General features: G+C 34.5%; 7 protein-coding genes and 3 pseudogenes across 9 annotated transcripts; 2 read left to right on the forward strand and 8 right to left on the reverse strand.

The window, feature by feature from the left end:
* Positions 1 to 8,813: 8,813 nt before the first annotated feature.
* LOC120153369 lies at positions 8,814 to 17,551 on the reverse strand (annotated as a pseudogene).
* A 5,053-nt stretch (positions 17,552 to 22,604) lies between these two features.
* On the reverse strand, positions 22,605 to 24,461 carry LOC120153344. The gene is made up of 4 exons (XM_039165319.1): positions 24,177 to 24,461; positions 23,877 to 24,119; positions 22,982 to 23,129; positions 22,605 to 22,879 (listed from the first exon to the last, which is right to left on the reverse strand). Exons 1-4 carry the CDS (start codon positions 24,459 to 24,461, stop codon positions 22,605 to 22,607), a joined length of 951 nt encoding a protein of 316 aa, XP_039021250.1.
* A 2,170-nt stretch (positions 24,462 to 26,631) lies between these two features.
* LOC120153373 lies at positions 26,632 to 32,516 on the reverse strand. Its single transcript, XM_039165336.1, has 7 exons — positions 32,131 to 32,516; positions 31,127 to 31,159; positions 30,822 to 30,965; positions 30,218 to 30,297; positions 28,160 to 30,037; positions 27,644 to 27,794; positions 26,632 to 27,546 (listed from the first exon to the last, which is right to left on the reverse strand). Exons 2-7 carry the CDS (start codon positions 31,149 to 31,151, stop codon positions 26,819 to 26,821), a joined length of 3,006 nt encoding a protein of 1,001 aa, XP_039021267.1. The 5' UTR covers positions 31,152 to 31,159; positions 32,131 to 32,516; the 3' UTR covers positions 26,632 to 26,818.
* Positions 32,517 to 34,292: 1,776 nt separating this feature from the next.
* Positions 34,293 to 38,918, reverse strand: LOC120153286. 3 transcript variants are annotated; one of them, XM_039165273.1, is made up of 9 exons: positions 38,631 to 38,918; positions 38,180 to 38,335; positions 37,847 to 38,068; positions 37,412 to 37,504; positions 37,077 to 37,179; positions 35,313 to 36,858; positions 35,034 to 35,209; positions 34,729 to 34,957; positions 34,293 to 34,493 (listed from the first exon to the last, which is right to left on the reverse strand). In XM_039165273.1, exons 1-6 carry the CDS (start codon positions 38,749 to 38,751, stop codon positions 36,738 to 36,740), a joined length of 816 nt encoding a protein of 271 aa, XP_039021204.1. In that variant the 5' UTR covers positions 38,752 to 38,918; the 3' UTR covers positions 34,293 to 34,493; positions 34,729 to 34,957; positions 35,034 to 35,209; positions 35,313 to 36,737. The 3 variants fall into 3 exon arrangements, with proteins under 3 accessions (XP_039021204.1, XP_039021203.1, XP_039021202.1); XM_039165272.1 differs by having other exon boundaries at positions 35,034 to 35,199; positions 36,945 to 37,179; XM_039165271.1 differs by having other exon boundaries at positions 36,945 to 37,179.
* A 1,531-nt stretch (positions 38,919 to 40,449) lies between these two features.
* LOC120153223 (photosystem I reaction center subunit IV, chloroplastic-like) lies at positions 40,450 to 41,213 on the forward strand. Its single transcript, XM_039165219.1, has 2 exons — positions 40,450 to 40,845; positions 41,019 to 41,213. The coding sequence occupies exons 1-2, from the start codon at positions 40,519 to 40,521 to the stop codon at positions 41,121 to 41,123; spliced, it is 432 nt and encodes a 143-aa protein (XP_039021150.1). The 5' UTR covers positions 40,450 to 40,518; the 3' UTR covers positions 41,124 to 41,213.
* Positions 41,214 to 41,754: 541 nt separating this feature from the next.
* LOC120153345 lies at positions 41,755 to 43,078 on the reverse strand (annotated as a pseudogene).
* An 807-nt stretch (positions 43,079 to 43,885) lies between these two features.
* LOC120153198 lies at positions 43,886 to 47,804 on the reverse strand (annotated as a pseudogene).
* Positions 47,805 to 49,795: 1,991 nt separating this feature from the next.
* LOC120153276 lies at positions 49,796 to 50,250 on the reverse strand. The gene is made up of 2 exons (XM_039165262.1): positions 50,131 to 50,250; positions 49,796 to 50,054 (listed from the first exon to the last, which is right to left on the reverse strand). Exons 1-2 carry the CDS (start codon positions 50,214 to 50,216, stop codon positions 49,811 to 49,813), a joined length of 330 nt encoding a protein of 109 aa, XP_039021193.1. The 5' UTR covers positions 50,217 to 50,250; the 3' UTR covers positions 49,796 to 49,810.
* A 4,339-nt stretch (positions 50,251 to 54,589) lies between these two features.
* Positions 54,590 to 57,597, forward strand: LOC120153274 (alcohol dehydrogenase class-3-like). Its single transcript, XM_039165260.1, has 9 exons — positions 54,590 to 54,761; positions 54,845 to 54,981; positions 55,560 to 55,606; positions 55,692 to 56,017; positions 56,162 to 56,244; positions 56,396 to 56,471; positions 56,700 to 56,857; positions 56,938 to 57,099; positions 57,182 to 57,597. The coding sequence occupies exons 1-9, from the start codon at positions 54,728 to 54,730 to the stop codon at positions 57,296 to 57,298; spliced, it is 1,140 nt and encodes a 379-aa protein (XP_039021191.1). The 5' UTR covers positions 54,590 to 54,727; the 3' UTR covers positions 57,299 to 57,597.
* A 1,780-nt stretch (positions 57,598 to 59,377) lies between these two features.
* LOC120153275 lies at positions 59,378 to 60,373 on the reverse strand. The gene is made up of 2 exons (XM_039165261.1): positions 59,967 to 60,373; positions 59,378 to 59,508 (listed from the first exon to the last, which is right to left on the reverse strand). Exons 1-2 carry the CDS (start codon positions 60,284 to 60,286, stop codon positions 59,442 to 59,444), a joined length of 387 nt encoding a protein of 128 aa, XP_039021192.1. The 5' UTR covers positions 60,287 to 60,373; the 3' UTR covers positions 59,378 to 59,441.
* Positions 60,374 to 63,912: the final 3,539 nt, after the last annotated feature.

Consider the following 63,912-nt stretch of genomic DNA (forward strand, 5'->3'; position numbering starts at 1 on the left):
ATCCAGATAAAGTAAAAGCAATTCAAGATCTTCCACCACCCAATACAAAAAAAGAAGTTCGAGGCTTTTTGGGAAGATTAAATTATATATCTCGGTTCATTTCTCAATTAACTGACAAATGTGATCCAGTGTTCAAATTACTTCGAAAGAACAATCCTGAAGTCTGGAATGAAGAATGTCAAGAAACTTTGGATATTATTAAGAAATATTTATCCAATGCCCCAATTTTAGTATCACCAATGCCTGATAGACCATTAATTCTCTACTTGACGGTCTTCGAAAATTCGATGGAATGTGTACTAGGACAGCATGATGAATCTGGAAGAAAAGAAAAAGCTATTTATTATCTGAGCAAGAAATTTACTGATGGTGAAATTCGATATCCACCAATACAAAAATTATGTTGTGCTTTGGTGTGGACTACTCGAAGACTCAGACAATATATGTTATACCATACTACTTGGTTGATATCAAAACTTGATCCTTTGAAATTCTTAATGGAATCACCAGCTTTGACAGGCAGAATGGCTAGATGGCAGATGTTATTATCTGAGTTTGATATTGTATATGTCAACCAAAAAGCAATAAAAGGAAGTGTAATAGCTGATTTTCTGGCCAGTCGTGTATCAAATGATTATCAGCCTTTGAACTTCAATTTTCCTGATGAAGATCTGTTGTGCATATCCATGAATGAAGAAGTCAAAACAAATGATGCATTTGCAACTTGGAAGCTTTACTTTGACGGAGCATCCAATGCTTTGGGACGAGGAATCGGGGCAGTGTTAATTTCTCCCGAAAATGTTTATTATCCCTTTACAAGTAGACTGGAGTTCTTTTGCACCAATAACATGGCGGAATATGAAGCTTGTGTCATGGGATTGAAAGCAGCTATAGAAAGAAAAATCAAATTTCTCAAGATATATGGAGATTCATCGTTAGTGGTGTATCAATTGCGAGGAGAATGGGAAACAAAAGATCCCAAATTGTTGGAATACCGAAATTTTACCCTCGAATTAGTGAAAGAATTTGAGAGAGTTACCTTCAATTATCTCCCTCGAGAAGAAAATCAAATGGCAGATGCTTTGGCTACATTAGCTGCTATGTTTCAGGCAACTAAGAAAGTTGATATGATGCCAATCAAAATGCAAGTATATGAAATTCCTGCACATTGTTATAGTGTGGAAGAAGAGGTAGATGGTAAACCATGGTATCATGATATCTTGCAATATATCAAAAATCAAAGTTATCCACCAAATGCATCGGAAATTGATAAAAGAACCTTGAGAAGAATGGCTGCTGGATATTTTCTTGATGGAGAGATTATATATAGAAGAAGCAGTGATCAAATGCTATTGAGATGTTTAAATACCAGCGAAGCTCGAAATGTCATTGAAGAAGTACACAGTGGAATATGTGGAACACATGCAAATGGTCTTTCCATGGCCAGAAAAATAATGAGATATGGATACTATTGGGCTACTATGTACACAGATTGCATTGATTATGCAAGGAAATGTCATAAATGCCAGATATATGCAGACAAAATTCATGTACCTCCATCTCCTTTACATGTAATGACAGCACCCTGACCATTTTCTATGTGGGGAATAGATGTCATTGGTGCAATCACACCAAAAGCATCGAATGGACATTGTTTCATCCTTGTGGCAATTGATTATTTTACCAAATGGGTTGAAGCTGCTTCATATACCAATATTAAAAGATCCACAGTCTGCAAATTCATAAAGAAAGAGATAGTTTGCCGGTATGGTCTACCAGAAAGGATTATTACATATAATGCTCTGAACCTGAACAACAAAATGATGACCAAACTTTGTGCACAGTTTAAGATCAAACATGCAAACTCAGTGGCATATCGTCCAAAGATGAATGGGGCAGTTGAAGCAGCAAATAAGAACATCAAGAGAATCATTACAAAGACTACTGAAACTTACAAAGATTGGCACGAGAAGTTACCTTTTGCTCTATATGCATACCGAACTACTGTTCGAACATCTACTGGGGCAACGCCTTTTTCTTTAGTCTACGGGATGGAAGCAGTCTTACCAATTGAAGTTGAGATTCCATCGTTTCGAATATTGAGAGAAATAAAATTAGATGAATTTGAATGGATCCAAGCTAGATTTGATCAATTGAACCTTATTGAGGAAAAAAGATTGAAAGCTATTTGCCATGGACAGATGTATCAAAAACGGATGATGAAGTCTCATGACAAAAAAGTACATCCAAGAGAATTCCAAGAGGGTGATCTAGTACTAAAAAAGATCTTGCCTATACATAAATATTTCCGTGGAAAATGGATGCCTAATTGGGAAGGGTCATACGTTGTAAAAAAGGCCTTTTCCGGAGGAGCATTGATCTTAACAGAAATGGATGGAAAAATTCTGAAAAATCCAATAAATTCGGATTCTGTCAAGAAATATTATGCTTGATGAAAAAAAAGAAAAAAAGAAAAAAAAAAGAAAAAAAAAAGAAAAAAAAAAAGAAAAAAAAAGAAAAAAGAAAAAGGGGGGTCAAGGTGAAAACCCGCAAAGGGCATCTTGTAACCAAAGGGAATATTTGAGTTGAAAACCGGAAAAGGTGGCTCAAATGCAGGTTGATATTAGGCATCCGGCAATTGAACTCTCTTAAGATTTTGACAGTTTGGGAGAAACTTCACATCTACAAGCATTTCAACAACGTTTGAGATCTTCCAGACAAAAGCTTACATCATTTCTCTAAATTGTGTCAACTTAATTAATTTCGAAATACTTATGCTTATAATTTGTTGAGACATTTGAATTTTTATCATTCTTATGCTTGCCATAACTTTGAATACAATTCTATCTATTTCAAGTTCAATTTATTTGAGATTCAATTTATTTTTAAATTCAATTTATTCTTTTCTATTGAATTAACATAATTTTGAAATAATTTAAAGATTTCTGAATATCACTTTATGATAATACTTTTAAATACATGGAATACAAAGTAAGCAAATCATCACCATCTTAAAGCCATGAATATCAAGATTGTTACACGGGATGTTACTGACAACAAGGTCGAATTCGACAAATCTACTCATCAATTGCTCCAACTAATCACCATTCAGTTCTTGCACATCTGTTTTTAAAGATATACTAAGACAGTAGAAGGCAACCTTTGTAGCATTGATTCCAGCAAAAAAGAAACAAGACATTGATATCACTGGGAAACATGTCTCTATACAGATCCTTGTGTATGGTTTTTAAGGAAACTTAGAAGCATTTCCACCTCATCAGGTTCAAGTGAAGCAACTTTATTCCTTCCAACCCATACTAGATTCCATTTTCAGCACTCATCAAGAACACACTTCTGGACACTCGAAGGTGGCTCATTGTCATAAGCTTCAAGAACCTTACAGATCCTTTCTGTCAATTTGGCACTTCCTGTACATGTTTATAAACAATTCAACTTTGTTCTTGGATTCCAAGAAGGCCATCATTTCTTTGTCAATGGAAAAGCATCAGCACATGGAGGAAGCAGAATAAGAGAAACTCTGTTCTTAATTGGCAGAATTATGAATATAGCCCTTTTCAGTGTAGTAGCATGGAAATGCTTCGAATCTACAAATTCTGGCTCTACATCAAATAAGCATTATGATATCCTAGTCCAAACATTAACTAGAAGATGAATGTGCTCATAGCATCTTATGGAAGTGTTCTTTGAGTTATCTGATCTGGTTAGACAGAACCAATCATTGAATTTAGAAGATGAATTTGCCCATAACATCTTCTGGAAGTGTTCTTTGAGTTATCTGATCTGGTTAGACAGAACCAATCATTGAATTTAGAAGATGAATTTGCCAATAGCATCTTCTGGAAGTGTTCTTTGAGTTATCTGATCTGGTTGGACAGAACCAATCATTGAATTTAGAAGATGAATTTGCCAATAGCATCTTCTGGAAGTGTTCTTTGAGTTATCTGATCTGGTTTGGCAGAACCAATCATTGAATTTAGAAGATGAATTTGCCAATAGCATCTTCTGGAAGTGTTCTTTGAGTTATCTGATCTGGTTGGACAGAACCAATCATTGAATTTAGAGGATGAATGAGACTTAATAGCATCTTCTGGAAGTGTTCTTTGAGTTATCTGATCTGGTTGGACAGAACCAATCATTGAATTTATAGGATGAAGAAGACTTAATAGCATCTTCTGGAAGTGTTCTTTGAGTTATCTGATCTGGTTTGGTATGAACTACAGAACCAATCATTGGAATTAAAAGATGAGCTGCATGATCGTCTTCATTAAGAAGTTTCTTTCAAGCTTCTTTTGCTTATTCCTTTCCCGAAAATCATAGCCCAAGTTTCTTCTTTTCTTGTAATTGGGATCATTGCATAATGATTTCCTATCTTGTACCGGAAGAAATGTGTCAGTAACATTAGTCATGTGAGCAGCACATATAAAATTTGCCAATTCTGCAATTGATGAATTTGGACCACACATTTCTACATGGCTATTGAAGCTTCAGCCTTTGAGAATCCCATTTTGTCAAGTATAACAGTTTATTCTCCTCATCAGAATCAGAATTCAAGATTTTTCGGTATTAGAAGAACTATCGATATCTGTGAAATCATCTTGAAAGGTCACTTCATAATCAGATGAGTTGTTATCAGAATCAACATGTTGCCTGAATGCAAGCTTTTCAAGAGCCTATACTATTGAGTTTTATTCTCAAGAGATTTTATGACATTATATCTACATTTGTCAAAGATGATAGATTCTCTCATTTGAAGGAGAAAAATCTATTGGGTTTTTACAATTGAAGAAATACTCAATTTACCAATCTGAAATCAAATAAATCAACATTCATGCATCATATTTTAGGTGTTTACAAAAATAGGTGCATTTTCATTCATTTTCATCTATGTTGAGTTTTTAACAGGAATTTCAAAGACTTTAGCAAAGATTCAAATCTATTATTTGATGGATTGACATTTCCAGAGAAAGTTCATAATGAGAAAAACTCATCTGAAGAAGGAAGAAGAAGTTCATAATGAGAAGAATTTGTTCAACCTTTTACTTGAATCCATCATTTGATGGATCATCATTTCCAGAGAAAGTTCATAATGAGAAGAACTCATCTGAAGAAGGAAGAAGAAATTCATAATGAGAAGAATTTGTTCAACCTTTTACTTGAATCCATCATTTAATGGATCATCATTTCCAGAGAAAGTTCATAATGAGAAGAACTCATCTGAAGAAGGAAGAAGAAATTCATAATGAGAAGAATTTGTTCAACCTTTTGCCTGAATTCATCAAATTGATGGATTATCTTTTCCAGAGAAAGTTCATAATGAGAAGAACTCATCTGAAGAAGGAAGAAGAAGTTCATAATAAGAAGAACTTGTTCAATAATTCTATCACAGAAGGAGATAGATTAGCATCAGCATTTCTAGAGAAAGTTCATAATGAGAAGAACTCATCAAAAGCTTATTCAACCTTTTGAATGACTCTATCACAGAAAGAAAGAGGTCAGCATTATCCCCAGCAGAAAGTTCATAATGAGAAGAACTCATCTGGAGAGAGAGAAGAATTTATTCAATATCTCCATTATGATCAAGTGAAGCCAAATGGATAAAAAAATTTATTATCTTTTCATCTTTGCCCTATTCTTGTTAACACAAGAATGAGCAAAGAGGGGCAGCTGAAGATACTAATTTTTTACCCATATTATTATTATTATTATTATTATTATTATTATTATTATTATTATTATTATTATTATCATTATTATTATTATTAAATATATATTAAATACATATATAAATAATTAATTACAGGCCCAATTACAACTGGACCGGCCCAGTTACAAACAAACCAGAACCGGTCCAGACCAACCAGAAACCCTAAATATTTGGGGGTTTCAGTTAGGGTTTCATAACCCTAATCCCAGCCGCCTCAGCTTGCTGCCGTTGGATCTGGCAAGATCCAACGGTCCAGATGGCTCCAGATGGAAACCCTAGGGTATGATACCCTAGGGACACGCGGCCGCCGTTGATGTTCTCGCCGCCTCCGCCGCTGCCACGTCCCAACCGAAGGCTCCAGAAGCTCCAACGCCAGCCGTCCACGCCATGGCTACGGGGTGAGTCACCACTGGTAGTCCGGTGACTCACCGAGACCCCCTCTTCGGACCGGTCCGATGGCCACAACCCGAACCTGAAAAAAAGAAGAAGGAGGAAGGAGACAGAAAACAGATCCCAGAGAGACAAAACCGAGAAAAAAAAATATATATATACAAAATACTACCAACGATCTCAGCAGCAAAGAAACAAAAAAGAAGGAAAAAGGAAGAAGAGAAACTTACCGAGGAAGCCCCGACCACCGGATCTCACCGGAACCTTCGAAACACCGAAGGTACTTTTGTAGATTCGCTCCGATTGGGAGCTTTTTAGGAGAAATCGATTTTATAATACTTTTAATTCAGATCTTTAATTTTAATTTCTTTTATTTTAGTCCTTTATATTAAAATAATATATTTAGGATAAATAATAGATTTAATCCTTTATTTTTAATAAATAATATTTTAATCCTTAGTTTATATTTTTAATTTATTTTATTCTAATATCCGAATTTTAGATTATTTTATTTTAGTCACTAAATTATTAAATAAGAAAATAGCATGTTTAATCCCTATAATTCTGATTAATTATGAATTAGGTTTTTTCAATTTTAATTTTACTATATTTTAGTTATTTATTTTAAGTATTTTTATTGCTTTTAAATATATAGTTAGAATTGTATTTTTTAATTTTTATTTGTTTATATATTTAAATATTGTTAAAAATATATAATAAATAAATATTTATTTTAAATAAAAATTATTTTAATATTTAGTTTTCAATATCAAAGAAAAGGACAGTCTTAAAACAACTGGATGTCCTATTCTGATATTTTAAAATTAAAAATTAAACAATATTATTTAAATTAATATTTATCAATATCAAAGAAAAGAGCTGTCTTAAGGCACCTAGAAGTTCTTTTCTGATATTTTTAAAATAAATAAATATTTTTTATATAATTTTGAAATAATAGGATTATAAATTAAATATATTTTTGAATTTTTAAATTTTAATAATAAGAGACAATTTATAATTAAAAAGTACCAATTTTGGGCGTTGTAGGGGTGCTAATCCTTCCCTAAACGTAACCGACCACGAATCCCTTTTTATTATTAAAAAGAATGAATTTTTGGTTATAAACGCAGATCAGTTCAATTTTTTAATTGATGTTTTCTTAAAACTCTTTTAAAAAATAATTTTTAGGTATTCGACCTACCTGACCCAAAAGGCCGATGGCGACTCCCCAAATCATTTTCAAAACCATTTATTCATATCAATTTTCCCGCCAAAATAAATATTTCGTGCCCGGACAAAAACGGGTTACAACAAGAGTAATAAAAGAGAGTAATCTTATTCATATATTATCGATGGTACAGTACTGCTCAAGAAAGTGGTAACACAATTATTTTTAAAAGGACAACATAGATATAACCCTTTCCTCCATTAATGGATAGATCAAGGAAGAACGGTTTTAAATTTCTTGTACTTTAAGTAATCAAGATCGATTACTAGATTACTACTGCTACAAGTTCAGGAATAGATCAAGAAAAATTAACGAGAACAATTATTTTTCTAAAAATTTTAAATTCTCCTATAATTAAAATTTTTGTTGATAATATATTTCTCACTCTATTAAATTTTATAAATCCGCTCTTAACATAAAATTTGCGTTGGTCCATGATTGTAACATGTGAACTTGCCACAGGTTTGATGTTCAACACACTATGCGTTTTGATCTGATAGCTGACGTTTTATATTATAAATTTAAAACTAAGAAAAAGAGAACAATACAACAATAACATCAGAGCTGGGAACATAATTTTTTAAGGTAGCCAACAGCTACATGAAAGTGTCTTGTGTTTTGTCATTGACACACCAAGTTTTTTGATCAGTTGACTAACGTTTTATGTTATAAATTTGATTTTTCTGATGTTCATTCTTATTTTGACATGATAAAGTAAATTTATAATTATAAAAATTGTTTAAATCAACGTTCTATATATCACACATAAAGTTTTTCAATTTGGGGCCATTATTTATGGTTACGGGTTTGATTTTTCTAGTGTTTTTATTTGTTATTGGAGAATTTTAACAACATTACCTATGTGAATTCAAAACAAATGTTCCAATTGCATAGTTTTCATGGGGCAATATTCATCTAATTTGATCTTGTAATGCATCTTTATAAAAGAGTGGAACGCTTCAAAAACAAATGCAAGGCAACGGCTTAATAAAAGAAAACAATCTTATCTATATCATTACTCGACGACCACTACAATAACCTATTAATAACGCTAAAATTTTGTTGTTCAAAGTTAAGAAGAAAGAACAACACAACTGCAACATCAAAGCTGGCAACAGAACTTTCGAAGGCGACCAACAACCACCTCGTGAAAGTACTCTGTTTTAATATTTTTAGGCGTTTACCTTTAAAAAAAATTAAATGATACGTATCATATTTATATTTCTTTTATTTTTTAAAATAAAATATTATTTTTAAAATTTTTAAACATGACACAAATCATTAACGCTTTTTTTTTACTGGTAGTCATCTAAAAATGTAACGGGAAAAACAATAAACATCTATTTTTAACAAAAATAAATAAATCTTTAGACATTAAAAGTCGATTTTGAGTATAGTTTAGGCTGTGTTTAGGAGAGAATCGAACCAATTTCACTGAACTTGCATGATAAAGAATATAAGTTGCTCCAAAAACCAAATTAATTTATCAATATAAGAACAATGTTGAGAAAAATGGTGCTCACAAGTTACAACATGGGCATAATATTGGTGCAATTCCCTATTTGATTCCCCAACAAAAAAACTCATTCTCCAAAAACCCAGCAAAGTAAATAAGAAATACTTGGAAAAAAAACTCTTTCAAATGCATTCACACGATATACAAAATGCACAACAATGAATAAGTAAACATTTCCGGAACCCGACCTCACTCGCTTTCGGCTAATCATGGCTGGCATCTATAGGGGTGCCGGTCCTGGCCTGTGAGATCCTATTGGCATAACTTGTAACCAGCCTCAGCTGTGTGCTGTTAAGCCCCTCCAAGTGTGGCAAAAACGTTTCCCCAGCATTATGTAGATATCCACCAAACAGAAAGCCACAGTCTGCAGCATTGATAATAACACGGAATCGACAAAAATACAGTAAGAAGAATTTAAATGGATCAGTACTTCCGAATGCAGCTTACAAGTGCCCTAAGAATTCACAAATATCAACATATAAAAGATCCCAAGTTTCAGACATTATTGCATAATGACAAATTTAAAAGGCGCGAGTATTACCTTACGGACATCAGCACTCTGGTTTCCAAAAGCTTCGAAAAGAGCGGGCAAAAACGAGGGCAACTGAGCAGTTAGTTCCTCCTGTGATAGCCTGCCCACAAGCTGGACGGAAAAGGCAGAAAGCTTAAAACGCTTAACATCAACAGAAAGGAAAGTAACGACAATTCACATGAATGGGATTAACTTTAAAAAAGCATGCAACATATCTGAACAAATGCTGGATGTTTATCCTAAGTCAGGTTCGGTATACATTAATTTTAACGATTTTAGGTCCAATCAAGACTCGGAATAAATACCTTTGTTAAACAGTTGATGCAAATAACTAGAGTCTTCTCGTCTTCAGTAACTAATAAAGGTACAATAACCTGCAATCCAAGTCATTACACAACATCAGTACTTGAAATAACCTAAACCAAGAGAAGAAAAAGTGCCGAAAGACTCTCTTTATTTGCTGTACAGAAAAACAAATCAGACATTCGAGAGAGAACCACATACGCTTAAACATCTGAATGGATCATACTGGGACAACACAATGTTCAAGCAGTGCTCAGCTTCGTTTGACACCTAAAGATGGAGCAGACAAATTAGATGTGAAATGGGAGCAAGAATATACTCAAAGGACAAGCTCGTGGAAAGTAAATATAAATTACTTTAGGAACAGTATCCTTCATCACATGAAGCAGCTTCTCAATTACTATTTCAACAGAATCTTCCATAACACCTTTCTGAAAGCATTACAAAGCCAACAAAAAAGGGAGGAAACAAGAACTTACACGTTAGACAAAAGGAAAATCCAGACAAGGCCTCAAAACAATAGTATACTGAAAATATGAGCAAACCTGGTTTTTAAGCATTTCAATTATCAATGACAGGACAAGTTCTCGGATTGAGGAATCAGAATCATCTAAAACTTCAAGTACAGCTGTCAAAATCTGATTGGCATACTACATAAAGACAACTAAATGTTACAAGTTGGTATGCACAAAATATAGCAGAGCATATTTGACATCGCGGTCAGAGGACAATATTCTTTTGTGCAAGTGTTGCGGGGATAGAAAAACCTTCAAGAGAAGGAAATCAAATTTACACAAAAAGGTATAAGGAAAGAAATACACCTTGGACCAAACAGAGAGATCATTAGCCACAGAAATTTCATTTATTTGATGAAGTGCATCGTGCTTGTTAACAGTAGAACTCTCATCATTCCCATTGCAGATCTAAAATACATTAGAAAGCATTTAAAAAGTGTCAAGTTCGTGTAGCACAATAACTATGAGAAGCCAAAATCCATTTTCTTCAAGCAAACTCGATAAAACAACAATCAATTCCAGAAGAAAAAAAACCAGGATAAACAAAACTCACCAGGTGAAGAAGTTGAGGAATGCTAGGCCCCGTGTCTGGCATAGAGCTGATCTTTATACCTGCAGGTTTAAGATGATTAAGATCCAACTCTGATGGAGTCTCATTATGAGCAACTCCTTCAGTTGTCTCAATATAAGACCAGTCTTTGATTTTGGAAGGAAAAACATTGGTGTTTGAACTAGTCTCCAAGTTCTGATATGAGTTTTCCTGAGTTTCATCAGATGTTGCCAGGTCAATATTGCTAGTGGTCCGGGTTGATTCCAGGGTGGAACCCCACTTCCTACCACCTTCACTATCAGCGGAACCAGCAGAATATCTTCCAAGTGAAAAACTCTTCTTGGAAACTCCAATGTATCCTTCTTCAGATGATGTTCCAACAACATCAGATGGATCATAGGATGATTTAGAACGCTGTCTCTCTTTCCTGTTTTGCAAATAGTTAATTAGATCCACCTCAATGCGAGGAGTGTACTGTTTGAGTGCCCGTCTCAAGAAATTTTGTTCTTCAACTGATAAACTAAGAATAAAATTCAGAACAGCAGTCGGATCAAACTTCGAGTATACGGATATAATGCAAGTAATAGCTACATACTTAAGCTTTGTTTTTTTATCATGGGCTAATGGTGTCAGTTTAGCAAGCCATAACTTCAGGATGCCAATATTACCAGAACCTTCAGAATTCATAGCATGCTTGTTGAAGGAACTAATAGCGAACTCAATAACAGCCAGTTTTGCCTTTGGTGAACGCTGTTCATCAAGGGAACGCAGCAAAGCAGGTAAGAGAGAATCTATGCTATAAGTTTTGCCTACAATTTCCAGTGTCATAGAGCAAGGCTGCCTGACCAACTCCTTTGGATCAATTAACCGCGAGAAAACATGGGGTAAGATCCTTTCCATGCAACTCTCAAAGGGCTTTCGGCATGATGGAATGATATCAGCAAGTGTTGAAAGGGCAGCCTGCGCAACTTTATGGTGGGGATCATCCAAGTGATGGAGAAACAGTTTCATTACCTTCTCAAAGTTTTGATCCACTTCCTGAATACCTTTTGGGCCCTGCTGCAACAATGACCAGAGATAAGTAAAAGCAGCAACCCTTGCAGACCAATCAGAACTAGGAGTAAGCCCCTCGCTTAGGGCTTCACCGAGAGAAGCTGGACCTTCAACATAGCTGGACATCTCTCCAAGTGACAGCTGACTATCATCAAAACTCTTAATCCTTCCAGCAGACACACGCCCATCTACATGCTTTCTCGATAGTGGCCTCTGGAAGTTAGGAATACAATTGTTCTGTAAATCCCGAGAGTTTACATCTCTATAAGGTGTATTCAAATATTGCCTGTCAATATGTGGATTTATAAAGCGCCTGGCCTCCCTAATGTCACTGCTATCTTCAAAAGAACCTAGTTCTTGTCTTCCGGATGCCCTCTTGGCAGAGTGTGATGTGAAAGGTGGCAAAGACTCAGTTGTCACATTAGTCCTATAGGATAACTTGCCTGAATCTTTGGAAGCTTGAATTTGAGTAATTATATCAGACATAACCAGACCACCATTCTGGTTACTACTTTTGCCGACAGTAGAGGTAGTGGAATCTAGTCCTAAAGCGCTTGTGAGCCTGCTAGAAGCTGGAACAACAGCAGGGAATGGAGGATCACGAGATGATGGAGAGTCCACTCCTGCACTAGTGAGCAAAAAAAGAGAAATTTAGCCACTCACAGTTAAATCAATTTTCTAATCTTTTCACACAATTATCACAGCATCATTTAATGATGACATACGGATCTTTCACATTTCAATTAAGTAAAACATAGAAAACTCATTCAATACCTAGATCCAAACTTGTTGACCTCTGTTTCTCAGATATGTCCAGACCTCTAAGCATACTTTCAATAGCGCTGACTTTCTGTTTGCTTGCATGCAACACACTCTCCAGAGTACGGTCGGTACCTTTACCAAGGGGCTTTGGTTGGGATATATTCAACCCAGATGTGACAGGTGTCCCTGAGGATAAAGTTGAAGTCCTATCCATTGCAACTATAGCAGATGTTTGATATCCAGGTAGATGTGAACTGGCAGGAGACTGGGATGTAATTGACATTTTAACATTTCTGTCACGGACAGAAGGAGAAGCATGGCGCCTATGAACTCCTCCATCTTCTTCATTAATTATCTGTGTAATATGTAAGAATTTAGACCACAACGTAGGAAACATAACTATTCCAGAAAATATCTATCAAATATGGGAGCTATATCTACCCTTTGAATAACATGATCAAAAGAGGTGAACAAGCGACGAGAACGATCCGGTCAAGTTTTGGAGAACATTCTGTAGCACATTCTAGCAGTTGATCGTACCTGTTAAGTACACAATAAGCTAGTTATCTTTTATCAAATTTTACAAAGGATCAAACAGGTATATGAAAAAAGTAAATAACATAAAGCTTTAGGAATTAGCTTTGCCACATTCAGTTATCTTTTCAGATTACCCTATTTATGTAAAAAAAAATGTAAATCCATTAAAGATACCAAGTGAAGCATCAGCCATGATATGCTTTCAAGAGAGAAGCCAGTCAACATGATCAACTTAAACCATCAACTGGAGGGTTGATTGCATGACATGTACTACAACCATATATCAACATAAAAAAAATAGAAGCAAGTTGCGATATAGATACCTCACTCATTGCATCGGCAACACAACACCTAATCAGATCCTCATATAAATCAACCGATCTCTGTATTTCTGGTTCATCAGGCCAATGTTCAAGTATCAACAATGCATATTCACAACACCTGCAGTTAGGATATAAAATTTGATTATAGAAATAACAAATAAATGACTTCGTCAAAAAATAGAAATAGATGAATACTTGGCACGGAGTACAGCACTACGGTCATTCTTTGCACAGTCAGCTATTCGAGGAAGCACACGGGCAACTTTGCAGTTAAGCAACATCTACAAGTTAGGAAAAGATATAATAAGAAAATAAAACAAAAAGTGAAGACAAAATGGAAGGGGAGATGCAACAAAATTTACCGTTTTTATGCAGTTATCTGCGGACTCTGCAATTACAAGCACAGTAATAACAACCAACTTGAAAAGGACCTGGTTATCATAATATAAAATTCACAAGTGCATGTGAGAATAAAAATGTTGCTATGCTACACATGAAAGTTGAACTTACTGGGATGAACTGCTCAGCACATGCCTCAAAATCTCCCAAGAGCTCCTTTGATAAGAAGCCTAATAAATGACAAGCCTGGAAAAAGGAAATTCTCAGAATCAACTACACGTACGAAACTAAAAAAGCACTTATAGGACAGGAAAGTAAAAAAATTGTCTAGAACCCACCCATCACATTTATACCATCTCAAGATTCCTAGTGGTCATTGTATAAAAATTCAAGGAAGTCAATATGAGACGGAAAGGTATGATGATTGTATGGGAAAATGTCAAGAAAGACTATATGGGATGGATGGGTATGATGATTGGTCCATGACATGTTCCTATCATTTAATCATTTTCTAAAACATGGATATGTTCTAAACAAATAGCAATATTGGCAAAGGCCAAGAAAAAAAATGAAAGAAAAAACTCCAGTGTCTGAAAATCAGTAAAACATAAAAAGTTTTGGTATTAAACTTAATTTTTTTTTTTTAAATAAGTATTTAGAGATTAATAAAACTTAAAAAAAATGCATTTGACAGAAAAAAAGTCTCTCAGTGCTAGAATAAGCACTACTAGTTCAGAGCTGCAAAATAAACTATAAGCACAAAGAATATACCTCTCCTAAAATGTTTAAAAAGAATGCAAAAAGAAAAAAGTCGGAACCAGAAAATGCAAGAAAAAGGTACGCACCTGCTTCACAATGCTTGACCTCCTATCTAGTAACTGTGTACTTAGTGGACCAACAAGCTGCTTCAAGAATCCCCGGAAACATGGATAATCAGCAGCGCCTGATTAATCACAGTAGTCTTAATTGTTAAACCCCCAGTTCTCAACCTATAAACTACAAAGGAGGAATAAGCCATATAAATATGGAATTTGACGTCAAATAGGCCAAATAACATGGCTACATTGCAGAAGTCAAAACCAAAGTGAAATAGGTTAAAGGAAAGGGATAACCCAGGAACTTATTACATAATTTTTGGCATCCCTGTATATACCTAAAAAAATCTGCATGGGTCAGGTTTTGATAACTGTTTGGTAACAACAGTAACTCAAAAATTATTTAACAGTACACAGAGAAATCTATAATTCTTTAATAGTAGACAAATATTCAGATATTCTAGAAGAAGAATGGTGGCAGTTTAGAGAATAAAAACCTCCAGAAACAAGGCCTTCAACTCTCTGCATGGCAGCAATGCGCACGGACCAATCTTTTTTTGGCACAAGTGTTGAAGCAATTTTCTCAAAGTCCCTTATTAGTTCCTTATCTGAGTAAATTTTAATTGGATCTATTGGTTTTTCAGTGATGTCACTTTCCCCTGTAAAAAAAAGAGTCACTTTAGTTACATTTAACTTGTTGAACAATGATTTAAGAACAAGCACCATATATTTGAGAAATATGATCTAATGTAGAAAATAACTGTTTCTTCTAACCATCAACGTCAAAATAAAAGTAGCCAATATTGAAGTAAGATTGTTTTATACAAAGGCCAGCATATCATGGAATCCATCCTAAACTCCTAATTTGAAAAAGAAAAAATAATTAGTTAGACATAACCAAACCTCCAAAAAGTGATGTCTCCCTCGAAGAACTCTTGCCTTTTGGACTGCTTTTCTTTGGATTACGTATTGCAGGCTTTATGTCTCCAGCAGCAAAACCACCCAAATCTGAAGATCTAACTTGTGGCTCAATTTTCTCTAGTCTGGCATTGATATCTCTCATCTGCAAATTATATGCTACCTTGTAAAAATAACAAATACTGAAATAGCAATTCCTTTCTTCTAGAAGGCAGAAAAAAAAATAAAAGACTGAAGCAATAACCATAGATCCAGGAAGCTGATGGCGATGAAGTTCATCACGAAATTGAGTTCCAGCTTGCGTATACATTTCCTGGAAAGAAAATTATCTGATCAGAATTTTACCACCAAATATGAGAACCTTTAATGTATGGCCCACGAAATCTCCAAGAGCAATTGTTAAGAATAACAACAGAAGTGGACCTAATGCTCTCAGTTACTGAAACACTTATTATACTATCTAAAGCAGAAATAACAAAGACAGAAAATAACCCAATCAAAACTATTAGTGACCTATATTTTTCAATAGAAGCATGAAACTTTTCATAATAACTCACATTAATACCAGTCCAAGGAGCAGACAACACAAGTGTAAACATTGTATTGAATATTAAATATTCGTGAACAGGAATATGGGGAAAATTGCAAAAAAAGGATCTAAAACTTGAGTGACAAGCAACCTAAATTGAAATGGTTCCTCTTTGTTAAATTGTTAAACATGATTACCAATTTACCACGGGCAATAAAACAAATTTCAGATTCCTGTGTTTATGTCCATTGATTTTCTCATTATAACTTCCATCCTCTAAAGGCATGTAAAAACTTATTATTAGGAGCTCAGCATGTTTTTCAATAACTGAGAAGCAGAGGAACCGCCTCTGATGTAAGCTCATATTTCAGGCTATTAGCTTTATGTTCAAGTATTGTGAAAGTTCTTACAAACTATGGGTTAAAATTCCAATGACTACAACAAAAAAAGAACACAACAAGTCAGATTTCATTTGAAGACGATCAAATTCTTCCTTCACTAGAAAGAATTGTTTCACAGACCTCAATGCACAATATAGCAACTTCACGAACACCAGGGTTTGAGTCATTCAACAGCTGCAAAGTCTGATAAAGGAATTTATATGTCAGCTAATCTATGTCACGTTTCATAAGGAGACAATGAAAATCCATTGGAATATGTTAATGAGCATACAGGCGGAAGAATTGCCCGTTGAAGTGGAAGTTCAGTAGATGCAAAAAGACTGATTGATGATGTGACTGTCCGGGCAAATTCCTCTCGCACTCTCCAACTTCTATGTGTCCATGCATAAGAGCCAGCTCTTTCAACAATAATTGTTGGTGAAGAAACCTGAAACAATATATATATACACACACACACACATATTTCAGAAATCAAACAAATTCTTCACTAGATAGCCTAAAACATTAAAGCGTCCCAAACTCAACAAGGAACTGGTAAGTTTACCTCCATTAGAGTAAGCAGCAGGCGTCTGGCAGCGTCTCTAACAGGCTGTTTGGCGTCACCCAGCCGTTCAACAACCGCGGGAACAAGAGCGTTAAAGTGCAACTTCAAGTGATCACCGGAGAGAACAGCAGCGGAAGCAAGAGCCTCGAGAGCTCCCTGGGAGACTCTAAAGTTGTTATCCTTGAGGAGATTCAAGCAGCAATCAACAAGCGAAGTGACTTCCGAAGAAGTAAGACTCTTCCTAGAGCCTTCAAGGAGTTGGTAGAGCCGCTCTACCGCCGCCATCCGCTCCTTGGTGTCTTTGGCACGTGCTAACTCCAGTGCCTCCTCCATCGAGATCCCGATCCGGCCGGACCTTACGCAGATCTGAACAATTGCTTAGCCAATTCCAACAATTTGAAATTCGAAAAAAAAGAAAGTGGAAATGCGTTTGACGATAGTGAAAAGGGTTAAATTGAGGGGAATGATAGTGGCTTTTATAGCAAACAGTACAGATTGTGCGGACAAGTGCCAGATTTTTCCCCTTGGGAGCAAAGGAATAGAGGGAGAAAAATGGAAGACGCGGCGAAACTAGTGAAGTGGGCTGAGATCTATGGAGAACAAGAGAAGAGGATGGTGTTATGTGGTTAAGCTTGTAAGAAAAGTAAAAATCCCTCTTAAGTACCTCTTAATTTAAAATTCTACAAATTCGGGCCTCTAAAAGAAATAAGTAACTAAAGACAATTAATTATAGGATAAACTACACGTTTAATACATCCAACTATTGTTTTAGTCACTTAACAACTATCACTCTATTCCCTTTTAGTCACATAATTGTTTTTTTTTCCAAAATCATACCTAATATTACATTTTGGGCATTCATCGTTAAAAAATTAACATTGACGTTGATATGTCATCATAAAGTAATGTCAAGTCATCATTGATTTTTTTTTCAAAAAAATGTTTAATATAAAAATAAGTGTTCAAACTGTGCATCGAAAAACGTTTTAGTGCATAAATAATTTTTCGTCAAAAATAGGTGAATAATGTTTCCAACGTTACATTTTTAAATATCAGGACATTAACTGTTGTTAAAAAATATATGTTAAGTGACACATATCACATTATAGTAATTATGGAGAATTTTATTTATAAAATAAAAATATTTTTTATTTAAAAACAAAAACAAAAAAAACACACGTGCCTCCCATCTCTCCATTCTCTCTTTTTTCCCCTTCCAGATGTTGTCGATCAACCAGTCATGTTCGTCACCGCCATCATCATTAGCACCGGCGTCGACCTTTGATCAACCCCTCGTTGACCTTTCGTCGTAATCTGCCACCGTTTGCAGTGGAGAAGCATTCAAATGCTCGTCAGATTTTAAGCCACCGTCATTTTTCTTCGTCGATTTTAACGTCCATAAGTCACACAGTCACCACCATTCGAACCATCGTTCAATTCCAATCAAAACTCAACCGTTCGGTGATGACGATGATGGTCATCGATGGTTGGTAATTGGTTAAAATGAGAAATTTTAATTTTTCAAAGATTTTTATAATTTCAGTAAAAATAGATTTTTATAAATAAACTAAGTTTTTAAATTTTTTTCTTTTCTTTTTTAAAAATAATATTTTTATTATTACAAAAATATAAAAAAAATATAACGGTAGGCACCTAAAATATAATTGAGAAAACGTTAAGAACTTATTTTTAGCGAAAAATTCTTTAGGTATTAAAGTATTTTTCGAGACATAATTTTTGTAGTTATTTTTGTATTAAAAAATGCCTCGCCAACAGTTCTATTACTTTTTCATGGCGAGTGATCAAAAAGAAATCAAAATATAATGTTAAATATGATTAAAAAGAATAATAGTTGAGTGATCAAAACGAAATAAAAGTGATAGTTAGGTACTAAACATGTATTGTAGCCTTATTTGTATTGTAAATAATTTTAAAAAATCTTTAATATTTTACATTAATAAATTTAAATGATGATGAATTTAATTTTGCACTTTTATATTATATTAATTTAGTCACAATTCTTATAAAAAGAATATGAAAGATATCTAATCATTGATTTAATAATAACTAATAATAATAATCATAGAATTCTTGAAGGTTTTAAATGGAAAAATATACTAGTTTTTTTTTATAGAAGTAACTAATTTTATTTAAAATAGAAAATATTCCAAATTATAATAAAGATTTACAATCACAATTATAGATTAAGAACATAATTAGGAAAATTTCCTATAAGCATTGAACCAAAACTAGTAACTTAAGATCACATAAGGACCATACAAGAACGGTTGAGCGTTCGATCGAGTCGAGTTAAAAAAATTTGAGTTATTTGAGTTGACGAGTCTTATTTTACAACTTGGACTTGATTTGAATTTTTTTCGAGTCAAGTTGAGTCTACTTTTCAAGTTTCTATTTAAATTTGATTGTAAATATTTATAATATTATAATATTATTTGATTCCAATTTAAGTGATTTTCTATAACCATATATACAATACAATATATTTATTCATATTCTTTTCAAACATGATATACACATATCATACAAAGTCCAAGGACTCGAATCAAACTTGAAAATAAATTCACTAATTATTAAAATATTTCGAGTTATTCGAGTTGCATTTTTCAACTCGATTTGAAGTTGAAATTTTTTCGAGTCAAGTCGAGTTTATGAAATTGAAACTCGAAGTCAATTCGAGTTGAAAATTTCATTTTTTTCAAGTCGAGCCAATTTTTACTCATCCCTACATACAAGGAAAGATTAAATCTAACTTAGAAACTCGAATAAAGATATATACAAACAAATATGATCGCATCGACAAATGAACCACAAAAGGGGGTCAAGCTATTGAAAGACCACCGACAATCCGCAAATCAGACTTGAACGACGTGAAAAGCTATACACGAACGCAAATCGAGTATTCAAATCTAATTTGATGGTCCAAAGCATGGAAAATCAACAAGATATCAGATTATATTATCTTGATCAGTAGTGACGATGTCAAATCAACCCTTAGAAAAAAAATAAAAAAAAAGGTCAAAAAATAAAAAAAAAATACAAAAAATATATAAGAAAACGTATTATAAATGCATATGAAAACATGCAACACATGCAAACTTATTAAAAATAAAACACAAAAGAAAATAAAGATATGACAGAGAAGAAAAATAAAATAAAGAATATCGGTAGTTGGTAATCAACAATAATGTTTGTGTTGTGTAGTCGTCGATCAATAAAAACGAAGAATAAAAGAGATGAGCGGCATAACAACACACCAATGAGAGAAAACATATTTTTAAAAAAAAAAAGAAATACAAGGTAAAAATATTAATTTTTTTATATAAATTTTTTAATAAAGTTTTTAATTTTTGTGGAATTAATTTGATTACTCATATAATGTTAAGGGTGTTGAGATCGTTTCTTTACCTATAATGTTAATGAGATTGAATCAATGCCCTAATGCATATACGACATTACATTAACAGTAGGCTTAAACTAAAAAAAAAGTCCCTCAACTATACTCCATTTTTACTTTATGCCCCTAAATATTTTTTGTCAAAATAAGTCCTTAAATCATTATACGTAGTCACTTCAAGTATCTAAACTATTTTTTGGTCAAAATAAATACCTAAACAATACCTCTTTTTTGCTTCAAGCCCCTAAACTATTTTTTGGTCAAAACAAGTATCTAATTTCATGTGATACTATTTGATTTTTTATTAAAAGATTTTTAGTTTATTTTTAAAAAAGTATGTAGAATAAAGTAATGTCATATAGTTAAGAAATCATTTGTGTATTTTACTAAATTTTTTTAACAAAGTAGTAATTATTAAATATCTTAAATATTTAACATTATATTTACATTACATTTATTTTTTATAAAAAATTATCTTCTATACTTAATTAGTGATGTCAGAAGCACATTTTGTTAGGGATGATAAACGGGTAGGGCGGATACGAATGCCCCTTCCCCTATTCCCATACTTAATACTTTCGTATCCATTATCTACCCACTACTCACGATAGGTAAAATTTTCATATTCACACCCGTCCACACGAGTATATTCTCAAATTTATCTCTACATCCACTACTTAATTAGATACCCACTACTCATCTCGTATATGTTCGTACCCACTCATACCCACTAACTTGAGATATGAGAAATGACGATCTTCAATTCTAAAAAATGTTTATACCCTAACTTTTGGTTAAATTACAAGTCATGTCCTATAAAATCTTAAGATTTACATTACAATCTCTTAAATTATACTTAAATTCATAATGATCCAAAATTTACATAGTGGGTAGTTAGTGGACGGACAGATACGGGACGAGTAAGACCTCAAACCCATCACCTACCCACTACCCACAACATGTATGACTTTTTATATACACACCCACCCACTGCCCACTAAACTTATATCCATCTCCACCCCAATTGAAACATATATGATACGTGCATTAGAGTCAAGTGATGTGTAAAAATTATCTAGTAACGCAAAACGCGTATCCAAATCAATTTGAGGGTCTAAACCAAGGAAGATCAGCATGATAACAAATAAGCGCCATCTTGATCAATCGTGACGATGTAAAATCCAACTCTGAGAAAAAATATAAACGAAAATAACGGACAAACGACCGAAAACTATCAAAAGGCATAGATAAACGCACCATAAAATAGAGATAAACGTGTTACAAAGACATACTAATTCTTATTAAAAACTAAAAAAACAAAGAGAAAATACAACGGGTGATCAACAACTAGCATCAAAATCGATGCCACCACCGACTAAACAAAATCCAAGAAGGAAAAGTTAATTTGATCTATAGAAGATGACACTAATTGTAAAGAAAAAAAAGGAAGGGGAGGAAAAAGAGGCTATAATTTTAAATTAAACTAATAATAAAATATATAAAATAAGTTAATATAAAAAATATTTATTAAACTTAATATATGTGTGTGTGTATATATATATATATTATGAATTTAGGTTAAGTATTTGTACACTAAGATACAAAATATATACATCATGTTATCTATTTTAGACCAAACATTGGTCTTAACTCAATGGTTGGCTACATGTTTGGTTTCCCAATACACTAGTGATACGTGGCATTATTTGAATGAAGAATTAAATTTATTTTAGTTTATTAAAAGTATGACTAAATTGAAAGAATATTTAAATAAAATTGATCAAATGTGTGATTATACAAAATACCACGTCACCTAATATGTTAATTTTAACGGCTGTTAACCCATGGTGATCACATCTTAATTAAATAAAAACAAATGTGACTATATATTATGTTTTTTGAAATTAGTGAGAAAAAGTGGACAAACACAAACATAAGTGATCAATCATGTAGTTGGCCCTATAATTTGAGACTATTGATTCTTCAATAACCTCAATAAAAATTAAAACAAATTAAACAATTTTGGTGGCAAAATGTTGTTCTCCATAGAAGATATGAATTCGAGCAACTATATATGCAGAGTGTGTGTTGTCAATAAGCTAATAAAATTAAGAATGTTTAAAAGTTTAAGTACCAATTAGCAGGAGTGTCATTGTTGGACGGTTAAATTAAATTTTTTTAAAATTTAGGGAGCAATTTAAAATAAAGGTCATAAATTAGGTGCGTAGTATAATTTAACTCTATAAATTATAAAATTTCTCTTTAAACCAGCCTTCTTCCGGCTCTCTCCACCTCTCTCCAGTCTCCACCCCTCCGAGCGATCCACACCATCACCAACTCTCGCGCAATTAGCTATTCGAATGTTCAACGTATGGCGAGCTTCCCAGAATAGTCGCGTGCTTTGGACCAAAACACTCTCCTGCCCCTGAAAGTCCGAACTGAACACTACCTGGTTACGCCGCTTCCATAAGCACCGCAGAACCACTCCAAAATAAATATCCCAACCATCTATATTCTATTGAAAGTATTGTGGTTAGCTGAGATTCTTAATAAGCCATAACCGAAGTTCCATACTAAAGAACTCACTTTTCCGCTGCAGAGGAATAAGACCATCCCAGACGCCTTTTGCAATCGGACAAAGTCGAAGAATATGACTGATCGACTCCACCACCGCACCACCGCAGCTGGCATCATTCGTCAAATGCCTTCGAGACCTTTCTTCGTTAGATAGAACCTTCCCATGAAGCAATAACCATAGAAGAAATCTAACTCGTGGAGGCCTTTTAAACTCGGTGATTAATTTCCAACCTGCTTCCTCGCTCACTTGCATTGCATATCACCCGAGATTGACAAGTAGGCCGATTTTATAGTGAATCGTCGCATGCTGTCCCATTTCCACCCAATCGAGTCCATGGCACATTCCGCGCCGGAGGTCTAATAGCGGTGAAATAAAGAAGAATCACTGCAGGTAGAGAGCGACGCAAAACTGACCAATTCCACTGACCATGAGGGGTGATTAACTCTCGGATCACCATCCGATCTTACGAATAATCATAGTTACCCAAGAAATGATCCCGCAGAGGACCCAAGTTACCCAGCCAAGAATCACTCCAAAACCTCACCGTCTCCCCATTGCCAATGTCCCAAACCAAGCCATTCCGCAAATCGCTCCAAACAATCCGAATGTCATTCCACAATCGTGACCCCCTCGATCTATCAATATTAGTAGGCACCAATTCCCGAATCTTATATTTGGAGCGCAAGACACGGGACCATAATTGGTTCGGTTGATCAACCATCCGAAACCCAATTTTCAACAAAAAAAAAAAGCTTGATTCTGAATATTTAGCTTTCGAACGCCCAATCCACCTTTACTAGCCGGCTGACAGACATCAGACCATTTAACTAAATGAATCCTTTTAGAATCCTCCGAGTTACCCCAAATAAAGTTTCGGATCAGTCCCTCTATGTCATCACACACCTTTTTGGGAAAATAGCATGATTGCATGGCATAAGAGGGAATTGCACACAAAACAGATTTAGCTAAAGTTATTCTCCCCGCAAAGGATAGCGTTTTGGTTCTCCAACCCGCTAAACGGTCACGAACACGCTGAACAATGTATTGATAAGTAGCTCTAGTGGCTCTGCTATACAACAAAGGCACCCCGAGGTATTTACCAAGTTCGTCAACACGTATAAATTGAAAACCGCTACTGATATCCTCCTGAAAATGCACATTTACATTAGCCAAAAAACAGATGTTAGTCTTATTCAGGCTAACTTTGTGCCCAGAGCTTTCGCAAAAACCACCAAGAATACGCTGAATGACATCGAGTTGATCGAGCGAGGCCTCTGCAAAAAACAAATGAGAAAGCTTTGGACCATTCCTGGATAAAACAATTGGTTTCCAATACCCCTCATTAACAGCTCGATTAATCGCCTGAGCTAACCTCTCCATGCAGATGACAAACAGATAAGGAGAGAGGGGATCGCTCTTTCGAATACCCCGAGATGGTCTGAAGGAATCTGATTCCGAGCCCTTTTGGGCGCATCTCAAGCCAATCATTTCTTAACTCACTGTCTCAATTATATCTTTACATTTTAAAGTAAGATACTTTCTTCTGCTAATTAAATAATGACTAGAGTTGTAAACGATTGTTAGTCAGCCAACTTCAGTTTTAAAAAGTGTTTACTTTCTCTCTTTGAGTCAAGCTCAAACTCTGAAACGATTCGTATTGAGAGTTGAGTTGTTGGATTAACTGGACAAGTAAAGCGTTTAATCTGTTTGCTGCTCTTTGGACGAGCAAAGATACCTTCATGCTCAAATGCATGAATATTCTCATTATATGAAGTTTAATTGTGTTATCAATTAAATCTTAATTCAATTAGCATCATACAATAACCTAGAGATTTACGAGCGCAAAATACATCACAATAAAAAACAACGTATTGTTGTTATTTGTTTGGTGGTCTGTCGAACTGAGGCCTCAAGTATGGCAACGTAGGCTCCGAGCCAATTTGCTCACCTAAAGACAACTTTCAGTGTCACTGCAAAGAAATTCATGTAACTTCACAAATGAAAACTACATATGAAAGATGGAAGTTAAAGGTAAAGGAAATTCATTTGATGACTCAATTAATTACGTTTCCTTTTGTGGGCAGGAAAGTCTACCTTACATTTTAAAAATTGAGAGATCAATAAATATTTTCTTGGATAAACACACATAAATATTAATAATATAAAAAAAATTATGAGACAAATACGGGTGAACACGATCAATAAAATAGATAATTAATAAAAAAAATTCAAATTTCAGGATAGATACTTATTCACCCTAAATAATATAGATCCACCACTACTTACAGAGATGATAATAGGCAAAATTGGCCCAATACTGTAGGCGGGCTAATCATTTAGCCCAATACGACATCAGATTTTTTTATTTTGGAAACTACAACATTTATTAAAGTGAATTGGAACTTATCACTGTTATTTAAATATAAAAATATTATTTGAATAAACTCATCATAGGCGTGACGAGTTTACCATGCTCGATAACATTTGTCATCAATCCCAAATTAATTTTAAAGATAGTCTAAAGGACTATTTTTTTACACCTGCTTGGCCTATTGGGCCAACTTTGCCATGATAATATGATCATATTTGGACCGGAAGTTCCAATTAGATGTCGAGGCAAACTTTAACGAGAGAGAGGTTTCCTCACGTGTTTAGAGCGCATTTTCTGGGCCTTTATTAGCATGGTTTATACTCAAACAGTCTTTTCGACTTCGTTGTTTTATGCTCATAGTTAAATGAATGGATTTTCATTTGATAAAAGAATGGGAGAATAACAGAAAAGGAGCATCCAGTATCTATCAATCTATGATGAGGACATTTTACTCATAAATGCTTCATCCAACATCTAGTAGTAGTCGCTGTTGTTATCGTCTTGGGTTCGCTGGCATAAACAGACCGCCCAGGTCCTCAACTAGCACAAACTTGTCCAAGTGTTTCTCTATGGTGGTCTGGGCTGGAGCAATCAACGTCTAAAATGTATGGGATATTGCATTGCTTTCGGTTCAAGTGTCTTTTTACAACTTTAGAAAGACCTCTTGTTTACGTTTTGTCCAGGATTTGGAAAACCAACTCTCTTTCCGTTCCTGTGTCCTAATGGTACAATTCCAACCCCCCGTATATACACAAGTGATCCCAGTGTACGAGTAAAAGAAGATTGCAGACGTTTCCATTCTACTTTCAAATCTACCCAATACCCTTTATGTGATTGCATTAACCAACTCAACAATCAACATTGGACGTTATCTACGTAATGGACCTTTATTTTACTATCTGCATATTTCGACAAGGTCTCCTACGAGTCGGAAAATCATGATAACGTTGATCAGAGTCCTTAAAGTTGATCACTTAACGTTTATTGGCGGTTTACTTCCTTTCGGATCTAGACCCATGGTTAACCATTTCCGTAGGGTACTGAGTGGTTAGTCTCAGCCTCCTCAGCTTGGTTAGTTGTAAGTAGGTCACATTCCACCTCAAGCTATATTGTCCTTTTGCAAGTACATACAAACAGCCTGGCTTTTCCCTCAAATCATTAAATGAATAATACATCAATCTGATAAACATTGGATTGGAGAATAAATGCATTAAATTATACATTGATACAACTAATACAATTAATATAAGGCCAACTTGAGGGATAGGATCTTGCGGATGGAGACACTGTCGGCTAAGGGGTGATTACATTATTAATTAAGAGTTGATAGTTATATAAACTTTCTTGCAGCATTTAACAAATAAGCTGGCTACAATCATCATTCTTTAAAATCAAATGCACAAATTCACAAATATGTAGTTAGGAGTCTTTTAGTGGGAGGGAGGTAAATGAACAAACGAAATGCAAATAAGATTCAAAACAACTTACCGGTTAAATCGGTCACTGCCTCTTCCACAAGTTCTTCTACCAACTTCCATTCTATTTCTCTTTCCAAATTATTTGTTTCCCTTTTCATGTTATCAACCCACCCTTTACCCACCACTCCTTTCTGCACCACTTTTTCCACCACCAGGTTGTCGCTGTCCCTATCGTCCCCCACCACACATTTCACCTCGCCGGAAAACCATTCCTTCATTTGGGCCCATACATGGTCAACCAGCATGGGTGATTCACCCTCCTTGGCTCTCATCTGGGCCCTGCCAAATGACATAGCTCTCATGCACCTGTCTGATTCATACCCCATGAATTCTACTAATGCTGCATTGACACAGTCGAACACGAGCTTCCTGTTTGATCTCCACTGTTGTCGCTTAGCCTCATGCGGAAGCTCCTTGTCATTCAAGTTGGCGTATTTGTCTCTCAAGCATGGGTCCAATGGGCTTTCAGGCGAATGCCACCTGGCAATAAATGAGTCAAACTGCACCTCCTCACCGTTGAGACCAGCAGCTGATAGTAATAATTGGATAAATGAAATCCAATCTCGTTTTTCCTCCTTGGAACCTGGGGAAAGTGGAGAGAGTTTTGATGGATATAATAATGTTGCTGTGTCCGAACAAGAATCATCCCATGAGAGGGTGCGAGCAATTGATTCTATAGGCGGTGACTTCTCAATCAAGTTATACCTTAGTGGCACTCCCACTCCTGTATTAAAAGAAGGGCAAATAGATGAGTATCAATGCTAAGAGAAAATAATAATTAAAAAAAATAGAAATCTCCAAATTTAATATGTTAAATTTACCTCTGTGCACTGGTTTGAGACCACCAGAGGACTCTGAAATTGTGTTCTTATCCTCCTCAAACAGAGGTTCTAAAACTGAGATAGGGCTTGGTTGTTCCTGATTCTCAGTTATCTGGGCGGGCATTGAAGGTTTTGCTACAGACAAACCTACCTATAAAACGTAACCAAGTATTTAAAAATGATTAATGTCATAGGGAAAACATAGAAGAAAAAAGATAGACTTCTCTTTTTTGTTCAAACAGACTAAAATTGCTACAATAGCACCCTCAATTAAATCAGCAAATTCTATTCTAACCCTATTACCGGAATTATCCCCGTTTAGGTTCAGCACTCACAACTGCAGAGAATGAGAAATGAACATTTGAAGTTCATGTGCTTCCCTCTTTCCTAGATTAAACAAATGGGAGACAACATATTTCAATGCAGAAAAACTAGAGCAGGTGACTTCTATGCGTGTATGCACAATGTAAACATTTGATCAACATGTGCATGGCCAAGAAACTAAGTTTGAACTACCTCCACAGCTATCATGTCTTGTTTCGGTCCTGTGCCACTCAAGTCTGGTAAGGGAGTTTTACTTGCTGATCCACCCGGAACAGGAGACAAACACTCTTGGATGTAACTGCCATTTACATACTGAGAAGCATCATTGGTGATATTTTGAGGGTGAATTAAGGGTGACCCTGGTGTTCCAGGAGTCACAGGAGATTCATCGGTAGATTGAGATCCACTATATTTTTCTTTATTTGTTTTTTTATTCTTTGAGAAAAATAAACTTGAAACCTTCCCCTTCAAAGATGATTTCATGCTCTTTGCCTTCATAAGTTCCCTGGGAACTTGTTCTTTGCTAGCTTCAGGATCAGAAACTTCATCATTAAGCCTGACACCATACATCGTGGAAGACCCAGGCACAGATTTTGACCTCAGCATATTCTTGGGAGAATCACTTTTACTTTCTTCTTTGTACAGATTACTAGCCATGCAGGAAGTTGATCCCCTTGCTTCTTGTTCCTTACTACTTCCCTCTTCTTCAGATCTCACCAACTTCTTTGTATCAGAAAGAGCAAGCATCTCACCCAATGTGCTTGAGCTTCTTCTGCCATGTCTTTGTTCCTGCAAACCCCTATTTGATGTCATCATGGCCCATCTCTCTGATAGCCGCTTCTTTGCTTCCCTACAAACTGAGGATTCAGGAGAACATGATGCACGACTCAAGGGAGAGGAAGAATAATGACTAGCAAACCTATTTATGTAATCCCATGAATGTCTAGAATTGGGCGGCATGACCTCTGAATCACTGAGGTTTTCCACAGCATACTCATTTTCAGATCTATTACATGAACTATCATCACTGGTGTAGCCATTGGAAAAAACAGAAGAGCGTAATGTTTCGTCCCTCCTGTGACCCATCATATTTTCACGCATCTGCCTAGTAACCTCCTTCACTACTTCTTTTGATTCTTGTGCATCATCTTCTTTAGGTTCCTCACAGAAATCTCCAAGTAATAACCCAGGTGAAGGGGGAGATGGAGATGCCGGAGTTCTAATGTCTTGGGTCTTCCCAGGACTGGGCTTCAATACCACTATTCTAGTTGGTTGGGAAGGATAATCAACTTTTGGACTGGGGAAAGGAGATGATGCAGTGTTATTTCTACCCCATCCAGTTACTTGACCTGTCTGAATTGATTTCTTGGTCTGCTTATCAACCTTGTCACCTGTTCCAGCAAATTTTTCTTTGTCAACCATCTTGGAAGGTCTAAGAACAGTAATACGCTTTGTCTGAGGAGGTAGAGATAAACTTTGCAAATTGAGATGTTGAGAGAATGTAGAATTTGGCTCTTCCAGAAACTTAAGGAATAACTCTCTATTGGAACTCAAAACTTCCAGTGCATCTTGAAATTCCTTGGTCTGGCGAAGCTTTTCGTCGGTCACCCGATGTTTCACTTCCATAAATTTCTGACGAACTAGAGCCATTTTATTCTCATTTGCATTATCAATATACCTCCCTTTCTGTGGAGAGCTACCTCTTGAATAGGTTGTTCTTGGGGAATGTTGCCAGATTTCATAAACATCTTTGTATTTGTTCTGAACTTCACAGGGACTTGCTTCACATTGTATTTGATCATCTGGAAAGCTTTGATCATGCTCCCAGCTTTTACTTGCTATCTCAGATTGACACAAAGAATGTTGAGAAGAACCTTTAAAACGACATCTTTGTGGAGATGAATTATGTTGCTGCTTTGGTAGCACATCAAGTCCCATCAACTTAGCCACCACATTGGGTGGGTTACGCTTCGACTCCATGTCTTTTGACATTTCCTGGGCTAGGAGCATCTTCATGGGTTTTACATTACCTTTCTTGTTTGACAAAGTTCTCCTTAATTCCGATGCCATCTGCACACACCAAAGAGCATAAAACAGGTTAGAATACAGGGTCAATTTTTATAATTCAAGTGGAAAACATATCTGGCCTAAAAAAGGTGGAAGATATAGAGACAACTACTTGCGTACAGAATCTATTTCCAACTTGCTTATAACAATCAGTATAGCAGAGACTAAACACCAAATATTTACCACTTTATCCTCTATTGGATCTCCAAAGGCGGGGCTTAACGTCCTAACAACATCAGATTGACTCCTAGAGTGTGAGGAACCTGCTCATCAACCAGCACTGTGTGAAAATAGCAGGATAAATATAAAATACCAATAATACCGATAAGCAACTCCCGATTCACACATACAATTGAATATCAAAGTGATTTTTGGGGGTCTGAGTTGCAACTTAAAACTTCCAGTGAGCTAACACGAGAATCATAGAAAGGCAAATAAGTAAAGCATCACTAAGGCAATCAACGTGAGTTAGAACAAATGACCCCCCAGGATTAAAATAAAATTCCATTAACTTGAACCTTTCTAAAACTTGAAAAATTGTAAGAGATATTAGGTATGGGCAGAAGTTAACTTCTGCAAATGACATTTTATAGAGTACTGAAATAGCTTCAAACAATCAATATGGGGCAAAAAGAATGCTAAATGCATTGAACCGAAGGGCGAAAATGAATATTGAATAAAATGACAATCATGGACCATGTTATAAAACCACTACTCGGACAAAATGTAAAAATTTCAAAAACAAAACAAACAAAATATACTAGCTTCTTCATGGCAAGAAAATCACCATCACGATGTGGTTTATCAGCAAGCAGGCGGTTTCCAGGAACGACCGAATTCAAATCAAACAGGTTTACCATCCTGCCCAGGCATCCTGGAAAATTTTCAATGTCCTGGCCATTCCTCTGTTGAATCCCATTCATTTCAACACCTGTTAACCACACAAATCAAAAGTACCACATTCACTTCCAGGGTTTCTCTCAACATACAAATTGATAATTAAATCGACTAAGAGAAAAGGCAAAATGTCGAATTCAAGCTATAAATCAGTTACATGAGAGCACAGGCATTCCTGGAAAATTTTCAATATACCTTTTCTATGCTGAATCCCATTCATTTCAATACCTGTTAACCACACAAATGAATACCAGATTCATTACCAAGATTTCTTTCCATAAAATACAATAAGAAAAATAAAAACTACTAAGAGAAATGAAAGGAAGAAGAAGAAGAAGAAGAAAAATTCAATGATGACTCGAAATTAATTGAAATTGCATGAACACTATAATCCTAAGTCTCAACTCCCAACTAACTGAAAATACAATACTACTAGAATTCAAACATGTTTTCTCTATCAATTCCATACCTCAAAACCAATTAAAACACTCCCAAAACACGCATACTGGCACAAAAGAAGAAGACGAAGAACAAAGGAGGCTTGAAAAGCAACGTAGAAATGGAGAAAAAAGGGAACTTGATTTTGAAGGGATGTGATGAATAAAAAGTTCAATAAAAAGACAAATCTAATTACTTACAGAGTGAAACATTAAGAAAAATATTCTCTTTTCCTCACATGTTGTATCACATCACACGTCGCTATAACATCTGAACAAAAGACTGTAAGGTATTCTTTCTTTTCAAGAAGTCAAATTTTTACCCTAATTTGACAGTGATCAAAGTAAGAAATCAACAGCATTCATTGGAAAATGAGAAAAAAAATCATCAAATAAAGAAAATTATGAATATCTAAATCAAGTAAAGAGACCGTAGCTTAGAGATTCAAAAACTAGAATATGTTGAATCAAAAACAAGGAAATCTAAAATAAAGTAAATAGCTTTAAAAAAAGCTGAAGCAACTGCAGAGTTAAAGAAAAGCAAATCTAGAAACAGTGTTTCCAAATTCATTTTGCAGTTACATTTCTGCATGAGTAATAAAATCTTCGAGGAGAAAAAAAAAGATCGAAGAAGAAGAAGAAGAACGCCAGAAACAGTGAAACTAAAAAAATGCTCCTTATCTCTCCCCCTAGAAACTGACAATGCCAAGGAAACGCTTCCGTTTCCCGCGCGAGTAAGAAGCAGAGACCAGAGAGAGATACCTGGTGAACAGAAGCTAACATCACGTGATATGCGGCCGTAGATTTACCGGAATCTGACGAACACGGCGGTGATCGGCGGTTGGTTCCGTTCCAGTGAAATGCGTCTCTGAAGATGAGAACTTTCAGACAGACGGAGAGAGAGAGAGAGGATTTGGCTTTTCTTGAGGTTTAGCTTGTCTTGGTTATGAAGAAAAATGTTTTCCTTTTTTTCTCTCCACCGACTCTGAGTCTCTGTGTGTCGGATTCTAAATGGCTTATTTAATTATGATTCATTTATGAGTTTCGATTACGGAAGAGAGATAAAGGAGAAGACGAGGAAGAGAGAGAAAGGAGTAGGAAGCAACTGAGAGAGCGAAAATTTGGGGTCGAGTGAGTTGAGTGAGAGAGGTGGGAGCGTGGGTGGTAAACGAATTAAAGATTGTTCCTTTTAAGTCCCAAAAAAGTTAATAATAATGAGTTAATGATTTTTCTTCAATTTTTTACTTACGTCCTCTATTTCTTATGTAATTTCGATTTAGCCCTTACTTTCTCTTGGTTTTTTGTTTTGCCGCCTAAGACAATTTACGCGATGTCTCACCTATATTACCTACTTCGTAGTAATAGTTTTGACTTTTTGAGGTTTCTTCATAATGTGTAACAGTGTGTTTACACTTGTTTATTTTTTTTATCACAAAGAAAATTCATTAATTTAAAATATTTTATCATATAATTAGTAGCATCTATAGCACTGTCATTAACAAAAACAATAGAAACCCAAATATTATCCACTCAACTCCTGTCTCTTTAGAGGCCTCAAACCATGCAAGCTAATGTCAGAGTACGAATTAACTTATCTCAGTAGTTAAAAAAATCGTTATTATTTTTAGAGGTCACGTTTTTAAGTATAAGTAGCTACAACAATTTAGTTGAGTGTTCATTGTCTTGTCAACTGATTGAAAATATTTATAACATATATTATTTTATAACCTCGTTATCTTAGTTTAAGTTTTAACCCATTAGGATTTTATTGTTGTTGTATTATTTTATAACCATCTTAACTTAATAAAAAATAATATCAGAGACGATGTAAGTGATTGAAGTTTATGTATAATGATTAATTTGTAACGACAATCAGTTGGATATTATATAGGCAAAAGAAGAAGGATTTTGTATTATTATTAGAAGATGACAGAGATAAGAGACATACTAAACAAATGCCTTTTTGTTTAGACTTGTTAGAGTATAATTAAAGTGCTCAGCGAAACAAATAGTCTAATGTAGGTGATATTGCTTTATCACATCAAATCACACATAATTAAAAAAGTGGAGTTTAATTCCCAGACATCACGGAAAGGAACCGAGGCAAATGAGAAGTGCAAGTACTTGGGTTGGAAATAGAATAGTGAGTAGAACCTAGACTGAGAAAAATATTCAATAAAATTGGCAATAGAATTTAACATTCTTAGTTATTTAATTGAGTTTGTACTAATTTAGTGATATCGGTGGTAAACAAAATTATTGATATATATTGATATCATAAATTCAAGTACTATGAATATAAGGCATAAACGTTTAATATAAAAAAGATTAATAATTATTTTTTAGTAAATATTACATTGTATTTATATCATATTAATAAAAAAATGTTATGTCTTTTCCTTATTTTCTAATCTATAGTTGTTCGATTTTATTAGTAAAATAATATAAAATATAAAAACACTAAAAAATTCAAATAATAAAAACACTAGAAAATTCAAATAATATAAAATATAAAGTCAAACTATTTTTTAAAATTTAATAAAAAGATAAAAAATAATATAAAAATAAAAATTAACCGACTAAAGTATTATAAATATATTTAAAAAAACTAAAAAAAAATAACAGTCTAACCATTTTTAGAGCCCGTTTTAGATGGCTTTTTTATTAATGGCAAATGGCAGGCAAGCTTGGCAGCCTGGCATGTACAAAATCACCTTTTCTTATGTATTAGGGAAGTAGAAGTAGTGGGTAGTGGGTAGTGGTTTTTTCCCCAATACCCAAGGCAAGTAAATTAGTTTGCTTAATAGGTTAATCACGAATTTATTTTGTAATCTACGGTAAATTTTACAATATCAAATGAACTCATCTTGTTGAAATTACGAGTTCAATAAAAAAAATATTTTAATGGTTTCAGATCCGTGGCCCTACGTGGAAAAAAACCGTGGGTAGTGTACCTAGAAAAAGTTTTTTTTTTTAAAATACTCTGCAGAGTTAATGAGCAAATAACGGGAAACGGAATTTCTAACAAAATTCGTACTACCAGTTGCTGCCGTGCCACATTTAATAATGTACCAGACTAGCTCAGCTGCTAAGAATTAAGATTCATCAATGCTCTGTCTCTCTCCCTATTAAGAGTTTGTAAAAGCAAAAAAAAAAAATCAATGCAGTATGTATAAACTGATGATGATATGCTATGCTGAATCAGGTATGACTAAGGAGAATTAGAAATGATCAGAACATGTTGTATGATTTCATTCTAACTACTGAAATTAACAACACCAACTAGCTTTCTATTGTTTTTTTTTTTTCCATTTCTAGAATTCTATTCAACATGATGCATGGTTGATACTTGATCCTTACCTCAAAATATATCACATGTGATGATGTTCAAGCCATCATTAATAACCACACAGTTCCCTACCGCATGCTCCCGAGCAATCAACAGAAGAAACTGCCACAATTATGGTGCCAGATTCCGAGTTTACTCTTACGGTTGTCTGCGACCTGCATTTTCTGAAACGGATGAATATGGCCATGTAGTTGGAGCAAGATTTAACCATGGCATTGATACCTGGGTCACATGTAATTACTAGAAAAAGAAATTTCATCAGTTATCTTCATGAATTTCATACCCAGAATATGATATTTAAGAAAGATGCAACCACCTTCAATACTTTTCTTGGTATGCGACCATGTATTACTGTAAGATGACTATAGAAACTCCATCCACCTAAATCTTTAATACGGTGTAAATTCACTACACAATTTTAGCTAGTCTGTGTTTGTTGGCCGAAGAGTGAAAGACTGCAGTATTGTTTACGCTTCAAAAGCCTGTGAACATCTTGAAAAAGCAAGGATCACATCAAAGGCATATTTGACTTTATGACTAGTCTATCATATGTTCTTTATCCCAGACTGGATTTAACAAGCAAAAAGGGATGCACCTGATCTTTGTCCCGAGATATTTGGAAATAGAAAGATTGCTGGTCATCGATGTCTACCATATCTTCATTGCAGTTAATAAGGCTTCTATAATCTGAACCACCCGAGGAACGCTCAGATTCATATTCACTAAGAAAGTTCAATATAGAATTCCCATTGTACATTAATGTCATTGCAAGTAAATGAGCATCACTATCTTCTTAAACCACTTGATTGTAAGATTTCCATTGTACATTAAAAGCAAAGGAAAGCTGATTTCCAAAACCAGGAGTATTATTCTCTTCAACCAAAGCATTGCTCATGAAGCCAAGGTGATTTTCCGGAGATGGGAGAATGTCACTTGTCTCACTGCCTTGACATGCAATTTCATAATTATTGTTGTCTGCAATGAGATTAAGGCGATTTGACGAATGAGATAAGGTCAAAGGAAAATGTTGCAGATCTGCAATTATTTCTTCCTCTGTGTCAGAAATAGATCTCCCAAACGCATGTTTGTCATAACTGGCACTGGTGGGAGACACTAATGCATGAAAATCTCGGGGATAATTTCCTATTACAGGTGCTGAACACAACCCAAGAGTACCAAATGATTCACACCAGTTATTTCGACTTTGCCAATGGTTCCATGAATTTTGTACAGCAGGAATCAAGGTCCAATTTGTATTCAGACCTGTAGATGATAAGCTACTTTCATTCACGTCTATAGAATGCCACTCAAGCAGCGGTAATTGTGTCACTCTTCCTGGAGAAGATCCAACTGGATCATGTGAATCATCTAAGTTTTTGAAAGTACTAAATGGAATATTTAGACTTTGGTGATGATCCCATGAACATTGTAATGCAGGAACTACGGTCCAATTTGTATCATGCAAATCATCAGGCTCTTTGAAAGAACTAAATGGTAGAAACGATCCATGTCTCACCAATGGAAAGACAAAACTGGAGTCACCTTCAATGAAGGAGATGAGATTTTTCTCTCTTAATTCAAAGCTAGGTGACTCTAAATTATTTTGAAGGGTGCAGTCATTGTTATATGGTGGAGTAGATATTAGAGTGCATAGCCTCCGTTGATCTGTCTGACCAGTAAGATGATGTACCATATGAGGAATCCCATTCAAGCAGTGGCAACAGATTCTCTCTCACAGGTAAAGATCCATTTGGGTCGAGCAAAACATCTGGATCTTTGGAAGAAATAAACGGTAGAAAAGATCCATGTTTCACAAATGGAAAGCCTAAAGTGGAATCACTGTCAATGGAGGTCAGATTTTTCTCTCTTAGTTTGCAGGTAGGTAACTCCAAATTCTTTTGAAGAGCGCTGTGATTGTTATAGGTTGTTGACTCAATATTAGAGATGATGGCGTCTCTCGATATGTCTGGCCAATAAGATGATGTACCATTTTCCAAGTATGACAGTGTATCTTGAACTTCTAATATCTTCTTTGTTGGAAACCTATCAAGTTTAGTGGAAGGAACATCGGACTTAGGGCAGGGAAATAACTCAGATTTGGTATTGCTCTCCAACGGTGCAGACTCAGCACTTCTGTAACCCTGCAAGAGCCATTTTTTTCTTTTTTTAATATTGAAATAAAATTAACATAAGAAATCATATTATGCAAAAAGTTGCAAGAGCATACATTCTTCTCATTACTCCTAGGAAAAAGCAGACTAAGCAGCGTTGAAATGACATCATACCTGAGATAACATCTACACAGTGCACGATATGAATTGCGAAAATAAAATTAACTTTTAATAATGACAAGGCTAACCCTTTGGAATGGAGTTCCTCTATCTCAGGAAATGAGTTACAAGCCCATTGAAGCAGTTTCTGTCTCTTTCTAGAAAATAACTCTGTTTGATCAGAACAAGACCCTGAAAGTTGAAATTATTTGATTTTGTTCAATGAAATAGTTAATAATTCTCAGTTTTAGCAAAGGACTAATCTCGTTTCAAACAGCAGATGATGCTTTCATTAGCTTTTTCTATTTGCAGTTTGAAAGTCCAAGGTCAAACCAATATGCAGCATTTCCCTATATCCTTTCCCCCTCTTTGCCTCTTTTACTTTCGAAGTAGAGAATAAAAAGTATTGTACGAGTATTTCTACCTCCTGGTTTCTTGTTGTCACTATGATGCTCTAACCAATCTTCTAAGCTGAATATAGGCTCAACCTCTGCAAAGGTATTCTTTAAATTGACCTCTGTCAACAACAAAAGGAATAGTGGTCACTTTAAAAAATATATCTTCATTACTTTGGCTTCGTGGAGACCAGACATGATAAATTTAACGAAAGAGTTTCAACTGGATTGATCATGGACAAAAAAAGGTTGGGAACTTTGCATCGATAGCAGGACAATACTTTAAAAAGTGCGAAGATTCAAAATAAAATTATGATTTATGGACAATAATTTTACGTCATACACTAATATTTGCACTAATAAACTGAAAATACAGCCTTAGACATAAATTGGGTAATATATGACCAGCAAAAATGATAATTATTGAAGCACAAGAACCAAAGAATCCACTTCACAGTGCATACCCAAGTTATTCACTGCTCTCTCAACCAGTGAGGGGGATGGATCCAAGTTGATATCTGTCACATTGTTAATAGGAAACGGTGATCTTGAGTCCTTAGAGTTGATTTTTTCAATAGACAACAATGATTCCAGCTCAGGGCTAGCCTTTGGGACAGACAATGGGGACTTAGCAATGTTAGTCCCCTCAGAGGATTTAGATATGTTCCTAACTATTCTGGTCCCCCCTGCCAGTAAGAAAGAAATACCATAATTGTTAAGCGAGAAACAAGGAATTGAATGTACCGAACAAAATGAAGGCGATATAAGTCAATTTCTGTTAAAAGTGAGGCCAATACCTGACTTAAACCTACCTACTCCTCTACAACATTCGCTGGAATTCACCTTGTGTGTAGGGTTTTTGACCCTCTGCATTGAATGTGAATCAAATCTTTTGCCCGCGTCTTTCTTCAGTTTCGTGAAAAACGCAAACTCGGAAGTTTTAGGGTCATCACCTGCATATGAACGATGATTAAAACAAAATTCTTTAAACGCTTAGCTTAACAGGTACAAGTAAAAAGGAAAAGATCAGGCAATCTAGCTGAATTCCATTGATGTAGGCTTTTAGAAGGAAGCCATATACAGGAAAACATTTTCCTTCCAAACAAACAAGAGCAGGTTGAGAACTAAACAGGGCGAGCTCGATTTTTTTTTTTAAAAAAAAACTAGCGCCAGAGAAGTTCAATTTAAACTTGATTTTCATTTAATAAATGAATAAATGGCAAACAAAAAACAGGAGAGGGAAAAAACCTCGATTTGATCGGGAATCGGATACGTTTACAGGGATCCTAACTTTGGGCTGAGCTGCATGAGATGAAATTCGGATTGGAGACGGATCTTCGGGATTAATTTCGTGAGATCTTCTCTTCATTTTGATCTAATTCCTTTCATTTGTTCTCAGATTTCAGGGATTGGGTAAAATAAAAAACACTAGCCTGTACTTGGATGAAGATTGGATCAGGGAACAGAAATCAGTGAGGAACTAGTGCCGGGAAAAGAAGTTGAAAAAAAAAATGTAGTTTTGGCGCCTACGTGGCACGTGAGATGGGGTTCGCCATTGACCAAGGTCCTTCCTAGGCATGCCTCTTCTTTTTTTTTGTCCAAATTTGTACATTAAGAGAACCATTCATTTTGATTTTTGATGATTTTTTTAAAAAATAAAGAAAACAAATTTTAGGTGACTTTTTACTTTTATATTAAACTTTTATTCATGTAAAATAAAAATTAAGAAATTAACATAAGATGCATTAATTTCAAAAGAAAGAGATAATTACATATGATGTCCTCAAACTATAACTCCCATTCTAAACCAATCTTTAAATCTTAAAACATTTAATGTTAGTCCACATTATAAATTGTTATCTAAAATTATCAGTATCATCTCATTTTTATCCTTTCGTTAACGTACTTGTTCATTCTACTATTTTAAAAAACCAATCTATTTTCGAAGGTCATGAGATTGATTATTGAATCTCAAAAATAGATTAATTCTCTTTTAAAAAAATATGGGTACAACCAACAACGGGTTGGTCTAGTGAGATGAGTCACTAAATCCCTTAAGCAATGTTAGGAGTTCGAATCCTGACATTTACGAATGGAGCAAACTGGCTTGGGAGGGTCGCCTCGCCTCTGTAGTATCAGATCTTGATTAGTCGGTCAATAGATCGGACACCAATGATTAATTAAAAAAATAAAATTATGGGTACAATTCATGACTAATTAACTACCCATAATTATTTAACCGACCTCTTGCAATTACGAAGGCCAAGAATATCTTCCCAAATCCTAGCAATTAACGACATATTAACAAAAAATTAAAATAAAATAATATTAATAATGTTAAGACTAATAAAAAAATATTTTAAAATTTAAAGACTAATCTTAAACAAAAAGACAACCATAAATACCTTTCACTATATATTCATTTCTATTAATTTAATAATTTTCATACCACGATTAAGAGAAATTACACATTTAGTATTTAAACTATTAATTTTAGTTCGGTTTAATACAATTTTTTTTTAATTTTTTACAAAATCATACACAATTTATTTTTATTTCATTTTAGTATCCCACCATTAAAAACTTTAGTTTTTGTTTCGTTTTAGTACATCATTCAAAAGTTAACGTTAAATTTTGAAAAAAAAAACTGAAAGTTTAGGTATTAAAACATATCACAATTAATAGTTTATGTATTAAACGTATTAAGTTTTCAACACGAGGTACTCAAATGAAATAAAAACTAAACGATAGATATGATTTTAAAAAATATTAAAAGTTTAAATACTAAAACTGATAATTTATATATTGAATATATAGTTTACCCCAATTAATTGTGTTGATGTGATTTGTTTAATCCGGGATACCAAAATCACTGCAAGGGGTATTATAGTAAATAAAAGACATATTTATCCGTGGCGAAAGGATGACTCGTAATCACATTATACATGCAAAAGAGATATGGTGCACAGGTGGCAGCTTCCTAGTGGAGTAAACAATTCGAGTGCACAATCTCAAGATGAGATAAATCAGGTAGCCAAAGAAAAACAAGGAAAATCCAATTCATTTAACGCCTCTCCCCCTCAAGCAATTCTTCTGCAACAGAGACGGAAAGAAAAAGGATCAGAAGAGTGAAGACATGGCTAGCTGCTCCAGCATGGCATCGGCGGCTTCGGTTTTCTTGCGAACACCCAGTGTTTCAAGCTCCGCAGGTTCCAAGACCAGCAACATGGTCTTTTACCCTTCAAAAAACAACAGAAACACAAGGCTTGTCGTGAGGGCGGTCGAGGAGGAGGCTTCACCGCCGTCTCCAGCCCCAGCAACCACCACTGCACCACCAGAAGGTGGCGAAGCCCCGAAGCCTAAGCCACCTCCAATCGGACCAAAAAGAGGCGCCAAGGTGAAGATTCTAAGGAAGGAGTCGTACTGGTACAACAGCTACGGATCAGTTGTTACAGTTGACCAGGTCACTCTTTTACCTCTATACTCTTATTTCGAAAATTCATAATATTTTTTGTAAACCTTAAAAATTATTATGATATCATCGTCACGCTATGTTGCCGTCGTAATTTAATACCAAGTCTCGATGTGGGTACACACATATATATATGTGAAGAAACGATTGTTTTTGATGTGCAGGACCCCAAGACTCGGTACCCGGTCGTGGTTCGATTCAACAAAGTGAATTACGCCAATGTATCCACCAACAACTACGCACTGGACGAGATTGAAGAAGTTAAATGAGTCACTGTTGCATTTTGTAATCTCTTTAGTTTTCAGTGATTTATATATGTTCAGACTACCCCTCAGCTCTGCCTTTAAACTTGTTTCTGCCTATAAACGTCTTGTACAATATTATCTTCTCTCTCTCTTTCGTGATCGATGTTTGATGCTTAAAATTGATTAAAGCACCTATCTGATTCGTTTTATAATCGTAATAGCCGGGACCCCTCCAAATAACATAACTGTTTTTCCAATAATGATCATGATTTCGAGCCAAAAACCTTCCACTTTCACGCATGAATCACACGGCATAACATGAGGTGACCACAAGCACTCTACTCAACAAGCTACCGTATGCAATATAACTCGGTTCCTGGTGGACTGTTCATATGCAAACAAGAACCCCGTTTCTTTCTGCTTTTGGCACAGATTTACGAGAAGGAAACCGTTCCTGGCGATGATCGGTGTTGTAACAACTAAACTCGGTAATTAGAGGCAAAGATGATTACATTCAGACCACACTGCACACTATTTCATCAAGAAACTAAACCCGAATCCCATTAACTGTCATTGTAAGAAAACTAATTGAAGTGAAAAATGTGAACCCTATAGACTTGAATCGAAGCATATGGAAAGCAAACTAACCTTCCTTTCAAAGAACTCTTCCATCCATTCCATCAAGAAGACCTGACCATAGTCCCTTTACCAGTGGCAACTGAGCGAAAAAAACATTCCAAGGAGGGTAACCAACTCCACTTCCACGCACACGACCTTCCAAGTGCAGAGATAAATAGCTGCATAATGAAACACCACACAACTAAATTTCACTAGCAGCGGGATTTGTATAGACATGTCTCCTTATATTCGGGTATCATCAAATGAGAAGAAGATGGTAAGTTGGAGGAACTCTTACACAGGAGATTCAGGGGAAGCACCAGCCAACTTCTTTTGTTCATTAAGCCACCTGTATTTAAGATTTAAACAAATATATATCAGATAAGACAGAGAGAACATGAGAACTAAAAAAAGGAATCGATCATTGCAGAACATAATCTTACTCAGTCCACTCGGAAACATAAACTGGGGTCAGCAGCCAAAGGCTCTTTCCTTTCGCAGTGATCTCTTCATGTCTTCACTCTCATCAAAGTCGAGACTAGGTGAATTCCTATCCGTAGCGAAAGGAACCACCAGCACCCCTCTTTCCAGAAGCCTCGCAGTGAAAGGCTCAATAAGTTTAAATGATTCTAGGATGAACGACATAGGGCCGGAACATATCACAAGACGAGCAATTCCTCGCAAACTGCTGACCGGAATGATCTTATTTTCATTCACTCGGAGCTTAAGATTCGAAAGGCTTTCTTCTCTCGATAGCCTGGCGAGTTGTACGTTCTTGGCAGTGTTATCCCTGAAATACAGAAATGCAAAGATAGATACCACTCCAATGTCAATGCCAAGACTCGTCAAAGTGTCGGCGACTTCGGATTGCAGGATTTCAAAATACTATATGAAGTTATTAACAAGCCTCGATTTCAAAACAAAGCCTGGTTCATAAGCATTCAATAACAATAAATCAAATCAGTAAAATCCACTGAAAACTCCATCATATTGTTTAATCCATCCAATCCATTGGACTCACAACTTATGCACCAGAAATCTAAAATTCTCAGCTTCAATTGAGATGTAAAAGTTCGCACCAATGACAAGTTTACATCAGCAAAGAGAATCTTCAAAATCCATAAATATTGAAACAAAATCAGAAGATTTAAAAAAAAAAAAAGATTAATGAGAGTGATCTGAGAGGAGTACCTAATTTCTGAGGAGGATGGGGGCTTATTAGCAGCTGAACAAACTACGGAAGAAGACAGCAATGGTAGCTTATTTTGATCTTGTACAGATAGAAGAAAGTACATTCTTTCTAACATTAGTTTAAGGTTTGAGGGACCAACAATGCAACAAAACAGTGCCATGGAAGCCATGGCCGGAGAGCTGCTTGTAATTTGAGTTTTATTGGTTCGTTACATTCGTCTGTTACTTGCGGTTAACATTGGTGTTCCCTGGAGAGATGTGATCAATAAACTGCCACGCTAGCGGTTGTCGTCGTGAGTTGCCCATTTGTCTTTTCGGACCAGAACCGGTATAGACTTATTTTTATGGGTATCGAACCCATTATATGGAAGCTTGAACGAACTTGCAGCAGTAATTTGACAAGTCTTCATTTCATAAAAGCTTTGAACAATGATGCAAAGTCATAAATTAAACTATTCACACATGTCAAATTAAAAAAAAATATCATAAATCTCTTTACAAAGCAAAGCAAGTGTCTCTTAAATAATAAATCTCAATAAAAAAATCATGTTAGTGTCCTTTTAACAATGATAATAAATTATATCTTAAAATATGCTAGATTATGGAAATCTACATATCTGAGTAAAATTAATAACTTTGGATTTACTTTTGTTCAACCTTATCCAACAATGTGTCGTGCTGATAACATGTTTTAAAATAAATGAGAGATATAAGAGAAAAATTATATATATATATATATAGGGATTAAATAGAAATTTCAAGCACAAAGTATTAATGAAAGAATAGAGAAGACAATGACCGGTGGGTTGAAAATTTTACAAAGAATTATAGTAGAAGAATCAAATTAAATAAAATGTAAAATTAAGAGATTAAATAAAACGACCTCCTTTTGAATGTTTGTAAAATAAGATTACAGAACATCCGGGGGTAGGGTTACAATATTAGGCCTGTTGTAATATCCCATAGAACACGTCTTTGTCGGAAGTTAGGGATACGCATAGGACTTTTTGGTTAACTCGATTCTAATTCGATTTTTTTAAAAAGAAAAAAAAATCGTCCCGATAGGAACGGGTCGGGTCGGAACCCATCAAATTCGGGTCTCGTGCTCATTCCTAGGAACTTGTTATAAAAAGCTCGCAAGGCGTGGATCCGAGCGGAGCGGAAGACCGGCTCGGGCGCCTAAAGCTCTACAGCCAGCTGCAGCCTGCAATGAGCATCAAAATTTTGTTAGAAAACTTGTCACACGAATCAAATGGCAACACAACAAAGCTAAAATTGTTAACGGTGAGTGAATCCATTCACCACTTGAGCTGCAAACGGCAACATCTTCTCTGGTGTCATGCTGGCACAGAGAGCTGAAAACATGAAAATCAAACAGTCAACACAACTTCACAATGGCCGAATCAACCATAAAGTAGAGAACTAGAGCATCCAATGGCATTGTATTTGCTGGTTCCAAAAACTCCATAAACAACAACCTAGTTTAAGAATCACTTAGTTGACAAAACCCTGTGGTTCAATCTGTATGAAACTTGAAATGCTTAAATGTACCATATAGTACAGCCCCAATAAATGCATCCCCTGCACCGGTTGTGTCGACAAGTTCCGACGGTGGTATCTTCTCAGCCGTTCCCACAAATAACCGGCCAGTTACCGTCCCCATCCCATTTGAAGTCAATTTGGTTTCGACCTACAGAAGGCGAAAATCTCAAATTAAAAGAAAATTTCTCACGCTGTTCTTCAAAATCTTTCCTCTAGGAATTTAGTAACCTCGGTGAGACCTGTCCACAGACTAAACATAAGTCCTAAGGCCTGCACATAAGTTATAAAGTGCCATGCTTTGTATATTACCGATGAAATGCATGTTGGGATGCTCTTGCTGTCATCTTTTCTCTGATTTAATGATTCCAATAAACTGTCGGCATCCATTTCTTCAGCATCATCAGAATCACCTACACACATAGTAAAGAAAGCCCATAAAGAATCGTCATTTTTCTTCCGCTCCGATCACGTTTTGTAGTTCGGGTTCAAGCGGTTTTCTCGACAACACGATTCATACTACACTCACCGTTTACCCTTCTTTCAAGCATTATGCATCCATCTTCACCCAATGTCACAATGACGAACTTTAATTTTGGCAACCTCATAAGCATGGAAATAAGCGCACTCGGAACAGACGGAGCTTCTGTCCATGCCTGTCTCATTGGAAGTTCATGACCCGTGCCGATAGATAAATACATAAACAAATTCCACACACAATGGCTAAAAGAAGCATGTAGGGATGCAATATCAACTTACCAGTGGAAATTTTGCAGAGCATACAGCATAAGTAGCAAAATCCAGAAGATCATCTAAACCTTCCCTTTTCCTTTCGGCCTCTACTAATATCGGTATATTCTTGCGAGCAGCCTGTACCGGAAGTAGCCAAAGAATGCTATTGATTGACATTAATCTTGAAAGGAATTTAGAGGGAGGCCAGAATATTTCAGCGATTACGATGGGAAACCGCCCGTCAACTATGCCATAGATGGAAAACTGACAATTTACCTCTTTTGCAACAAGTAAAGCAGTCTCGGGGTGTCTTCCATCAAAGTAGACCATGTTTGCTCCATCCAGTGCAGATAATAAACTTGACCGAGAAAGCTCCTCTGGTATCAAGGGTGGATAACCAGGGGTGCCAATACAAGTGCGGCTTTTCCTGAAATTATAATTTGATACCATATTATCCAACGATGGAAAAAAAAACCAAGGGCAGTACATTTGAATATACAGAATGCCAAGCCGATCTCAATGAAAGTGCTCACGTTTGGGTGTCCACGATGACGTAGGCAAACGGTGAGTTACCCTCCTCAGAAACCTGAAAATAACAAAATTAAGTCAGAGGGGGAGAGAATTCGGGTCGTAATGAAACATGTAACGGCAGTAAAAGAAGTATGATATAGCAAAGAGTTGGCAAGTCTCTTGTATGACAATCTGATAAAAGATGGAGCTTAAAAAATGTGCATATGATATGAAGAGAGAAAATAACAAAGTTATGATTCATTTTCTCCATAGATGATGAGATGCGCATGAAAATCCAAAATAATATAAAAAATAAATTGTCCAAACTATACCATTTTTTATTTAAGCGCCTAAAGCTTTTTCGATCAATCCAAGTGTCTGAAGTAACTAACGTTATCATTTGGATTGTCTTGGCCACAACCAACATTAAAAAATTCTGTTGAGTGACACATGTAATGTTTTGATAATTTTAAAAATTTTATTTTAAAAAAAACTTTAAAATATTATTATTTAGAAAAACCCAAACTTTTATCAAATCTTTTAAAAAAACTAAAACTTTGAAAACCCTAATTTCAATCCGTATGCCCACACCATTCGCTGTCGTTTTCCGTTGCTGTGGTTGATCAAGCCTCCACCAGAACCTTCACCTGATGACAAGCCGAACCCGACTTCCCTGACGAAGAAAACGACAAAGCAAAACCCCAAACCTTGAAAAATCGAGACACCCATGCGACCTGACGGCAAGGACGACAACGACCGACAAAGGGAGATGCCAAGGGCGGTGGTCGTGGCCGACAAGGGAGATAATAAGTATTTAGGGATTTTAAGGTTGATTTTAAGGATTTTTAGGGATTTTAGGGTTTCTTTTTGTAAATTTAAAGAAAGTAGATTTTTTAAAATATAATAATATTTTTATGTTTTTTTAAAGAAAATTTTTAAAATGACCTAAGCGTAACATGTGTCACTTAAGGATATTTTTTAACATTTGTTATGATTGAAACACTAAAAATAATAACGTTTGTAATACTGAAAATAATAACGTTTGTAACGTTAGTTATCTGAATTGACCTTCAAAAAAATCTAGATACTTAAATGAGAAAAGTGTACAGTTTACACACCTTTTTATATTAAGCCAACCAAAAATTATAAACACATCTTCAACGGTTGGCCCTGGTTAAATGTTTGCAGTCTGAGTTCCCAAGTTATTTTATTACCTTTTAACTTGGTGGTTGAGGACAGTAAAGATCAGAGTATGTAAAAATCTGGTTCTACAATCAAAATAGACCAAAAAAATATTAACCAATACCAATTAAACAAATCTTGAAGGCAAACTAGTTGTAGAACCAATCAAGAATGGTAATTGCAGGCTAAAGATATCTCCAATAACCATTAGCCATAAATCATCACAAAAAAGGCTTACAATAAAGAAGGAAGTGTTGACTCCATCAGCTTCAAGCTCCTCCAATATACCCTTGCCTTGAGAATCATTTGCAACCTAATGATCACAGAATGCAACAAAAGAAATCTCAGTGATCAATTGTTGAGTTTTACAGTGAGAGAAGTGAATAGAGGAAGATAGTGAGTGCAAAGATATGTAAGACCTTAGAAATTAACCGTGGGTTTAATCCCAAACGAGCAGCACAAGTTAAGGCATTTCCGGCATTGCCACCTCCTTGAACCTAAGAAAACAAATGCCAAATTTGTCAACTAATGATAGTCAACGCCTACACAGAAACCGAAGACATGAAAGCAGAACTGCAAAAAAAAAAAAAAAACCTTAAAGCTGGTGCTCCTGATTTTGTCGTCTGGGTTAGGAAAAGAAGCTACCGTGGCCAAGAAGTCAACTGAAACTTGCCCAAAGCCTAGCTGTTGATGATGTCGAACAAAGTTAAAACATTGTCAAAGTGTAGGCTGATAGTGATGCTAAATGAAAAGGGAAAGGGAAAATAGCGTACGACGATGCGGTGTTGGGGAAGAGGTGGAAGCGACTCGGATGACATTTGGACCCTGAAAATTTTCTTCACCAAAGGAGATCGTGTGGAGCGAAAAGTCAATGAAGAGACGATCTAGGTTGGCAGATATGGCATCGGGGAATGGTAAGAACCACGTAAGCATGGATTATTTTATTATTAATGGCGTGAACTACAATGTTCAATTGACTTGAGTAGCACGTTTGAGTATAGGTGACAGCTGAAAATGGATAGAGTTGAGTCTGGTCTGGTCTGAGTCTCTCGGGCTTGAATTAAATTGGACTAACTAAATCGTGGGTCCGGAACTATAAACCTAAGAAAAACTGAATTGAGTGTGCTTGTCGATAAAATGAGTAAAATTGGCCAAATAGGCGAGGCACGTGAAAAAAATTAACTTATTAGATTATTTCGAAAATTAATTTAGTATCTATAACAAAACTCATAACGTTATACGATGATTTTACCCAAATGATATTTTTATTTAAATTTGTCATATAAAAAACATAAACTTCAATGAAATATAATTTTTTATTAAATTTAGTCATATCAGAGTGATAAATTCTAATTAAAAAATATATTTTATTATAACTCGTCACTTCAAATGAGTTCAAAGTCATTGTAGCAAATATCTTAGTTCCCATAATAAAATTTCTATGTCGTATTTGACTAAATAATTAGTCCTTCTACGGTATTGGGCTAACATTACCCGATAAAATCAAGGTTTAAAATTTAGAGGTTGAGGTTTAGGTTTAGTAACTTGTTCTCTTAGAGTAAAGCTTGTTTCTTAAAGAATACGTAGCTTATTTTGACTAAATTAGATTCTCTATGGGTGTGCAATGGAAAAATTATTTGATGGTTCCGACTTATCACGTCGTTTGTAGTTTCGACTAAATTAGATTCATCACTTTCCTACGTTTAATTAAAGAGTTGATAGTTATTTTAAAAATTGTAACTCTCGTTCACTGAGACCATAAATAACGTGATGAGTCGGAACCATGAAATAATTTCTCGTGCGCAATGAGGCGTATCTTCGGGGTGTGTTTGTGGGATGCTCAAATCAAACAAGGTTAGAGAAAGGACTTGGAATAAAATGTTAGGGTTTCATGGTTTAGACTGTTTAATGTGAAGCATGAAAATGAGAAAAAGATGGAAAATACTCAAATAGGTTGGAGAAGCACGGGATTTAATTTGTCTGAAAGCAATCTCGTTAAATAATATATTTTATTTATAAATATAATTACAGAAAAATAAAAATATATACATTTTGTATTAATCCGTATGAGTTGATACAAGTTGATATGGGTCGGTATTGATCAAGTGAACCAAAATATAAACAAAACATAAATGATCTGAATTAGTATCTAAATTTTATTTTTGATTCAATTTAATCCTTAAATTTTATAATTTTTTTTAATTTAATCTTTGAACTTTATTTTAATCCACATTAACCCCTAGACTTGACAACTTTTTCCTAGTTTGATGATTTGGCCCTATGATATTTTGCCACCTCATGAAAAGGACTACAGATAGCCAAAAATCCAACTTCCAAGCAATATGGATAACAAATTTAGGGACCAAGTTAAGAAAATGACAAATTTAAGGATTAAAATTTAGTTTACCGCTGTGGATAAAAAAATATAAAGGATTGACCGGTCAAAGGAGACATTTAAAGCTTATTTAAGAACTCAAAATGGACGTGCATTCGACTATTGTTTAGTTTCCTTAAATTATCTTTTACAAGTTACAACCCTTCGTAATCGGAAAATTTGCTACACAGGTCCTTACAATATAGTGTAATATATTTTAATTTTTACAATTTAAAATAAAATAAAAGTTATTTAGTCAGAAGGAAGAAAAAAAAAACAGTAAAATTATTGTTTTTTGTAATAATTTAAAATATAAGAACCAAAATACACTTCATTCTATTATACGGGGACATGTAGAGTAATTTTGCGCTTTCTAACCCCTTCTTTACTTAATCATCCATTGCACGTGTATCAACTGTGTTTCCTTTTTCTTCTCTAAATTATAACCTTAACAAAAGTTAATGAAAAAAGGGAAATCGTAGCCAGAATTCTGTACTAGTAATTAACGTAAATGAATATGAAAGAATGAGTGGGAATCAGAGATCAGTGAAGACAAAAGATTGATTTACTTCGAGGATGAAGGAGGAGGAGGAGGTGGTGAAGAAGACTCGAATTTGTAGTGTTTATCAACGGCAACGGAGACATCCCATGTGCAACTGAGACCTTTGGGGATAACAACAAGATCTCCAGCACCGAACTCCACAAACTCCGATGAGCCTTTGGGGTACGCCTTCACTCTCCCTTTCAGCAAATAACAAGTCTCCTCTGCATCAAACTTCAGCTGGTATTTCCCAGGTGAGCAACCCCATCTGTGAAATCATAACATACTCAAATATCATTCAAGAAGAAGAAGAAGAAGAGAGACCCTGAAGGATTTAAGCTTACTTGGGCCAACACTTGATGTTAAGCTCTGAGAGCTTAGACTCTGAAGGGTTTCTTTCCACAACAATTCTCAGGTTATTTCCAGCCATGGAAGAAATTTTTTTTTTACTACGAATGAAATTAGAGAGGTGTTCCAGATTTACGCTTTGATATGATTCGTGGGAGTATATATAGGGAGACAGGCGAAGAAAAACAGTGTGTTTTTGGTTTAGGGTAAATAGAGTAGAGGATGGCTATTGGCTGTTCTAATGAAAAATATTGGCTTTAATGGGAAGAAAAATGAAAAAAAATAAAAAAACAGTTGCAGGAGATTATTAACCTAGTCAAAGGTTGACTGTGGTGAATGACAAAGTGAAACGTGGCATCAGACAATTCGATGGAGAAATCACTGTTTGAACAAAAGGTGTCATGGTCTTGAAGATACAGACCCAGCTTTGACTGGATGCTCCACAGTTTTTACTTTTTATTAGCTAAAATAGAAAGATTATGCTTAATTATTTTTTTAATTTAAGAAAAATAATATATATTTAATGTAAAAAATCATATGATACTGAATGGTTGCTGCATGGGAAATTATTTATTTAGTTTTTAAAATTTTAATTAAAAACAATGTATTAATTTAAAATTTCAAAATTTCTAAAATAATGTTTGATCAGTCACAACTCACGACTTCATTTTATTTTACATTGGATCAATCTCTGACGTGTTCTATTCGTTATCCTCTTCATCGGAAACTGTCAATGTCGCACGTGCAGTACCACTACCACATGCTCTTATTATTATAACAAAATTGCCTGTCGAGGTACTCTCTTTTGAGGCGAATTTCTTTAAAAAAAATTACCATTTCAAACCTTATTTTCCTGTCAGACATCATTTTATATTTATTTCTCGATTTAACGTTCTTTGTAAGAAGGTGTGGCCTATGTACCGTGCTTTAGACCACGTGTTAAAAGACAAGATCCATGCACCGCGTCTTACAAAATATGTAAAAAATTAAATACTAATTTCATAAATATTTTTAAATTGGTGTAAATATGTAATTAATTTATGTTAGGGTGATATTTGTGTAAAAACATCAACTTTATTTATTTATTTTTTGTGTGTAAAAAAAACTTTCTACGTTAAAATCTTTAAATATTCTTTTACAAATTATTTAATAACTCGAATTTTTTTATTTTTGCATGAAATTACATAATATGTATAATCTAGTATATGAAAACTTTGAGTGTGAGCAATTTAAATTATGAATAATTTTATAAAAGTTTTATAATTAGTATATCAAAATACACAAAATGATTAAGATGCAGTGATGAAGATAAGAAAGCAAATGTTAAAGAATAAGTTGTTCAAATCAAATTCCACTAAACTTTGTTAAGTTCAACAGGTTTCACACACCTCATACGTTACTATTCATTTACCATCTCGCATAGATTTGTGGTAGAAATTTATATTTCTTATATATAGGCTTTTATTTCCAAGCTTCTTTGCTTTCTTAATTGTAATTAAAAATGAATAAATATTATTAATTGTTGTTAAAAATAATAAATAATGAATAATAATTCATTTGATCCCTCAATTATAATTAAAAGTTTATTTTAATATTTTTTTTATATTTTTAAACAATTAATTTTAAAAGTTAATAAAATTTTCAAAATATATGAAATTTATAATTTTTTAAATTATAAAAATATTTTTTTATCGTCATCATCATTTTGTAAAAAAAATACTAGTTATAATTTTTTTATAAAATTATTCATATTTTAAATTGCTTACACTCAAAGTTTTCCTACACTAGATTATATGTATTGTGTAATTTCATGCAAAAATCAAAATTTATCGAGTTATAAAATAATTTACAAAAGAATATTTAAATATTTTAATGCATAAAGTTTTTTTTATGCACACACAAAAAATAAATAAAGTTGACATTTTTACACAAATATTATCCTAATAGAAATTAAATATATATTTGTCACTATTTTAAAAATATTTACTAAATTAAAACTCGATTTTTTACACATTTCGTAAGGTACAGTGAATGGGCCATGTCTTTTAACACGTAGCCTAAGGCGCGATGCATGAGTCTCGTCTTCCTGCAAAGGGTGTTAAATTACAAAATAAAGATAAAATGATGTCTGACAAGAAAATAAAGTTTGAAAGGGTAATTTTTGGGGAAAATCAACCTTTTTGACATGCATATTATAAATGTGTATTTTTTATTTATAATTTATAATGTATATTCTCTCATTTCCACTAATTATTGATTTTTAAAATTCAGATTTTTAAACTTTAACTATAATTATTTTAAAAATTAATTTTATAAATATATATTTCAAAACTATTTAATTAAAAAAATTTAAAATATTTTTTCATATATCTATTAATAATAAATTTTAAATGATAAAGAGTCAGAGTTCAAAAAATTGACAAAAAAATCTATAGTGGACAATTTAAGTGAGAGGGAGGTAGTATAAGTAAAAAGACAATTTTTTAATATATGAAAATATATTTTATGATTTATTATATTTGTTGAAAAATTATTTAACTAGATAAAATTATAATAATATTGAAATATACATTATATTTACTATTTTATAGTAATTGTCATCTAATTATATCGATTGTCGTTTAATTAAGATTACATTTGGATAAGATTATAGCATTTGTCTTCCTTTGGTTGGCATTTCATGGCATATTATTGATCAATGTCAAACGCAAAAGATGTTATGTGGCTAATGAAATAGATGGTATAATGTTAAGTGACATAAATATATTTTAGGTTGGACATATATACGTTAACAACATAATTTTTTTAAATAAAGTAAGTCTAAATAAAATTTTAAGATAAATATCATTCGTAAAATAAGTAACTAATTAAATAAAACTCAAATTTCAGAATAAATAATATCGACAAAATAAATAATTAATAAAAAAATTCATATTTAAACCTCACCAAGTTGTAACTCCGCAACTTATCATGGTGCACGATTGTAGATGCAATTTGACTGCTGCTTCAAATCGATCGGAAGGTTTGTATCTGATAAATCTATTGGGAATAAAATCAAATAACCGATACTGTGATAGAATTGTGTCTAGAACAACCTTTAACGAGATACTATTTAGTGTTCTATCGAATTAAATTGCTTAAACTATTTATAAATCCTACAACACTTAAATAAAAGATAATTATGTTTAAATATATTTGAATTTATCATTTTTTAAATATTATTATTATTAGAATTGTTAAATTAATATTCAATTGACTTCTAAAATATATGTTTTTATAAATATTATAATTTTTAAACGAGGAGGAGTTACATTCAAATTTTCAACTTCATTATAAATTATCTATGATTATTACAAAGGGTAAACTACACGGGTGACCACCAAATTAAGTTCAAAACAATGACTAAAATGATAAATGTGTAAATATTAAGAATCAAATATAAAATTATGTTAATTTTACTAATTGTCACTTCACCACATCCGTTAAAAATTAACAATTAGTGACTTGATTACACCATTTTAATAATTGGGTGGTCTGATTGATCGTATTCAAACGTTAACAATCAAAATGATTTATGACTATAGTTAAGTGATCACCCATACAGTTTACCTTATTACAAAACATATTCGTGGGATGCAACATGCGACACTGTAACACGACAGCTAGGAATCCATGTTATCCCTTGCAAAACAATTTATCTGGGTGGATTTTTTATTGCTTGAATGGAATCATGCATCATGTGCGTGTGATTTGCTTTGGAAATTAATGATTTATTTTATTTTTTATTTTTTCTATTCCCAATCCAAATTGATTCATGTTATTTACTTAATTTTGGTGGATTTAACCAACCTTTCAAGAACTTTCCACACACACGGCCTCAAATTTAAAATCAATTTAAACAATATCAAATTACTTACCACTTAAATTAATATATTAATAAATTAGTAATATCCTTTAGAAAATAATTTTGTAAGTATAAATCTTTATCTTATTTTTATAAGTTTTCTAACAAACATTTTAATTCTCTTTAGAAAACAGTAAAAGCTTTATTTCCCATCATACATATTTTGATCTTAGTTTTGTTCAATTACTTTTTCAGCATATATATTTTCGTTTGATTCGATAAAATATTAATAAGATCTATTAAAATAATTTATTCTAAAAAAGCTACTTTAATTGAGAAATTATTACCATAATATTTTAATAATAAGTAATAATGATAATCATTTGAATAATATGTTTGATTACTATGTTATCAAGTTTTTTATTACCAAAAAATAAAAAAGTAATTAAATTTAATAATTAGTTAAATGGATTTTTTATACCTAATTTGTAATTTCATTTTCTTAATAAATAATAATTAAAGTCGTAAGAAAAAAAGGGTCAGGGGTTGCAAAACCTGCGTAGGGATAAGATTGCACTGGGAAACAAACATCAGGATTCCAGTACAAATCGATTTGATATATGGTATATCTGAATACACAGAATTATTAGATAGTTTTGTCCGCCCCCTTTCTCAACCTCAAACTATTAAATAAATCATTCTCTCTCTCCGATTTGAGATTTCTATCTTCTACAGTCTCTTATTCATCAATGGCGACTCAAGGCCAAGTCATCACTTGCAAAGGTACTCTGTTTGTTTGTTTATGCGTTTGCTAGCTGTTACGAAACCCTATTAATTCTACTGCGGTTACGGTTTTGATTTTGAAGCGGCGGTGGCTTATGAACCGAACAAGCCACTGGTAATTGAGGATGTCCAGGTGGCTCCGCCGCAGGCTGGTGAGGTTCGGATCAAGATTCTCTTCACTGCACTCTGCCACACTGATGCATACACTTGGAGCGGAAAGGTTTTTTTTTTTCTTTCCTGTTTTGTTTTGTATATATTTTTCTATTTCCGTTTTGTTCATCTCAGTTGCTTTATAAGTATATTTCCAAATGAATCCGATTGCATCTCACATGTTTCCATTTTGATTTGAAAAACGTATAAGCTCCAATCGCTTTATCTCGAAGAAGGAACTGTTTGAGAAGATAGAAAAGAAATGAATTATTTTCGCTTTTTTACTTTTCTGTCCAAACAAACACTACCTATTTCCCTAGGATAATGAGTTTCTCTTCAAAATGCCATGTAAACTGGATTGTTAGGAATGAACACGTGGAGATTCCAAGCTAAATGGGAGTATCTTGCTGACTTTGTATTATTGCTTTAAAATAGGAAAGATGTGTATAATGTTGTTGATTTCAATACTTTTTTGGTAAATTGAAATTGGGGTGAGATAATGTTGATAAGAATATAATTTGTTTTTCGTGTAGTCTCTAGCAGTGACAGTGATAACGCCTAGCCTTTTCTGGTTCAAGATTTTCTTTTGATATTTTCTAATCAGCTGTTTAATTATGATGACTAATATGTTTGATTTAACCTTTTCAGGATCCTGAGGGTCTATTCCCATGCATTCTTGGACATGAGGCTGCTGGGTACGCCGTTTACCATTTGTTCTTACTGTTTCTGAGCCTCTTGATGGCTATGAGCTTAGAATTATTTTTGAACTTTTGAGTGCAGGATAGTAGAAAGTGTGGGTGAAGGTGTAACTGAAGTCCAACCAGGTGATCATGTCATCCCTTGTTACCAGGCGGAGTGTAGAGAATGCAAGTTCTGCAAATCAGGAAAGACAAACCTATGTGGCAAAGTTAGGACTGCCACTGGAGCTGGAGTCATGATGAATGATCGCCAGAGCCGCTTCTCAGTAAATGGGAAATCAATCTTCCACTTCATGGGGACCTCAACATTTAGCCAGTACACGGTTGTGCATGATGTTAGTGTTGCAAAGATTGATCCACAAGCTCCTTTGGACAAAGTATGCCTTCTTGGTTGTGGTGTTCCAACTGGTAAGTGCTTGTTTAACTTTCTCTTTATTCATAAATCTGTAATTACATACATATTTGGTTTGACAGTTCATATATATTTTGTTTTAGGACTGTATATACTGCAGCTTTTGCACAAACTTAAAAATATATTTTTGTGTTGGACAGGGCTTGGTGCAGTTTGGAACACAGCCAAAGTTGAACCAGGGGCTACTATTGCTATTTTTGGCCTTGGGACTGTTGGTCTTGCGGTAAATGACAAATAGCATCTTACTTGTTTATTACGGACTTCTGTGCATGTTTAAGCTGTCTTCCAAAATATTTGTTATCTTCATCATTGCTCTCTTTGCGGTGCTAGTCTGTTAGATGTTAAACAGTTTACCTTTGAATGTGACTGTGCAGGTTGCAGAAGGTGCGAAATCAGCTGGTGCTTCAAGAATAATTGGTGTGGATATTGATAGCAAGAAGTATGATATAGGTAAGTAATTTACAAATAATAATTCTTAAAAAGGAGACTATTTAGTCAATCTTAATATGGAATATTCAGTAAATATTCTGTATAGTGTGAGTAATGGAAATAGTTGCTAGAAAATGAGTGCTTACTGCTTTGCCTATCCATCTTTGAGATAAATATAAATCATGCATTGCTTACAGTCTTCTACTTCTAGATGCTGATTTCTTTTTTCTTGTCGAATGCAACTTGCAGCAAAGAATTTTGGAGTTACAGAGTTTGTGAATCCAAAGGACTATGATAAACCAATTCAGCAGGTCCTTATTGATCTCACAGATGGTGGTGTTGATTACAGTTTTGAGTGCATCGGAAATGTCTCCGTCATGAGAGCTGCTTTGGAATGCTGTCACAAGGTATATGTGATAACTGAATTTGATGAACACTAATGACTGTAAATGGAGTACTACTTCTAATGAACCTGAGAAACTTCCAGGGTTGGGGAACATCGGTTATCATAGGTGTTGCAGCATCAGGTCAAGAGATATCTACTAGACCTTTCCAACTGGTGACTGGCCGTGTCTGGAAAGGGACTGCGTTTGGTGGATTCAAGAGTCGTTCACAAGTGCCTTGGCTTGTGGACAAGTACATGAAGAAGGTAAATGCAATTTATATGCAATTCTATCTCCACACCTATAGAGTGAGCAGGAAACTTTATTCTGTTCTCCTTCCCATTGCAGGAAATCAAGATTGATGAGTACATCACCCACAATTTGACTCTCGGAGATATTAACAAGGCATTTGATCTGCTGCATGAAGGGGGTTGCCTCCGATGTGTGCTTAAGTTGCAGGAATGAGACTACACGTGTGAACTAAAGGGGTGATCTGTGAAGAACTACGTGCCTATCATCTGGAACCGGGTGTGTACTTTTGCTGCTATCTTATGAGTATAAACTAGAATGTGTTTGTATGAAGCCTAGTATTTTAAGCTTGTGAAAAATGTTTGCTTTATCATGTTAAAAGCGAACCTGTAATGGAGGTGTATGCACGAACAAAATAATTGAGCTCCAAATCATCTGAATTATGGAGTTGATGAGTATCAGATATTGATGTTCTGAAATTTTGGTGTTTGCTCGTGGAGATATTTGCTTCTCTATTCCTGGTTGGTTTGATTTAATTTTTTTAGAAAGAGAGAATTGAATAATTTCCATTTCCATCAAAATTCTCCGATAGATATCCAAAGTGTGGATTTCACGTTCCCTCCTATCATAACCAAGTTTCAAGATGAATGCATTTCATTTTAGGGTCGATGAATTGATCTATCATTAAATGTAAAAAGAATCCCGAAATCTGTATATACCCTAATATGTAATATTTTTAAGGGTTTTAGACTTCTCATGTTTTTCTTTGGTTCTGGTGCCGCATTCTTCTTCCTGTTTTTCGTCTTTTATTTGTGATTAACGAATCAACTTGAATCGAATATAGACAAACTGAAAATGGTTCGACCCGAAATGGTCTGATATAAACTTGATCAGAACGACCCGTTTTTCACCTTTAGTATTACGTAACACCTTCTTGTCTTGTTTTGTATGACGTCATTTTAAAAGAATAATATATGTTATGGGTGACTTTAGCATCACGCAAGTTGTAATTTGCATGCTACACACTGGTTTTGAACTGGTCTCCACTCCCACATATGACAACCTTTGAAAATTCTAATTTACTTGTACTGCATTGTGGTTTTGAATGGGTCTCCACACCCACTATTCGCAGACCTTGAATTCCAAGTTTGAAGATTGTCATTATTTATAGTGGTCAAATGGGAACTTTTCAGTATTAGTCCTTGTCAAAAAATAATAATTCATCTAAACTTTTTTAGTCTTCGATTAAATTAAATATATTTTTTTGCTCCTCCAAAGAATCAATATTTCAATTTCATCTCTTTTGGTTTTAACTCAAAATTGTTACCAATCGATGGCTGATGGACGACGAATCAACGTTTTATACCCCATGTACCCTAGGATGAAAATCGAGATCGCACGGGATTTCGACGGCCAATCAACGGAGACTACGACGACATATGAGTAGGAGGATGGTAGGGATTATGTCGGTGGTGATAGTCGTGGCTTGAAAGGGCGGCAACGTCAGATTAAGTTTAGGATGTGGAATTTAGGGATGTTTTATAATATAAGAAAAATTTGTGTTTTTTTATAAATATCATAATATTTGTAATATTTAAAAAAATAACTTTCAAAATTATTAGATTGTGACACGTGTTAGTTAACGGGGGAAATTAACTCCCGGACACTTAAATGGGTAATGTTTGGAACGTTAGGCACCAATATGAGTCAAAAAATAATTTAGGCATCTGTTTGGGAAAACGGTATAGTTTAAGCTCTTATTTTGATATTAAGCCAAAAATGATTTATGTTGAGTTGAGCTGACATAATATCATCAATTTTCGAAACGAATTGAGATGAAACAAAAAGTTTAAACGTTCGGATTGAGCTCAAGACGGTTAAAAAGACCGACCCAACGTATGCCTATCCCTAGTTATTTACGAGCCAACATCAAAGACATGCATATATGATCCGGTGACAATAGATGATGCTGAGCAGTATCAACTGTTATTCTAATTCGTTAAAACTTCGTATTCTCCGGAGTAGATGTTTAATTCGGACATCCAAGTTCAATAAACATGAATTTATGAAGGTAATAGAATTTATATAAATGCATAATATATTAAACATGGATATTAAAATACACCAGACAACACACTGAAACCCTCCTTTTCGGATGAGTATTGTTCGGGGTTTGATCTCAAGATCAAGTGTAGATAAGAAAACAAATTGTTTTATCATTACACAACTCACAAGTTGACAAACACCAAATCTTATTATAAAATTATTTTATATCGATGAAACCCAGCCGTTCGATTTTGCCACCACAGAGCTGAAGTCCCATCATCTTAATTAGCCTTCCGGTGGTTGGGGGCGTAGTTTATGGATCTTCTTCATCTTTGGCTTCGTCCAAGGCTGCATTTGCTTTTTCCATGGCAACGATTTCACTGCAAAGTGAATGTAGCAATCCAACTAGTATCAAATTTTAGGAGGGACGAAATTGCTAAACTTTAGAAATTAAGGATCTATTCAGTGTTTAAACTCATAGGGGGGAAAGTCTAATTATACTAATATTTGAACTTGAAAGTACCTAGAACGCTATTAGACCAAAATATTTGAGAGGGGCATTCAAAGTTAAAAGGATAAATAAAGTACACCAAAGGTCATTAAGTTCTGCTCAAATGATCATCTTAGTTATTAAATTGATCGAACTATTATATAGAGTTTTTATGAAATTATAATAAATGAAAAATTTAATGACCATTTTGTACTTTTTAAAAGTACAGTGATCAAACAATTATTTGAGCATAGTTCAATTGTGTCGTGTGTACTTTACCCAAGTTAAAATTACAAGCAATTCTCATGAGATTATATATACATATAACTAGGTTTTGCAGAAACAAACCGAAGGTGTCGAGTGAGATTAGCAGCTTGAACCAAATCACCAGCTTCACGAGCCTTCAAGATTCCGAACATGAGAACGAGCTTGGCTTGAGTAATGGCCGATTGCTTCTCGATCATTTCGGTTTCTTCTTTCAGTTCATCGCATTGTTTAGCAATCTCATTAAACCTTGTTATTAAATTCCTCTGCTCATCTTTTAAGCATTCCTGTTCTTCCCTTACCTTTCCGATCTCCGCTTTCACTCGTTTGGCTTCCATCCTCGCTCTCAGTTTCTTCTTCGTTTGTGATTTCGAGCCCACTCGATCAATCTTTCTCGGTGCCATCGGATAATATCACCGCTGCAGGCTTGAAGTTGTAGCTCAATTTTCGAACTACAGCCGATTGAGAAATGATCTTGATCACTGAAATTGGCGCTAACATGGTTTTAATGCATGAAATTGCAGCAAGTTCGTCGAGGTTTCAGTGGTAAATACGGAAGGGCGGACGAAAGGACTTGGAACCAAGTTGGAAAATCATTGATTGTAAGAGTCATTCCATGAATCCATATAGATTTATACTGGTGTAACTGGTCAGCATTGTACGTATCGTTCGGCTGTTAAGCTGGAATCGTGCGATTGAAAGAATTTCGTCGTGCGGTTCTTGCCTCGGAATGACCATTAATGAATGGGCCATTGAAACTCTGGGTTCGAGACCCGCTTGACCTGACCTGCTGGAGATTTGGGTTTCACGATCAGGCTCAGCCCTATCAAACGATCATATTGATTAATGGGTATGTAGTGAAAATCACTTTCATTCTTTTATTATTTTTCATTTAGTTTCATTTTAATTGTTTATTGTCCATCACATTAGTTATCCATCATTTCTATTAAGGATTAATATAAAAATATTATAAACTATATTTTTTTTGTACTTAAGTGTTTAATTTTTTTGGTCAATTTAAGTATTTAACTTTTTTAATATCATCATTCAGATGCCTCGATCGTAACATACACTAAATTTATTTTTAAATGTTTAACGTTTTAATTTTTTTTTTAAAAACTTAAGATTATTATTATTTAAAAAAACTTAAAATATTTCTAAAATCTTAAAAAGGTTTCAATATCTTTAATCTTAAAGTATCTATCTCATCAGTCGGTTGTCCACCGCTGTTGTCACCTCCACAGATAATTTACTCACACGTCCCACCTACCCATCCATCATCGGTATTCAATTGTAGCTTCAAATTCTCAAAATTCTTAAACTTAAATATTTTAGATTTAAACCCTTAAATCCTAATACACATACATTCCAATTGACGAGTGAGCGGATGATCGTCGGCGGTGGTGATCATAGACATCCCAAATATTTTCAAGGTTACGAGTAAAAACTCAAAAATATGTTTTGTTTTTTTAATACAAAGGAAGAGCAAAGCTCTTAGATAGTCCCTAAGCCTAGTATATCCATCTGCAATAAACTTCCCATCTCCGCAAGAGCTTCCCCGAATGTCAGGAAGTTTTCTTCCAAGTTCCAGGCCATACGCGCCATTCCATCCGCAACCCGATTGCATCTCCGGGAAGCATGCCTAACTTGAATCGTCCAATCGCGTCGAAGAAGATCTCTAACACGAGGCACCAAAGATGAGATTCCATCCTCTTGTTCCCTTGAAGGACAGCAACAACATCCATGCAATCCGACTCCACTATTACCTTCCGAAAGCCATGGTTCCACGCAATGGTTAATCCGGAGAAAATACCCCATAGCTCGACATCCACCACCGTGCAACAGCCAATCTTCTGCGAGAAACCCAAGATCCAGTCAGCATCCGAATTTCGGAAGACACCGCCACACGTGGCCCATCCCGAATCACTCCGCCACCCTCCATCGGTGTTTAGTTTCACCCAATCAGTAGGAGGTGCTTCCCACGATATTCCTCCCACACCAGGTCGCTCCTGAACTCTTTGCCGCACCACCCTATTATGCAATGCTCGGGTTATTTCTTCCTTAATTCGAGTATTACGAGGAGTAATGCCTTCAAAGGCTGTGGTTTCCTTATAAAAATTGACTTGGTTCCGACGAGTCCATATACACCAAATCATCACCCCAAAATGAATATCCCAGTCAGTTGTTGTTATAGGGAAATATTCCGGTTGGCGAATATTCTTGTCAATCCATGCAACTAGCTCCATCCTCGTGAACTCATCCCACCGTTCGGGATTTATCAGCACCTTCCATGGCTCCCTCACGAGGGGACATTCCCTCAGCAATTGGGATCCGCTTTCTCTGGCTGCATCACAAAGTAAACAGCTAGCGTCCGACATTAGGTGGCAACGCGCACGTTCCTTGTTTGATAATAAACGCCCCTTGCAAATGATCCACAACAGCATTTTAATCCGAGGAAGCCCCCGATATCCGTTAGTAACATCCCACGGAACCGTCGCACTACCGCTGTTTATGTGCATCCTTATCTTGTAGGTAGAAGAAACCGAGAATCATGTCTTAGTGTAAAATTTCCAACCAACTTTATTCGGGCCTACATGGGACAATGGAGGTCTCACCGTTGCTAGTGAAGACCGAACCTTCTCCGGAACGTGATTCCAAATTTGAGCCCAATCCCATTCCCCTCCTCTCGTGGTCATTGCAATTACAGGAGTACCTCTAGGGGGAACAGCTTCCGTAGGGTTGTAATACTGGATCAGCGGGCCAAGATCATGAAGCATTCCTTAATTGCCGAGCTTTCCATCCTGCAAGCCTCTCCTGAATTCTCTGAATAAGTTCGCCATAAGTAGCCGAGGTGACCCTATTATGCAATAAAGGTACCCCTAAATACCTCCCTAAATCATCAACACGAGAAAACTGAAAATATTAGATTTTGTGAAAATATATTATTTTTATTATTTTATTAAAAAACGCCTTAAATGCAACTAAAAGAGAACAAATAAAAAATAAATTGAATGCATGTATGATATATAGCTTGATTTTCAATAATAAATAAAAAGAATTGTATATTATTTTATTGTTAGATTAAGAATGAAGAATACTAAAAATTAAAGAATATTTGATAAATTGTGCAGTAAGATTTGGAAAAAGAGAAAAACATTATTAAATTTAATTCAAAATTGAATGAATAAATAAGAAAATGGAAAAAGAGAGTCAAAAACTAAAATTTAATGAACTTATAAAAATTAGGGGACTTAAATAGAAATATAAAAATTTGGTTAAATTTAATTCAAAATTGGATGATTAATAAGAGAAACGAAAAAAGAGGGTAAAAAATTAATTTTTTATGAAATTATAAAAATTAAGGGTCCTAATTATAAATATAAAAAATTGAAGACTCTAATTATAAATATAAAAAAATTATGGGCCCTGAGAGTTGATCAGGGTGCTCCCCTAAGAGCCGCCCTAGGTGATATACATATAAATTGAAGATCTTGGGTGTTTTATGAAAAAGAAAAGTTTAAGTTTTTTAATTGAAAATTTATGAATTTTAATTTTTAAAAATGAAAAGAAATACAAAATCGAACTACGTGTAAAATATTAATTGGTTGATTTTTTAATGATTTTTTAATAATAGTTATATCTTAAATATCTAAATTATAATATTTATAATGTTAAATATCTAAATTTATATAAAAAAATTTAAATAATTAAATAATAGAAAATATATAATTTAAACACTTAAAATTATATTCAGTTTTTTATTAATGAATAAGTCAACAATCAACATTTGTCATCATTATTGTATCTCTTCACCACTTTACTGGGAGATATGCCACGCGCCTTCCAGGTTGAGAATTGAGACATTAACAGTGAAAATAATAAGGGTAAACTCTATATTTAGTATTTTAACTATTAGTTTTATTCCGTTTTAGTACTTAAACTTTTAATATTTTCAAAATCATACTTAAATTTTACTTTTTGTTTTATTTTAGTACCCCACCGTTAAAATTTTAGGTACTAAAATGAAACA

This window comes from Hibiscus syriacus, unplaced genomic scaffold (assembly GCF_006381635.1).
Source record: "Hibiscus syriacus cultivar Baekdansim isolate YM2019G1 unplaced genomic scaffold, ASM638163v2 tig00111099_pilon, whole genome shotgun sequence".
Lineage (NCBI taxonomy): Eukaryota > Viridiplantae > Streptophyta > Magnoliopsida > Malvales > Malvaceae > Hibiscus > Hibiscus syriacus.

Excerpts from the sequence above, each read along its gene's own strand:
- LOC120153223 (XM_039165219.1), top strand. The coding sequence starts at position 40,519 with ATGGCTAGCTGCTCCAGCATGGCATCGGCGGCTTCGGTTTTCTTGCGA. Across the intron at positions 40,846-41,018 it reads CAGTTGTTACAGTTGACCAG|GACCCCAAGACTCGGTACCC; the intron begins GTCACTCTTTTA and ends TTTGATGTGCAG.
- LOC120153274 (XM_039165260.1), top strand. The coding sequence starts at position 54,728 with ATGGCGACTCAAGGCCAAGTCATCACTTGCAAAG. Across the intron at positions 56,858-56,937 it reads CTTTGGAATGCTGTCACAAG|GGTTGGGGAACATCGGTTAT; the intron begins GTATATGTGATA and ends AGAAACTTCCAG. Across the intron at positions 57,100-57,181 it reads TGGACAAGTACATGAAGAAG|GAAATCAAGATTGATGAGTA; the intron begins GTAAATGCAATT and ends TTCCCATTGCAG.
- LOC120153286 (XM_039165272.1), bottom strand. The coding sequence starts at position 38,751 with ATGAAGAGAAGATCTCACGAAATTAATCCCGAAGATCCGTCTCCAATC. Across the intron at positions 37,180-37,411 it reads TGACAACAAGAAACCAGGAG|GGTCTTGTTCTGATCAAACA; the intron begins GTAGAAATACTC and ends TTCAACTTTCAG. Across the intron at positions 36,859-36,944 it reads CTAGGAGTAATGAGAAGAAT|GGTTACAGAAGTGCTGAGTC; the intron begins GTATGCTCTTGC and ends TGGCTCTTGCAG.
- LOC120153344 (XM_039165319.1), bottom strand. The coding sequence starts at position 24,461 with ATGATTGGCTTGAGATGCGCCCAAAAGGGCTCGGAATCAGATTCCTTC. Across the intron at positions 24,120-24,176 it reads GCGAAAGCTCTGGGCACAAA|GAGGATATCAGTAGCGGTTT; the intron begins GTTAGCCTGAAT and ends GTGCATTTTCAG. Across the intron at positions 23,130-23,876 it reads CATGCTATTTTCCCAAAAAG|GTTCTATCTAACGAAGAAAG; the intron begins GTGTGTGATGAC and ends CTTCATGGGAAG.
- LOC120153276 (XM_039165262.1), bottom strand. The coding sequence starts at position 50,216 with ATGGCTGGAAATAACCTGAGAATTGTTGTGGAAAGAAACCCTTCAGAG. Across the intron at positions 50,055-50,130 it reads AACATCAAGTGTTGGCCCAA|ATGGGGTTGCTCACCTGGGA; the intron begins GTAAGCTTAAAT and ends ATGATTTCACAG.
- LOC120153275 (XM_039165261.1), bottom strand. The coding sequence starts at position 60,286 with ATGGCACCGAGAAAGATTGATCGAGTGGGCTCGAAATCACAAACGAAG. Across the intron at positions 59,509-59,966 it reads AATCTCACTCGACACCTTCG|TGAAATCGTTGCCATGGAAA; the intron begins GTTTGTTTCTGC and ends TTCACTTTGCAG.
- LOC120153373 (XM_039165336.1), bottom strand. The coding sequence starts at position 31,151 with ATGAATGGGATTCAGCATAGAAAAG. Across the intron at positions 30,038-30,217 it reads ATCCAATAGAGGATAAAGTG|ATGGCATCGGAATTAAGGAG; the intron begins GTAAATATTTGG and ends TGGTGTGTGCAG. Across the intron at positions 27,795-28,159 it reads AAGACATGATAGCTGTGGAG|GTAGGTTTGTCTGTAGCAAA; the intron begins GTAGTTCAAACT and ends TACGTTTTATAG.